This window comes from Aphelocoma coerulescens, chromosome 1 (assembly GCF_041296385.1).
Source record: "Aphelocoma coerulescens isolate FSJ_1873_10779 chromosome 1, UR_Acoe_1.0, whole genome shotgun sequence".
NCBI classification, from domain to species: domain Eukaryota; kingdom Metazoa; phylum Chordata; class Aves; order Passeriformes; family Corvidae; genus Aphelocoma; species Aphelocoma coerulescens.
In genome coordinates this window covers 119654770-119724159 of record NC_091013.1, presented here as the reverse complement: position 1 = coordinate 119724159, position 69390 = coordinate 119654770, and the positions used below count along the sequence as shown (strand labels likewise).

At 53.3% G+C, this 69390-nt stretch overlaps 3 protein-coding genes across 6 annotated transcripts; 1 reads left to right on the top strand and 2 right to left on the bottom strand.

Annotated features, from left to right (window-relative positions):
- Positions 1-18762: 18762 nt before the first annotated feature.
- Positions 18763-19917, top strand: TPBGL (trophoblast glycoprotein like). The gene has a single exon (XM_069032526.1). The coding sequence runs from the start codon at positions 18763-18765 to the stop codon at positions 19825-19827; it is 1065 nt and encodes a 354-aa protein (XP_068888627.1). The 3' UTR covers positions 19828-19917.
- Positions 19918-25462: 5545 nt separating this feature from the next.
- On the bottom strand, positions 25463-63157 carry LOC138117036 (glucose 1,6-bisphosphate synthase-like). Of its 4 annotated transcripts, none has more exons than XM_069026981.1 (14): positions 62804-63157; positions 44843-45010; positions 40439-40545; positions 38308-38392; positions 37558-37641; positions 35576-35769; positions 34711-34900; positions 34414-34511; positions 33424-33601; positions 31809-31902; positions 31300-31429; positions 30699-30888; positions 30282-30415; positions 25463-29409 (listed from the first exon to the last, which is right to left on the bottom strand). In XM_069026981.1, exons 1-14 carry the CDS (start codon positions 63155-63157, stop codon positions 29307-29309), a joined length of 2109 nt encoding a protein of 702 aa, XP_068883082.1. In that variant the 3' UTR covers positions 25463-29306. The 4 variants fall into 4 exon arrangements, with proteins under 4 accessions (XP_068883082.1, XP_068883072.1, XP_068883079.1 ...); XM_069026971.1 differs by lacking the exon at positions 62804-63157 and adding an exon at positions 51937-52222; XM_069026978.1 differs by lacking the exons at positions 40439-40545; positions 44843-45010; positions 62804-63157 and adding an exon at positions 39079-40429.
- A 614-nt stretch (positions 63158-63771) lies between these two features.
- Positions 63772-66087, bottom strand: LIPT2 (lipoyl(octanoyl) transferase 2). Its single transcript, XM_069032516.1, has 2 exons — positions 65514-66087; positions 63772-64560 (listed from the first exon to the last, which is right to left on the bottom strand). The coding sequence occupies exons 1-2, from the start codon at positions 66007-66009 to the stop codon at positions 64328-64330; spliced, it is 729 nt and encodes a 242-aa protein (XP_068888617.1). The 5' UTR covers positions 66010-66087; the 3' UTR covers positions 63772-64327.
- Between the last annotated feature and the right edge of the window lie 3303 nt (positions 66088-69390).

The following is a 69390-nucleotide window of genomic DNA, read 5'->3' as shown; positions in this document are numbered from 1 at the left end:
CCTTGGGTGACAGTCTGGTGCACTTTCAGAGCAGGTACAACACAGCATTTAGGCAGAGTTGGGCCAGGATGGATTTCTCCACAGCACAAGTCAGAGTTTGTGGAGTCTCAGAAGGGTTTTGGTTGAAAAAGACCTTAAAGCTCATTTCATTCCCACCCCCTGCCATGGGCAGGGATACCTTCCACTATCCCAGGTTGCTCCAGCAGCTCCACCTCCTTCTGCTGCTGGCCCCAGGGCTGGAAAAGATGTCCTGGAGGAGATTTTTCCCGTAGAGAAGACCCTTAAATGTGCCTGTTCCCACAAGCATCCCATGCCAGGCAAGTCCCCCAGTGCAGGATAAGATTTTTCTGACTGTAGGGTTTCTATTCCCCCCTGGAGGAAGAACACTTCCCCATTCCCATCTAACTGGCACATGCTGGCAGATCAGAACAATACCCAAAGTCAGAAATAAATGGGTTGAATAATTCAGTGGGCTCTGGAACATAGGAATGGCAGAGAGCATCATCAGGAATAGGAGAGCACAGCTAATAAAAGCAAGAGACAGAGGGAAATTTATTAAACATTTTTCAGACAAGAACATTCTGCCACTTGCAGAAAAAAATATTAAGCTGGAAATGAGGGGAATTTTGTTCACAGATGGGCTTTCTGATAGGAACTATATAAAAAGCTGAAGAAACATTTGATTAAAGATTGGGAGAAAAAAAGCTTCCAAAAAAAATGAGAACGGAACAGTCAACAAGCTTAATTTCAATTTTCTGAGGGCCGGATCCGGTCCTTTGGGTCCTGCCTGTGGAAACAAGCCCTGGGGACTTCTGGGGTTCAACGAATTCCTCACCCCTGACCTTGGAGCCACAGTCCCGTCCCTCGATGCTTTTGGAGCCCTTCTGACACTTTTTGGCACCTTGCCATTGCCCAGGGGCAGAGCACTGCTGTCCCCTGGGTGCCAACTTGGTGAGGACTTGTTAACAGGAAAATCCCTCATTAAGTGCAAGGAGCATAAAGATCCTTCTGGATGTGCCAGGGGATTTACTGACAGACCCAGCTCTGTATTGCAGGAAAGCTTCTCCATGTCTGAGATATTACCCCCATTTCTCCTCTCTCTTGTCCTTTTCTCACCCACAACCCTTTCTCTGAACCTGCAAGTCTCTAAATTTACTTCGAGTTCCTGCTTTAACATTAGAATGGGTCATTTCTATCACCCTTTCCCTCTTTGTTTGCAAACTCCACTGCTTCTGACATTTAAAAACTAAACAAACCAGGCTAAAATCTTCTGGTCCTTGCAAGAATAATGATTGCAAGGGTGATCAAACTAATCGATGCTTGCAAGCAAGTATGTGTGAATAATCCCAAGTGCTTGCTGGCAGCCTTGTAAAGGCAAACCAGAGCAGACACGGGCCAGAAACAAGAGGGGGTACAACTGGAACAGGTAAATGCCCGGAATAAAACCACCAAAACCCAGGAAAATTACTCCCTTAGGAGCAACAGCTTCACCTGTGCAGTGAGAAGAATGAGGAGCTTCATCTCAGCTGGGGCCGTGAGCTTTCCAGGAGGCTGTGGTTTGTGGAGCGGGGATGAGTGGGAGGTTTAATTGGTTGCGGATTTATTATTTGGGCTGTCCTGAAGGAAAATGAGAATTTCTGTCCCAGCAGCCTCTTTTCTTTTTTATTTCCTTGACTAAGTGCCTCGCTGGCAGGGAAGAGCAGGGCTCAAAATGAAACCAAGACTTTTCCACCACAGGTACATATCAATGTAATCTTCCAGGCCATAAATCCAAGTTTCATTCGAGATGAGCGCACAACTCCAGGCCTCATGAATTCACCTTCCTTGGTTACATGTGACTAGAGAGGGCTCCCTGATTTATCCAGCCAGGAGGAGCTGCTCGGTGCTTCCTTTAACAGCTGATGCTTTATCTACCAATTCCCCACTCCCCTGTGTCCATTCCTGAGCAGCTGATTAGAATTTATTGAGATCTGTACTCCACCTCAAAGCAGATCCACTTCCCTTTACAGTTCTTTCCCTTTTACCAAGGGAAATGTGAATATTTATCAGCCCCCAGATATAGAGACATCAGAAAATAAGAAATCACCATTCTAAGGCCTCTTTTCACTGGGGTTTTTTTTTTCAGTGCCACTTTACTGCTAAACCAAGAGTAACAGCCCTCTCACACAACTGTGCTGTTCTGCTGTTCTGCAAAGCAGAGGGAAGGACTGATCACACCCAAACCCTGAGCTTCATTCCCTGGATCCCATCAAGAGGGAGGGGAACTGGGGGGAAACCCTCCCTGGATGGGGATTTTAACTTCAAGGGGCCACTTTACAACTTGGAAAGCCAATTAACTAATTGAGAGTTGCCATTTGGGGCTGACCATATGACCAAGGGGCAAAAGTTGCACTCCCTCAGGCCTATTCCCTCACCCTCTCAGCCCCATTCCCTCCCTCCCTCAGCCCCATTCCCCTCACACCCTCAGCCCCCATTCCCCTCACAGCCCCCAGTTTGGGGGCCATAGCTCCAGCTCCCCTGTTGCTGTCAGGGCTGTAGCAGCAGCTCCTCCAAAGCCCAGCATCTTCCTTGCTAAGCTTTGTTAACTTTAGATTAAGTACAGGAGCAAAGTAACATCAAAGTATCTCAAGTGTTCATTGCCTTCTGAGGGGACAATCCTGTTTCCATGGCCATCCATAACCTCAGCATGTCCTTTGATTTTTCCAGCCTGCATTTCCAGACTCTGGCCACCTGCCTTGTCTTTCCCTTTGCCCACCTTCCTCCTTCCCCACATTTTCCATCAGAAGCACACAGCAAACCTGTTTAACTCCTGCACCTGAGTGCCTGTCACACTATGTTGTGCAGCAAATTGCCTTTGGATGTGGGATCCCAGGGCTTTTAACTGCCAGAGAGCAGGGATGGATGGGATATTGGGAAGGAATTGCTCCCTGGGAGGGTGGGGAGGCCCTGGCACTGGGTGCCCAGAGCAGCTGTGGCTGCCCCTGGATCCCTGGCAGTGTCCAAGGCCAGGCTGGACATTGGGGCTTGGAGCAGCCTGGGATAGTGGGAGGTGTCCCTGCCCATTGGCACGGGCTTGGAATTAAATGATCTTCAAAGTCCCTTCCAACACTTCCCTTATGCTGTGATTCCATGATTTCTCTCCCAGAAGGGCCACCCCAGTGCAGCTCTTCAGGCAGAGCCCTGTACATCATCCCCATTCCAGGGACACTTCCCAGCCCAAGCCGGATGTCTGGGCACTTCCCAATGAGTCCCCTGCGCCCCATCCGTGCATCCAACCCCACAGTGCTCACTGTTATTGCCATTACCCAGCACTTAAGTTCCTCGTTAGGATGTGTTAACTCATTTAATTCTCTCTCAGGACAGAAAGTGCTCATGTTTAATGAACTCTCTGCAGAGCCAGAGCTGTCTGGGGAGATTTAAAACAAACCCTCCAGCAGCTGGTCAGGGTGTGACTAATGTTGCTGTGGACTCCAGAGGAACTGAGCTGAGGGGACAAGAACTCCCATACTCCCAGACAGGGTTACACACTCTGCCTTGGTAAACAAAGCTCATTCCTTCCCAAAATCCTGGACAGCTGGTGGTGAGGGATGCAGCCAGCAAGGACATCCATCGTCTCTGGCTGTTTTCAGTGAAGGGTGAGGGTCATGGTTAGGGCTTCCAAGCAGAAATGGTGACCTAGGCGCTGGGCATGAACTTACCCAGGAACTGGCACACAAGGATTTTCACACCATTGAAAAGGCAGACTGGCTGCTGTGGTACCCCTGAACCACAAAAGCCTTTTTCTATGGAAAGGAGGATACTCTGGGGTGTACACCTGAGCCACGGTGCCATGGGATGTCCCTGGGAGGGAATTCCCACCCAGATACTCTTATTTCTACTGCCTAAACCCCTGGAGGTAAAAAGACAACCCAGAGATGCCTTTTCTTTGTTGCTCTCTCCACTTTTTCGGCCAGTAAGTAGTTAAATCTTCGCATCCCCCACAATATCCCTAACGCATCTGTCAGGAAGAAATCTGTGCTGAAGCAGTGGCTGTCCCCCTCACTGGGGTCCACAGTAAGCAACCCTCTCTGCTGTGTGACTGTCACTGAGCCAGGGAGGAGCCAGGGGTCACTGGGAGCAGCTTCCAGCTTCATGCTTGTGATCCCTCGCAAGGAAAGCTCTGACAGCTCCGCAGCCGGCAACGGAGCAAGAAATAACTTGGCAATAATCCTGTGTCACGAGCAAAGATAACGAAGTTGCAGTCAGCTCCTGACAGATAATGCCAGGAAATTCATTTAACAAGTCATGGCTGCTAACAAATTTAACTTCCCCAGCACCTGGGGCACACTCGGTGTCTCTCTACGTGCACACCAGACACTGAGCAGGTTTATTCCCTGGTTTTGAATGCTGAAGCATCTTCCCAGCTCTCTTTGTGCTCTATGAATTGTGTACAGGAACAGAGCACAATCATGCTCTGCTGTTTGACATCCACAGGGTTCAGGGAATTGTAGCATTCAGCTGGAAGCACTGGAATATTGCCTGGGACACAGTTGCTGCTCAGTATGTAGTGGTCAGAATTTGGGCCTTTTGCTGCAGGGGGTGAGGCTCTCCAAGTCCTCCTCCAAGACCGTACAACTGCCCCTGAATTTCCAGAGGTCATCAGACTTTACCAGCAGTGGCATTTACCCAGCACTCTGCCAGGGGAATACTGAAGCTCCAGAATGTCACGGTCGATGTTAAGGCTGTAAAAGTCCGGCTTTCCCCCAGATAGATCATATTTCTGTGTCACAAGCCAGGAAAGTTGTTTAACTCTGCAGTGCCTGCTGGCAGGGTCACCTTCCCACAACACCAGCAGCAAAGCCAAGTGCAATCTTCCCTGCATTTCCTCTCCTGACCCAAAGGGGTTTTCCACCCATTCTTCTGCAGGAGCTGTAAATTCTTTCAATCCACTTACCTGCTCCTTCTTCCCCCTCACTATCTCTGCCTTGGGTATCTGGGAGAGCTGGGGGTATTCTCCTGGAGAGGAGAAGGCTCCAGGGACACCTCAGAGCCCCCTGCAGGGCCTAAAGGGGCTCCAGGAGAGCTCCAGAGGGACTGGGGACAAGGCATGGAGGGACAGGACACAGGGAATGGCTTTCCACTGCCAGAGGGCAGGGATGGATGGGAGATTGGGAAGGAATTGCTCCCTGGGAGGGTGGGCAGGCCCTGGCACAGGGTGCCCAGAGAAGCTGTGGCTGCCCCTGGATCCCTGGCAGTGTCCAAGGCCAGGCTGGACATTGGGGCTTGGAGCAGCCTGGAACAGTGGAAGGTGTCCTGCCCACGGCAGGGGGTGGGACAAGATGATTTTTAGGGTCTCTTCCAACCTCAGCCCAGGCAGTTACAAAGAGTGCAAGGCAGCACCTCCCACCCTGTGTGGAGGGTCCTCTCTGCTGAGGGGGCTGTTCCCCCCATCCTGCCCAGAGAGGTGTTTTGCACCCGGCATTTCTGCATGCCCAGAGCTCTGGGGAGACGGCTGTGCCCAGGGGAGCACCGAGGAGCCATCGTTTGGGGTGGTGGCACGTTTCCCAGCAAGCACACGGATCAATCCCTCCGGCTGCTGCTGGAGCCGCCAGGCTGATGCAGCACTTTCGTTCCCACGGTGAATTGCTCCCTTCCTCCTCATCCCTCTTCATAATATGCAGGCCTTTTTTTTCCCTCAGTTGCTTATTCACGCCTTAATGCCACTTGATTTTCAGCGGGCTCTCAGAGCCCTTTCTGTGCATGCTCTGCAACCTACCAGGACTTTCTGCGCTCCTTTGCTCCTTAAACAACCTTTGCCTGCTTTTCCTGCAGAGACACCTCACTGTGCGGGGTTACACAGCTTCCCCCCTTGGATTTGCCATCCAGCTGAACGTGGCCACTGTGACAATGAAGCAGGAATAGCAGCAAAGCCTTTGGAATACATAAACAGGCTGACTGAGCCCCTCTTGGTCGCTGCTCAAAAGCAGGGACACCTCCCAGCAGACCAGCTTGATCAAGGTCTTACCCAGCTCCACAACCTTCCCAAGCAACCTGTTCCAGTATCTCTCCACCCCCACAGTAATGAATTTTTTCCTAGTATCCAGCCTCAATTTCCACCCTCTCAGTTTGCATCCATTGACTGCAGCTCCTGCAGAGTCAGGAGAGTTTCTTAAGGAGAGCTGGCTCCCAGGAGATGGGACTGGCAGAGTCCTCTGTGCCTGATCCAGCTACAACCAAGGCACCTCTACCCCTGCCCAGCCTTTTGCATGTCTGCTCTGTACAAAGCCCTGATCATCTTCCCTCTCCCAGAGGTGTTTCCTGAAGGGATCTTGCTCCTTAAGCCTCCACATTTCCCTCCTCCTTTCCAGCAGCTGTTCCACCTGACTTCCTCTCCCGGATGGAAGGAAGAAGGGATCACAAACCCTCCCGTGGATACTGATACTGGTATTTGCTGTTCCATTTAACAGGCAATCTTTCCTTGAGCCGTTTGCTTTCCAAGGCATTTAGCTGTTGCTGTGAGGCCTGGTGCACCTCCAGCTTTCACTTCCACTCACTAAAAATCCTCCTATGGGAGCAAGGATTGACCCTTTGCACGTGGCCACGGATGCTGTTCCTTGTCTGCGGGGCTGAGCAGGGATGGATGAAGATGGAGCTCCTTTAGAGGCAGCTGAAAGGCCTGTCTAGACTAATGTGATCTTCCAGCTTACGCACCGAGGCTGGTTTTCCATGCCCAAAGCACAGATATTTTAACTTGCTCCTTAATTTGCTCCTTAAAGCAGTTAGCAGAATTCCAGTCATCAATCAGTCCTGGCAGCCTATCCAAAAGGCATGGCCAGGAACTGTGCATTAATTGTGAATGCTTTGCTGAATTTACTGCATGGCAGCACCGAATTTTTCACTCTGAGATGAAGCAGCATGAATGTGCTGCTTGGCACAATCAATATTTTTCTAGGTTGCTAGGAAATAATCAGGGACTCGGTGCCCACGCGTGGGGTATTACCAGTTTCCCTGGCAATGCACAGAAATGTATCCACTCCTTCCCTGCAGTGGAGCTTCTGTGGATCAGCCTTGGAAACAGGCTGGGCACAAAATGGGACCCCATCAGCCAGGGCATCACCAACAGACAGAAAAGATGAGGGGTAATGGCTGCAGGTGACTCCTGCGGAGATTCCAGCTAGACACAAGAGGATAATTTTTCACAGTGAGAAAAATCAGCTGTTGGAGTAATCTCCCCAGGGAAGCAGAGGATTCCTCAACTCTGGACACTTCTAAGATTCATCCGAACAGGGTGCTGGGCTGTCTTGTCCCAGAAAGGTTGGACCAGATGATCCCTGAGGTCCCTTCCAAGCAGGTATTCCAGGATCTCCTGCAGAATCTTTCCTTCACCACTGGATCAACTCCATGGGAGCCAGCCCGGGCGGAGGCCATCAGGGAGACCCTCAGCATGTGACAACCAGCCAGCCGCTGTCCCCAGAGGTGCCACACCTTGCTAACAGCTTGCTGCACAGGGATTGTGGTATCTGTCCCTCCCAGCTCCCTGGAAGGATGCTCGGCGGCTCTCCATGCCCCAGGAGGCTTGGATTGTGGCTTGGAGGAGGCAGGACACACGGTGTGGCACTTGGACTGTCGGGAGCTCTAAAAGCGGAGTGATTAGCAACAGGCACTGTTCCTGCTGAGAGGTGAATGCGGTCCCTGCGTGGCTTATTCAGGAGGGGCTGAGAGCAGCTGCCATCAAAACCTTCTGGGTTTTCTCATCCTAGCCTAAGACTCCTGATGGCTGGACAGGCTGGAAATGGGGATTTGCGGGGTGGCAGGGGCTGCAGGGCACTTTGTCCAGCCAGGGTAAGCCTGTGTTCCATGGCAGGGAGCCGGCTTCCCGCAGGACACAGGACCTTCAGGATATGGGGTGCTCTTCCCTCTCCACAGGCCATGCCCATGGCCCAGACTCTCTCTCTCAGGTGAACACTTCCATTATTTCCATTTTTCTCACATCCAGCCAATTTCTTTTTCATCTCAAGTGCCATGATAGATGTTTTCTTTTCCCTCCCAGCCTCCTGGGAACTGTCTGCCTGCAACTGCACTCCAAATGTCCCTGATCCCCTCAGTGCCGGGACACTCAGCTGAGGAACTGAGTCCTGCAGAGGTTAAATGTTGTCATCCAAACAAAGTTTTAGTAAAAGACGGCAATTTCTCAGTGGATTTAGGGTGCAATTGAGGCCCTTTGCCCTGCTTGGATGGGTTGAGAACTGGAGAATTTTCAGGCATTTCCTGGTCAGAGCTGCAGGCATGTTGGCTTTTTTAGGACAGACAACAAAAACCTCTCACTTCCTGGAGAATTTTTTAAGGGATCCCAGGTGACACTGGCATGTCACAAACTCACGGGCCTATGCTTTTGCACATCCTTGGAGCAGCTGCCAATCCATGCTGCTCCAGTGGGAGATGCTCACGGGAGATCCAGAGGCATCGCTCCCTTTTAATCAGCCTTAGCTGGTCAGCTTATTAAATTTCGTTTATCTTAACTGAGCTGTGTTCAGCTTCAATTAAAATTATCCCAAGACTTTGCTCAGCCCTGAACCACGTTGTGACTGCCCACGGATGTCCCGAGCCCCCGACGGTGTCACTGCATCCCAGAGTGAGCTCCGTGCTCCTCAGTAGCCCTATCACAGGTCTACTCTCACAGAAAAGCCTGGCCAAAGTCCATGACCTTTTGCTTTTCCCCAAAACATCAGAGCCTGAGGATTTTGCTGGTCCAGCACTTCAACCCTTTGCTGCTCAGCCTTACAGGACAGAGCAGGCATTTTTCATTCATTACAGTAAACAGAGCCTTAATCCAGGCCCTTAAATCTGTCTAGATTTTGAAATAATTACAAGTTGCCTCCTAACTTGTATGAAGTTTGATTTAAGCCTTAATTTAATGGTTTCTCTGGAGAGCAGGAAGTAAGCTGGCACTGCCAATTAGGAGCCATCTGTTTTCTCCTAATCTTTTGCAGGCCTCAGACCAGCAAACAAGAGCCACCACAGCTGGACCATCACTGGTGCCAGCTGGAAACAACCCACCAGGGCTGCCTCTGGGGACCGTGGCCTGGGGTCCCCATGGATGAGCGACTCCTTCCAGCCCTGGGAATAGTGGTGAGCAGGGCAAGGTGGCAGTGGGGTGCCCTGGAGAGAAGGTCAAGGAGCAGTATGTGGCAGTGCTGGAGAGGAGGGAGATGCTTCCTCAACAGAGAGGACAGAGACCATTGCTTTGAGCAGGACCTGACACCCTGGTGCCTGGAAAAAGCCTTTTCTCCAGGGCAGATGGGTGGGACAACCCTGGACAACAGGGGACGGGCAGATTCCTCGTGCAGAGATAGCTGCTTCCCACCCCCATCCGTACAGCAGCCCGAGGAGGAGATGCCAAGGAGCATCTGCCAGCCTGGAGAGGTGACTGGGGCTGGGAGAGGAGCAGGGCTGCCCCAGGCCGAACAGTTCCCTGCCCAGTATGAGACACCAGGGACAGCCACGTGTCCCCAACAGCCAGCACAGGGACGTGGCTTTCCCTGCTGCCATTCCCTGCGTGCACCAGACTCCGGCTGACGATGGACTGGCAACGGAGCTGGCTCTGCTCCCGGGCCAGCTGGTCCCACACCCTTGGAGCATCACCAGAGTCAAGCAATTCCAGCAGCTCTGCAATTAATAATAACTCTGGACAGGACCACATCAGGCTGGTTCACCCCTAAAGCCTTCTCCATGTAGCAGTTTTTAAAAAAAACCCCTATTCTAAGCCCAGCACGAGCTCTTTGGGGCTGCCGAGAGGTGCCTGCCCTCCCTGCTGCAGGGACCCTGCACAGGTGACATCCCCCTCAGCTCCCAGGGCAGCGGCACAGAGGACCCCGGGAAGGTGACTCAGAAAAAGCCTTTGAAAAGTCCAAAGCTGGGGGCTCTCCTTGGCCCCCTGCCACGCAGCAATCTCCGAGCAGCCCTTTGCTTCTCAGAAGGTTTCGCTGCAACCTTGATGAAGCTTGTTGGGGTTTTATACGCCAGCCATTAAACAACCATAAAACAGCAATTAGAGAAGGATCATTTACCAGATGTTATCACCTCCCTTGTCTGCATTTTCTTCTGCAAGACTTCTGGCTGCAGCATTTTGCTCGGGTGCCACCTGTGCCGCCCTGCCCGTGGTGGCAGAGGAGAGCCCACCCTGCTTGGATGCACGGTGTGAAGAGCAGCACAGGCAGAGGATCCAAGGCTCTGCCCCAGACCAGCCTCATGAAGCTTTGGAGGTCTTTTGCCTGTTCTGGGCTTTAGTTTGTGAATCTCCTGAAGTGCACTTCGAGCCAGCAGATTGCTGTGGTTCGTAGAAGAAAATGGGATGCATTTTTCTGCCTGGGTTCTTGCTGCTGTTTCAGTCAGCAGTGCCCAGCCAAGGCCCCGGTGCTTTACAGCCCTCGCTAATGCACTGGAGCTTCCCAAAGCACAGTATTTACGGCCGTGCCACAGAAGGGAAGGTGGAAGGTCCCCACAGCAAGTTATTTATAATCCTGCTGAGCACTGGCCTCTGCTTCTCCCCCTGAGCATCCCTTCTGCAGGCAGGACTTTGAGCTCTGCAGTGACTCAGAAATCATCACCAATGGGGGGGTGGGGTTCAGTTTTTCAGGGCTTCAGGAAGAATTCACCATAAACGTCCCCTGCTGGGGCCAGGTTCCCTGCAGAGGAGCTGCTGGGTGCTGCACACACATCCTCCCAACAAATCCAAGGTAGACCCAAAAACCATGAAAGCCCTGTTGCCCGAGGGAGATGAGGAAAAAAAGGCTGAGCTATATATAAGGTAGGGTTTGTGTGGACTGTGGGACACCCAGGTCTTGTGCTCGTCTTCACAGAGATCTTACACTGGCTTCTCCTTGTCTCCCAGGAGGCCACGTTTGCCCAGTCCCCCTCCAGAGCAGGACTGGGACTGGTGAGCGTCACCCTCAGTCACCTTCTGCAAAAAGGAGCCTCAGCAAGGCCATGACTGCCCTTTTTTTCACCTCTAGACTCAGGAGGTGATTTATGTCGCCTGAATAACGCAAAACCAGGTCCTATCACAGTGTTTCAGCAGCTGGAGGGCAGAAATTCCCTGAGGAATTCTCTGTCCTGCCTTCACCATGCCCACAGGAGGAGCTCTGAGTTCAGCTCTGCCACCAGGCACCAACAGCAGGACTTCACAGCTCCAAGCTCAGGGTGTCTGTGAGCGTTCACTTAATATTCTCCAGGTGCTGTGCACTAGCCCAGGTGAGCGTGTAATTTGTCAGATCTCCATTATTAATTGTCAGCTCCAGTGTGAGTAATTGTGACCCTCCCCCAGTTCCCAGCTCAGGGAAATTTATACTTTTGCGTTTGCTCAGTGTAGTAACGAGAGCTCAGCTGGCTGGCAATGAAAAATACGCAGGGAAGCACATGCTGGAGCTGTGGAGCGAGCGCAGCAGCCCGTCAGCTGCCTGCTCTCTGATTGCATCACCCCCTTGGCTTCCACTTGACTGGACAATTTGGGACGCTCAAGCAGCTTTGCATCAGCCACCACCTGGGAATAAAGCTCAGCCCCGAGCAGGGTCTGCGGGAAGGTCGGCTCCCCCATCAGCTCCACCGCCATCCTGCTCACCCTCTTCACATCATCGGCATGGCTTCCATGCCACCCCTTATACTCTGCAAGTGGACTTGACACCCGGAAAAGCAGGAAATAACAGCTCTCCGAAGAAAGGCAGGAAGATAAACAGGCCTGAGGGGCTCAGGGATGAGGGAATCAGTGATGGACAGAGGTGCCTGTTCCCTGCACTCCAGCAATCCCGTTTATTATCCTTTGGGAATGTATCTTCATGGCCTAGGTCATCTTATTAAACAGATACACTCTTGCCACTGCAGAGTGGTCCTGCTTTTGGAGATGGCTGGGGGAGATCCCGGAAATAAAAAGCATGAAATTTTATGGGGACGTTTTTCTTCTGCTTTTAGCAGCTCAAATACACAAATCACAGAATCCTGGAATGGTTTGGGTTGGGAGAGAGCTTAAAATCATCCAGTGCCACCCCCTGCCATGGGCAGGGACACCTTCCACCATCCCAGCCTGTTCCAAGCCCCAATGTCCAGCCTGGCCTTGGACACTGCCAGGGGCAGCCACAGCTGCTCTGGGCACCCTGTGCCAGGGCCTCCCACCCTCACAGCCAGGAATTCATCCCTAAAACCTATTCCAAACCTTCTCTCTGGCAGTTTAAAGGCATCCCTCTTTGTGCTGTCACGCCAGTTGCCGGTGGAAAGTCCCTCTCCAGCTTCCCTTTAGATCCTGGAAGGTGCTGTGAGCTCTCCACCCAACCTTCTCTTCTCTGGGGTGAACAGCCCCAATTCTCCCATCCTGCCTCCACAGGGGGGGTGCTCCACTGCCCTCATTAACTCTGTGGCCTCTTCCGGACTTGCTCCAACCCTTCCAAGCCCTCACTCTTGTGCCGGGGCACCCGAGCGGCGCACAGGCCCCGGCGGGCCCTCACAAGGGCAGCGCCCTTCCCGCGCAGGGAGCCCGCCCAGGGGCTGGGAGACCCCGCGCCTGCCCCGGGGCCCCTCTCGCGGGACCCCATCATGGCGGGAGCGGGGGGGGACCCCGACGGCGTAGAGGGGGAGAATGCAAAGGAATCACGACACGGTCCAGGTCAACAGCCCCCAGCCTCCGCCAGACCTTGAGCACCAGCCCTTGCAAAGGGGAGAAGCGGGGGACTGCCCCATTCCCAGCCGATGCTGCCGGCTCAGCCATGAGGCCCTCCCGAGCCCGGCCCGGCTTTGGGCCTGCCCGGGGACACGCTGGCTGTGCAGGCCCACTGCCAGCGGCCCTCGCAGAGCAAGGAGCCCAGGCAGACCGTGACACACCGCGTTTGCCGGTACCTGACCCTGAGCCGGGCTGGCACAGCTCCCAAATCCCAGCGCCGTGGCTCAGAGTGAGGCTCCCAGGAAAGCTGGGTAGATGAAGAGCTCATCCCTTTCCTCCCTCCTGAAGCAGAGCTACTCCTGAACTGTTTGCAGCCAGGTGATGAATTAATGCCTAGCTCTGGCAGAGCAAGGCTGCAAGAGGAGACGGGCTCGGAGCCAGCTTGTTTTCCGAGCCCTGTTCTCCTCTCCAGGACGACAGTGGACCCTGGGATGGATCCTTAACAGCTGGTACCAGGAAGGTTTGCTCTTATTTGGGATTGTGAGAACCCTGTGGAAGCAGCACAGGCCCCCCGTGCTGTGCGAACACTGACTCTGACCAGCCCCTCCTGCAGCGCTCAGCACAAGTCTCCTGCCCAGACGATCCCATGTCACATCCATAAATTCATTTTATCTCCTTTCTCCCTTTCTCTCTGCACATCAGGTGAGTGTCCGTGCCACCCCCTGGGACCATCTATGGGCATGATCACCATGGTGATGGGGACAATCCCCCCCAGCTTGGGAACAGGGCCACCTTCAGTCACAGGACAGTGACTTTTAGGGACCACATCCAGCTGGCACAGCTAAACACTTCAGCTATATCCAAGGGGGATGAAACCTCCCAAATCAGGGGCACTCCCAAGCTCTCTGGTATGGAGAGTGCCATGGAGAGGACTCTGACTCCTTGGGAGGGTCAGCCCACGCAGGGAGAGGAGCATCAAAGGCAAAAACGCTGATGCAGGCAAATCCAGCATGCCATCAGGAGGAAGACTCTGCCCTCCGGACTATTTTTGGCTTGTTTTTCCCAACTCTGGAGCCACTGATCTATGATATTGTCACTGCTGTGACTAAGGGCTCTGCAGTTGGAGCAACATCAAGCCGGACCTGGAGAGAGGGATGCGCATGGCTCTCGGGGGACCGGTAATGGGAGAGAGCCCTTCACCTCCTGTTTACACTTTAATGCCCATCCAGGTTATCCATTATTTATTGCTAAAGTATTTATAGAGCATTACCCGCGCACGGGCTCTGCGGGCGGCTGGGGAGAAGGTGCTCTCTCCTTCGGATGTCGTGGTTTAAGCAGAGCAGTTGAACACACCCTGGGCTCTGTGTCCCAGCCCTGACACTCCGGAGGGGCCGTATCTCCCCTCCTGGATCTTGTGGTTTTCCATGAGGGATTCGTTGTTTCCCTGCTGGGCTGGGGTGGCGTTTTCTCCCTTGGGCCCTGGACACAGCAAAGCCAAGCCCAGCTGTGGGCAGCCAAAGCACAGCTCCCTCGTGCCCAGGGAGGCCAGCACAGCCCAGCACCGCAGGGTTCCGCTTATTTGGGGTGCAAATCCGCCCTTACGACTCCAGGTCACCCAGGGGGTCCTGATTCACTGCCTTGCCCCCTCCTCTCCCTCCAGCACTCTCCAGGAAGCAGCTCCCGGCTCTGTAGGGCTGTGACCACGAGGAGCAGCCCCCAGCCCTGCCCCCCTGCAGCTACGTGTGCAAGTCTGTCGTGTTTAAACACAAAAGCCTTGATACCATCTTAAAATATGCACCAGTTAGCTCAGCCGTGTCCAGTTCCCCCTGGATCAGCACGAGGAATCCATTAGTGGGGCTGGAGCACAGTGGGATTCATGGTGGCTGGGCTCCCAAAAGGAGCCACCACCCCCTTCCCTACGCAAGCAGCATATGGGATCTGGGTGGTGCCAGCAGGGACATACGGACACGGGGGCTGGGGAGCGGGGAAAGGAGGTGCTGTACAGCATCCAGCCAGCAGTGGGTCGCTGCCAATCCCAGGGATGAGCTCTTCCTGCAGGGATAACCATGGCCAGCCACAACCCACAGGGATGTGCTGTCCCCATCCTGTTTTGTCAGCTCATCCTGGCCTGGCTTTTATTTCGTGCTTATCTGGTGGTGCTGGGGAAGGCAACTTCTGCCAGGTCACAGAGAAACAGGTTGGCCATGGGACCAGGGAGTCCCAGCCTGACTTCCAGCCCCAGCACCATCCCTGGAGCCAGACACAAAATCTGGGAGCTGGCCTCCCTTTTCCTGCACCTGGGGACTCTCCCACCTCGGCTTAAAAGCTGATTTTTACAAAACCTTTTCCAATCCCAAGAAGGGTGTGAGCAACAGAGGGAAAGAAATCACCAGGGACAAGGCAAAACCTGAAACAGGACTTCAGTGCCAAACCTTTGCAAATACAGGTGTAAGGTTTTTTTTTTCTTATGTAAGTGAAAGAAATGTCATTTCCAACAGTTTCACATGGGTAATGTTGAAAAAATCAGTTCTTATTTTCCAGCACTTTTCCAAGCGTGCTCCTGCAGGGAAATGAGCAATTCCAGTGTCACAGGTGTGAATTTTAAAGGGATGCTGCTGCCAGTGTTTGCTGAGCAAAGGTTAATGGCTGGTTCAAATGCTGCAGTGATGGCAGGGACACCTTCCACTGTCCCAGGCTGCTCCAAGCCCCATCCAACCTGGCCTGGGACACTTCCAGGGATCCAGGAGCAGCCACAGCTTCTCCAGGCACCCTGTGCCAGGGCCTCACCACCCTCACAGGGAACAATTCCTCCTCAATATTCCTCCCCAATATTCCATCCATCCCTGCCCTCTGGCAGTGGGAAGCCATTCCCTGTGTCCTGTCCCTCCATGCCTTGTCCCCAGTCCCTCTGGAGCTCTCCTGGAGCCCCTTTAGGCCCTGCAGGGGGCTCTGAGGTGTCCCTGGAGCCTTCTCCTCTCCAGGAGAATACCCCCGGCTCTCCCAGCCTGGCTCCAGAGCAGAGGGGCTCCAGCCCTGGAGCAGCTCCGGGGCCTCCTCTGGACTCTCTCCAGCAGCTCCAGGTCCTTGTGCTGCTGGTCCCAGGGCTGGGGCAGCTCTGCAGGTGGGGTCTCACCTGAGGGGGCAGAAGGGCAGAATCCCCCTCCCCTGCTGCCCACGCTGGGGGATCAGCCCAGAGCACAACAGGTTTCTGGACTGGTTCATGTCCAGTTTTTCACCCATCAACACCCGCCAGGTCCTTCTCCCCAGGGCTGCTCTCCATCCATTCTCTGCCCAGAGGAGGATGAGCAGAGCCTCCAGCCTCAGTTTGCAGCAGCTGGAAACACAGAGGGATGGAGAGGGAAGGAACAATGCCCTCTACCTCTAGAAGGAACCAGCCAAAGCATTCACTGTCTTTTTGTTCCAGCCTTCACTAAAAAGCCATCTGCAAACAGCCAACCAGAGCAGCACCAGCAGCAAAAAGAACAGTGTGGGACGCGGTGGGAGAGGAACCCGAGCTGTGCTTGCACACCCCCAGGCTGCAGAACCAAACAACCCAGGCCACCAGTGCCAAGGGGGAAAGAGAAGCAATGTCACAGAGCAGGTGGCCTGACAGTGGTTACCAAAGACATGGCACAAGCAATCAATTCTCCGTGGAAGCCTCCAGAAGATAACGAGGCGATGAGTAACGGTCTGTATGGAATTGCAGGAACAAATCACATCAGCCTGACCTAATCTCATCCTGAGACATGGCAATGGCAGATGCAATCTCCTGGCCTTTAACCACAGGAAGTCTTCAATGCTGCTTCAAATGCAGAATTATGCTCGGGGGAGGGATGGTGGAATAGGCTCCCAAATCGATCCAAGTCCATCAGGGGTTTGAATATCTGCTCACTGTGTGTTTGAGGGGCTCCAGGTTCCAGCATGACCACTGACAGCTGGGAATGAAGAACATCAACCTGGTGGTCGATGCTGGAGCCTCAGGAACCGGTGCACACACTGGCACAGCCCTGGCTCCCCAAAGGCTCACAGCTCTGCTGAGCCGGATGCTGCCACTTCACCACGCCTCAGCCATCCCTGGGGAATCCAGGCTGTTCGCAGCAGGCAAGGAAGTCACCATGGTGCCACCAGGCAAGAGCCCCCACATCCCCGAAGTCACCCTGCCGCAGTATGGCATTGGACACGTCCCCTCCAAACCTTGGAGTATCTCCACCCTCAAAGTCACAGGGGTCAGCTGCAGAGAGCCTCATGTTCTCCCATAACCTCTAACACCACTCACCCACTGTGTTTTATGGCCTTTGGCTCAGGAGGGAAGGTGCCTGCCTTCTTTTACGGCAGCTCCTTCTCCAAGGAGCCTGGAGAAGGACTGAGAGGTGCCGGGATCTTCGCAGCCTGGCTGGTGAGAGTCGCCAGGACCTGGCTCACCTGGCCTGACCTTGCCCACCCGCTGCCTTGCGTTCCAGAGTGCTATCAGTTCTTTAAATATAGCAATTAAATGTGATAAATGGGCTGCAAAGTGCTATTTTGGGAGAGAGGAGGCTCCATCTGGGAGTGCTGCAGTGCTGGCTCAGCACGACCCACCGCACACCTGGCTCACCCCACTAACCCGCCGTGGTTGCTGCCCCACACTTAAATATGTGATGGCACACAGTTATCGGGCATGTTCCCAAGTCCATTTTTCTCCCCCACCCCTTCCACAAGCTTCCTTGATTTCTCTGGCTGCTGTTAGACACCGTCACTTTAAATACAGGGTTTGCCCAATGTCTGGGAGTGCAGCAAAGGGTGGTCAGGAGCAGCTCAAGCCACCCAGTCACAGCAGCATCCACAATTTTCCTGATCCCTGTAAAATTCAGGAGAGCTTCTGGGGACAGGAACCCCAATAAGAGGGGAAGTCCTTTGGGGGAAAAGTCAGGGTGAGAGATAAGGGCAGGAAGGAGAAGAAAAATCAAGATCCGTGAGACCCCCATCCCTGGAAGTGTTCCAGGCCAGGTGGAACGGGGCTCGGAGCAACCTGGGATAGTGGAAGGTGTCCCTGCCCGTGGCAGGGGGTGGAACTGGATGCACTTTAAGGTCCCTTCCAACCCAAAACATTCTGGGACTCTGTGTGCCCAGGATGGGGTTTATTTAATGTGACCCCCAGCTCAGGTCCACGGAGGTATTTAGGCACCGAAGGGGATCCAGCTGCTGCTGCATCTGGCTCTGAACACAGCGCTCCCAGTCCCTGGCTATGCATTGCTCCAGCATACAAAAATCCCATGCCCACCCCAACACCATCCTCCATGACCAGGGGCTTGTGATCCCCCCTGCCCCCCCAGCCCTAGGCAGCCCCCGGGATGCCGATGTGAACCAAGCAGGCTTGGAAGCACAGGGAGAGAACCCTGTAATGCTCAGAGATGCTGCGGGGTGTCTGGCTTGTGGGGCAGCTCAGGGAATGGGGACCAGGGCTGGAAGGGGAGCCGGACAGCCCCTAAATCCTCCCCAGCTGGAGGCGAGCTGAGACAACCCCCCAGATCCTCCCTGGAATGGAGCGGGTCTGAGGTAATTCCCCAAATCCTCGCTGGGGTGGACAGACACTGTGACAGCCCCCATTCCACCCCCTCCCCCCCCCCCCCAAGGGCTGGGGGGGCACACCGCAGCAGCCCCCCAACTCCCACCTTGCTGGGAGAGGACCGGAACAGCCTCCAAATCCTCCCCGGGCTTGATGGGGACCGCGACATCCCCTAATCCCTCCTCGGGCAGCAAGGGGACCGCGCCAGCCCTGTCCAGCCCCCAGGACCCCGCAGCGGCGGGGGCTCGGTGGGGTCGGTGCCGAGCCCGGCTCAGCGGAGCCCGGCTCAGCTCCCCCCGACGGCCGCCGCCCGCGGCGCTCCCCAGCCCAGCCCGCAGCGCCGGGCAGCCCCAACCCGTCCCCTTCTCTTCTTCCTCCTCCTCCTTCTCCTCCTCGCTCTCCTCCCCTTCCACCCCCCCCCCCCCCCCCGGCCCGAGTTGGGCAGTGGCGCGCCCGGCGCTGCCGGCAGAGCCGCCGTGTGCGGGCGCGGCGCCGGAGGCAGCTCGGCCCCGGGGGGGCTGCGGCGAGGCAGGAGCGACCCCGCCGCATCCCGGCCCGCCCGGCCCCCGCCCTGCATGCCCGCGCCGGCAGCATGGCCCGCAGGCAGGCGCGGGCGGCGGGCGGCGGGCGCTGGCTGCCCTGGCTGGGGCTCGCCCTGCTGCCGCTGGCCGTGCCCCCCGCCGCCGCCCCCGCCGCCTGCCCCTCCGCCTGCTACTGCGTGGCCACCCCGGAGCTGGTCCAGTGCCGCTACGAGCGGCTGGAAGAGCCCCCGAGGGAGCTGCCCGCCGCCGTCCACAACCTCAGCATCGCCGGCAGCAACCTGAGCGTCCTGTCCCGCGCCGCCTTCGCCGCCCGTCCGCTGCGCGACCTCCGCCTGCTCCGCCTGCGCCACGACAACATCCACACCATCGAGGACATGGCCCTGCAAGGCCTGCCCGCCCTGCGCACCCTCGACCTGAGCCACAACCCGCTGCTCTCGGTGGCCGCCGGCGCCTTCGCCGGGGTCCCGCTGCTGCGCACGCTGCAGCTGAACCAGGCGCTGCTGGCGGCCCCGCTCGAGGAGCAGCTCGCCCTGGCCATGCGCAACCTCAGCCTGCGGCGCCTGGAGCTGGCGGGCAACGCGCTGCAGGCGCTGCCGGCCGCCCTGCTGCCGCCCGGCCTGGAGGAGCTGGACCTGCGGAACAACTCCCTGCAGCGGCTGGCGGCCGCCGAGCTGCGCAGCCTGGACGCGCCGGAGCTGCGGGGGCTGCGCCTCAGCCTGGGCGCGAACCCGCTGAGCTGCGACTGCGGCCTGCGCCCCTTCCTGGCCTGGCTGCGCGCGGCCGCCGCCCGCGTGCTCGACGCGCGGAGCCTGCGCTGCGCGGGGCCGCCCGGGCTGCGCGGCACGGCCCTGCTGCGCCTGCGCCCCGAGGCGCTGGCCTGCGCCCACAGCGACGGCGGCGAGCCCGGCCGGCTGGAGACCGCCTCCTACGTCTTCTTCGGCATCGTCCTGGCGCTCATCGGCATCGTCTTCCTCATGGTGCTCTACCTGAACCGCCGCGGCATCAAGCGCTGGCTGCACAACCTGCGCGAGGCGTGCCGCGACCAGATGGAGGGCTACCACTACCGCTACGAGCAGGACGCCGACCCGCGCTGCGCCGGCACCCCCGGCCTCTGACGGTACCCCCGGCACCCGCCCTCGCCCCTGCGGCACCCGCCCCTCGACGCCTCCGCGCCCGGCACCCGCCTCGCCCCGGCCCATCCATCGCCTTGCCGCGGCGCCGCCGAAAATCGGTCTCTGAGGGCGAGCCGGCCTCGGGGGTGGGCGCTGGGGTGCACCGGAGCGGGGTGACCCTCCCTGCAGGGCTCCGGACCGGCTCCCCCTGCCCTCTCCGACCCGACGGGCTGCCGCGGGGCACCAGGCTGGACCGCTCCCCCGTCCCGGTGCCCGCAGGCGGAGCACGCCCGGCTCGGCCCGGGGGGTGCTGGCTCGCACGGCCCCGCCGCCCCCGCGGGTCGGGCAGCGCCTCCCGCGCCGGGGCCCTCCGGCGGCACTCGCGCCCCGGCGCTCGCTTGGCGCAGCCCAGGAGGCCGCGGGCCATACCTGAAACTGCCCTCCTGGACGGTCCTGGAGCTCCGACTTGACTTTGACCGTGTACAGCTCTCTTTCCTATTAGATTTCTATTTGACAGGTGCAAAGTTGAACTTGATTTCTTTTTCTGCCCTTTTCGTTTCGCTGCAAAGAGGAAAACGCACCATCCAGCTGCTCCCCCCGAGAAGCGACGTGCTTTTCCGAGCCCGTTTATCCGTTTAGTTTGTTCAATGACATTTCCAGCTCGTTCCAGGCACAAGGCGATGCAGCTGTAGGAAACGCCTCCGCCGGCTGCGTGCATGTTCCCCGGGGCACGCGGGGGCAGCCCTTTGACTCTAGAATGTAGCGTAGACCTGGCTGTCTCGGCACTTTGTAATTTAAAACGAGCGAAGCAGAAGCTCCCGCCCTAGTTCTCCTGCCCGTGTTTGCTTTAGTGCCTGTTACTATATCCTAGAGCAAATATATTGAAAGCTGCACCCACTCCATCGTCTATTTTCTATAAAGCTCCTTGCAAACGATTTCCGAATATCCCCGCGGCTGAGGCGAAGTTACTGTGGTCGCTTTGCCAGAGCAAGGGAGCTTTGGGCTCCTGTGTTTTCATCGGTGCTTAGAAACTTCTCTTCCTGAGCCAGCTTGGTGGCCGGGGCTGCAGAGGGGTTTCGTGTGGCTTGTCTCAGGCTCTGACACTCCTGATCCTTCCCTGGCAGCAGTGCCGGGGCTCAGGAAAATTATCCAGGTAACAGTTTTCTAAAGCAATTTTTCTCTCCCGGGTGGTTCGGTGTGTAATTCATGAGGTGCCAGAGCGCGGAGCGTCTCCGGCTGCGAGGCTGCGGCTCTTGCCCGAAGGAAGCTGCAGCTTTTGCTATGTGGCATCTTAAAACGCTGGGTTTCGGTGCTGGGATGAAAACTGAAGCGTTGCATTTTGATCCATCTGCGTTTGCCTTTCTCCACAGCGGGAGGCTGGTGCAGGTGAGGCGGGCAGGGTGAGGAGCGCGGCTGCAGCCAGCCGTGCCGGGGCCAGCGCCAGGGTTTGCCGGGTGTTTGGGGATGCTCAGGAGCTGTGCTGGGTTTGGGAGTGAGAGTTCTGTGGGAGTTGTGTTCCCTGAGCCACGGTGCGCGTGGACTCAGAGGCCAGGTGGAAAGCACAGTTATTTCCATCCCGGGCAGGCCTGGAGGCTCCGGGAGGGATGCAGCCTTTGAACTTCCTCCCCTTGAAATCCCGGTATCGAGGTGGGTCAGTTGGGAAGGGAGAGCGGGAGCAGAGCCTGCAGCTGGGCCGTGTTCGGGTGGGGATACAACACTGGGAGTCAAAATTATTCTGCTGGATGCTCTGAGCTGGTCCTACTGAGCAGGGAGCTGGCTCCCCGCTCGATCCTGGTTCCTGGGGAATCCTGAGATCCCCATGGCTCAGCTCATTGCAAAACTTGTTGCAGTTTGAAGACCATTTCCTGAGGTTTTCCCCCCAGCATAGGAACTTGTGGGCTCTGGTGCCACCTTGTCACCCCATGCACTGAGTTACGAGGGGAGAAATCTCAGCCTGCCATAACCTTCATCCACTTCCCCACCTCCTCCCTCCATTTCCCACCCCGGTGCAGCCAAACCACAGCCCCTGAGCAAAGCAAGGGGCTGTGGGGTGGATTTGCACAGCTGGCAGAGCAGGTCCCAGCTGTGACTCCGGGAGTGCAGCACGGGGCCGGAGCTGGGGAGCCTTGGTGAGAGTGACCATGGAGCAGGGAGAAGCCTGGAGGGCTCTGGGGGCACACGGGGGTGGTGGAGCAGGGACCGGAGCGCCACTCCGGCAGCAGCCACCAGAGCCCAGCAATCGATAACAGGAAGGAAATCGCCTTCAGGGAGGGAGAAGTGGCCAAACACTCCCTGCCCCCAAAGCCCTTCCTCTGAAGGGGCTGGTGTGGGCAGCGGGTTGCTCCAGCTTCTCCTGAGGCCGGAGGGAGGGAGGTGGTGGCTTTTGATCACCAGGGATGAGGGCACTTCTTTTGGTGCCAAAGGTTTGGATCCTCCTGGCCCTCCAAACTGGGTGCAGTGAGATCCCTCCAGGGAGGCCAAGCCCACCCCAGGCAACGTGCAAGGGGGTAGGATGGGGGTGGATAAGCAGCTGTGGAAGCGTAATTCCTGTGGCTTGTTAGCATCAATATTGTTCTGTACAGCGCATACCCCACACATGACGAAGGAGCAGGATTAGGGAGCCTCTGGATTAGGGCACTGTCACCAAGCTGAGACTCAAAATGTGCATTTTGGGTTCCCAGAAACGGCCCTGTGTTTGGAGAACCCCAGCTGCCAGCATGTTTGCATGCAGTCCCTTCTCCATGAAGGAACATGGACCTCCCAGTGTCCCAAGCTCATGGCAGGGAGCAGGGAAGGGTTCTCACAGGGGAAAAAACCCCACAGAAATGGATTTCGGTCCTCAGCAGGGTACACTTGAAACACTGGGCAGGTTCGGGACCCCCACACCCAGGCCAGTGCTCTGTGTGTCCTTCCTCTGGTTCAGAGGTGGTTCCTGTGCCCTGCTAAAGAAACTGGGATTATTAATAAGGATTTCTCCTCTTTACTTATGGCTGTTCCTAATTATCCAGGTTGGGATATTTCTGGAAGACAGGAGTTCCTTGCTGAGCACTGACCTGTCCCCAGCAGCAAGGCAGTGGCTGGAGGTGACAGCACCAGGGATTGGAAGACTTTTCCTGAGGGACAGGAGCTGGAGCCAAAGAGCTTGGCCAGGGGGGCTCAGGGAGCAGGTCAAAGCCACGGGAATGAGCAGAGCTGTGTGTTTTTGCCAAGGCTGGCTCCAGGCAGCCCCTCAGGGAGCTGGCACAGCACCGCCCAGGCAGATGGGGAAGGATGTGTTTCCACTAATCTGCCCCAATCTGGATTATTTTTCCAAATAAACCTCTGTTCCCAGCTGTTTTAAGCAAGTTCTTGGCATGTTGGGGACAGGTGGGATTCTGTGGATGACGGAGAAGCTGGCAGGGCTGGAGGTGATGGAGGGGATAACACCCACAGGCTGTCCCTGTGCCACCAGGCTCCTGGTGCCTGCACAGAGAGGGGGACCAAGCATCTCTGACGTGGTTTCGGCAGCGCATCACCCAAATCCTGAGGCTGGGATCATCCCATGGGGCCTCAGGTGTTTGCTGGAGTTTCCTCCTATCAAAAGCCAGTGGAAAATAACTTAGGTTGAGGGGCTGGTGTCCCCCACCCCATCTCCCATCCAAAGCAGAGCTGGGACCTTCTGCAGCTCCTGTCAGGATAAAACAGCCCAGAGAATGCCTCTGGTGCTGGCTGTCCAGGATGATCCGCATCAGGCAGGTTAGGGGGTTTGGGGAGCCAGGATCAGCCCGGGGCAGGTCAGTGCACGTGCCTCGTCCTGCATAAGGACACACAGGCACAGACAAGCCCGCAGAGCTGCTCCATCCTCCAGCACGTTCCCCAGCCACTCGCCAACCTGACATTTACAAATCCCTATTTTTAGATGATCTTCATCACTTCTAATTGTTCAGGCTCCTCAGCCGCAGAGATGCTGCGCTGCTCGGGCAGGATGGGGCCCCGGGTCCATTTCTCCCTTCCCCCGTGCCTCAGTTTCCCTTTTGGGAAACATTTCAATTGAGGACCTCCCCTTAACTCCCAGGACCAGGTGCTGGGGGCTGTGTATCCCACTCCTAGCCCAGATGGGTTTTTGAGTGCTCCAGCGTGCTCCATACACCCAGACACACCTCCTCAGCTTTCCCACAGAACAGGACAGCAGGAAGCACCCAGCCCTCATCCCTTGTGGCTGCCCTGACACCAACACCAGCCCACTGGGCACCATCCACATCCTGCCACAGCAAGAAGCAGCCAAGCAGGATCAATCCAGGAGGGACTGTCTCCAGAGATGCCTCAGGAGCCTGCAGAGTGCCGAGCCCAAGGGACAGCCCACGCGGGCTGGGCTTGGCACGTTGGTAATTAATTTAGTAACTAAATTAACATTTAAATTGACAAGACCTGAATGCAAAGCCAGGCACTGCTGCTTGCCAGGACCCATCAGCTTTCAGCGACCCTGGCTGCTCCCAGCTGCATGTCCCCGGGTTCTGGTGCCCTGGCAGCAGCACCGAGGGGCCCTGGAGCCTCCAGGAGATGCTCTGTTCCCCCACACTGCTCTTAGGCACCCCGAGGAGGCTGCACCAGCCCAGTCGTGCTGTTCCTGGAAGAAATGCCTGTGTTCAGCAGGGACAAGGACAGCAGATGTCAGTCTTAGGGTCCCCCCTCTCCCTGCTGCAGTGCACCCCAAACCTGAACTCCCAGGGGTCCTGCCTGGCCCTTGACTGTCCCCCACACTGAGGGGGACACACTGGCAGCCCCGGGGCTCCATCCCTCTGCACAGACTGGTGGTGACATCCAGTGCTGGATCCTGCAACTACAGCCCAGTGGGGGCCCAAGCCAGGTGCTGTGTCCCCTACTCCAGTCCCTGCCCTGCTCCCCTCACCCCCAGCCCAAACAAACTTGTCCCTCTCCCCATCCTTAGCATCTTTTCTCACTGGGAAGGGGTAGGGTTGAGTGTCTCCCTGGAAAGCACTATCTGTTGCAATGCCCTGCAGAGGATGGACTGGAATTCAGAGGTAATTCTGGTGAGCTGGAAGGAGGAGAGGGGCTCAGGGAGAGCAGCCTTGGCAGATAAAACAACTGGTACACAGGATGCCACGGGATGAAGCCTGCAGCCACCACTGACGGGACACAGGAACCCTCCTGGATCTGCTAGGATTCCATGAAATCAGCTCTTGTCTCGGTTTCATGGCTGCATGAGAAGGCCAGAAGATGCCCAGGAGCAGGTGGCTCCTGAGGACAGTCCCTCTCCACTGCCACCTGCCCTGGAAGGACATTCTATGAGAAGCCAAAAATCCCTTCACACCAGCCCCCCTCCCCCCCCGCAGTGCCCACCCCAGCTCAGCTGCAGCAGTGGCTGTTCCTCTCCCCTTTCCCTCAAACACCCTCTCCCTCCCAAGCTGCTGCTTTTCCTGAAGCAGCTTCACCCCCACAACCTCCAGGTCCCAGCCCCCCCCTCAGCCCCAGGGCCACCCTCCCCAATCAGGGGAGATCTCAGTACCAGCAAAAGGAGGAGGCTCTGAACAGTCTCTTGTTCCCAGGCCTTATCCAAGTGTGACATGGAGATCCCTCCAAGCCCAGCTCAGCTTTTGGGGCAGAAGTGTTTGGCTAAAGAAGACAGAAGAAACCTGGATTGAGACTATGAAGGGAATATTTTATTACTTATAACACTTCATTCAGCTAAATCCACATAGCAGTACACAGAAACTCTTCAGAAAAGTGCAAATTCTCACTCTGTACTTGTAATATGCCCTAGTTTTACAGAACAGACATCAGGTAAACAGGAGTACAGATCCAGAACTCCCCAAGATTCCAGGCAAGGAGAACGATGCAACTTGAGATACTTCAATCACCTTGTACAAAGCAAAGGGAATCAAGCTGGACTGCAACCACCCAGATGTCACCATGCAAGGAGCCCCCTCTCTCTTAGTTGGGGAGAGAAGAGGTCAAAAAGGGGGAGGGAAGACAAAACAAAGTGATAAAGAGTATCAGTTTTAAAATTAGAGACCATCCAGGTGCTTCCTAGGGCAGGACACACATCCCACCCTGCCCAGGGGCCAGAACCCATCGCTCCTCTCCTGGCTTCTACCGTAGTGTCACACAAACACTCCTGTGAGGAAATGGGAGCTGGAACCTCTGGTAAGATCAGGAGCCTGGCAGAGAGGGCACACGAAGCACTACCCAAGCAGGGCTGAAGCAGGGAGTAACTCCAGGGATGCCAACACGCAGGTAACCAACCCCCAGAGCCTGGGAGCAGGCAAGGCAGGGAAGGGAGCCCCAGGCAACTCACCCGGACAGCTGAGCCACCACACAGGGTCTGCCCTCTTCATCTACCCCGGGTAGCACGAGTGTGTGCTCCCCTCAGAGGGAAGGGCTGTGTGTTTGAAATGAGGGAAATGAGCAGAGCTCCTCAGGTCAGGTCCCAGGGCTGCCGCAGCCCAAGGGAACCCCAGCTCCTCGGAGTCGCAAGGGAAGCAGAGCTGGCTCAGCAGCCCAACACAAAGCTCTGGGCCACAGCTGCAGCCCAGCTCTCCCTGCTACACACATCCCTCCTCCTCTGCCACACCAGAGTTCACTGTTCCCTCACACACCCTCACAGGAGCAGGAGGGGAGACATGGACCACACTTGGAACTATTTAATCCACACCCTGGCTGCTCTATCACAACCAGAATAAGAAATCCAGCTACAAGCTCTGCCTCACAGACACTCAGCCTTGCCTGGCGAAGCCCTGAACTTGGAAAGCTCCTGTCCCAGGCCCACAGAAACACGACTTCATCACAGAGGTTAAATGTGTCACAGCAAAGGGACACACCCAAGCCCTCTGGATTTTATCAAACACTAAACCCAACTGGCTGTATGACCTCAGTTTTAGCCACTGTCCAACCTTTGAAAAGGTGTGTTCCACCTGGAAGCACCTCAGAAACAACATCCACAGCATCCTTTGATCTGTGACCTGCTTTCCACTCAAGTCAGAAAAGCCTTTGTTCTTATCTGAGAAGTGTGAAAGGACAGCTGACAACTCAAGGAAGGTTGTGCACAAACCAAGTAAACTGTAACACGATGCATAACAAAGTTACAGGGCAAGGAAACGACAATTCCAGTCCTTCACAGTAACAGAAGTAAGGGATGGGAGATCAGAGGGAGGAGATAAAGGAGTTCCACAAATGGAACAGTATAAATATATCCAACCAGCTCCAATACAGTAGGAAAACAACAGTAGCAGCAGTTTCAAAACAGCAAATAGTTATCATACCCTGAAAGTACATTCAACACATTGTGCCTGCTGCTGTCATCCCAAAAGCATCACTACAGCTACAGCTCGCTGTCAAACCTACCCATGGGGGAAATCCCAGATACACAACACCCCACAGCTGGGCTTTCTTCTTCAGTTAAAGATATTTGGACTATGAACAGTTACCAGCTCCTAACAATGTTTATTTGAAAACATCTTCTCCATTTCTAGCACTTGCCTACTGACACAAAGCAGATCTCTGGGAAGCTGCAGATTCCTGCTCTCTGCAGGAGCACAACCATCACTCACAAGACATGACTGCTACAGTAACACACACTATGCTTTTTACAGCGTTTGTTCACAACTATGGCCAAGTCACTTGTTCTCCTCTCCACTACTTGGAGAACAAAATCCTCAACGCCTCCGAGTTCAATCGCTGCCAGTGGAAGGAATGGCAAGAGCTCCTTCAAGTTCAGTGCAGTGGGGATCCAGATTTGCACCCTTTTTGGGAAAGCAAGGCAAAGCAGCAGTCAGAAATGCCTTCCCAGCCCTACCCAGCACAGACAACAACAAAAGCATCCTTTGAGTGTAACTGATTTTACCTGTTTTCCCCACCATGTCAGTCAAATGTACAGTCAAGGTAAAAAAAGAAAAAAAAAGAAAACCAGCTTTTGGCATTAGATACATTTCACTCAATGGCAGAACAATTTGGAGATACTTTCTCTTAAAATAAAAAAAAATAAATAAATAGCAGTGACAGGTCAGAATTTGTGCAACACAGACCTTCTCTACATGTACATTCACAGACACTGAAATACTTCTCCATGGATATAGTGCAAAGCTGCTGGCAGCAGGAAACACCCAGACCTCAGGGCTCTCCGAAGCCATGGAGAGGCAACACACACAAGCCTACCCTGTGCCATCCTACAGCATCCAGCTGCAAAGGCATAACCAGAGGGAATTTGGAGAGGCAACAGTAGAGGCAAAACAACAGCCTGAATGCCAGGGCACCTTGGGGTCTTCTCCAGTCATCTCCAACACAGATCAAACCCAGCACTGAATTGCTGCTACTTCTTTTTACTTGCTGTCAGTGACAGCAAGGAGCTGGCCAGAACAAGCTCTCCTGTGCCAAAACACAACGTTTATTTCCCAAAATCATTGGATAACCACAAGGAGAACTTGGGTATTGCTTTGTTTGGGTGGCTTTTTTTGGAAAATGTGATTAGCAATTGCTACTTGAGCAAAGGGAGAAAACAAATGAGAGAAGCTGTTAAAAATTTGTCCTTAAAGAATAATAGTATTTGCAAAGTGCTATTCTAACAAATTACCTGATAGGACCAAAAAAAAAAACTTTAAAAAAAGATCACAATAACTGTGTCAGTCTCTCATCTCCACTTTCTTCCTTAGTTTTTTTTTAATATACAGACAATATAAATTCAGGCCAGCAAAACCCAAGAAGTCACTGACTGGCATTGTCACTCAAAGTAACTACATACAGAAAACCAAGAAAGCTTAAGACCCTTCAGGGCTGTGGGACAAGAAGTAGCTACAGAGTCTATGGTAGTCAGAAGGGGCAATTTTACCAAGGAATGACCAAGTTCCTGGTCCTCTGGAAGCCTTGGAAAGGCACCAGGCAATTCCAACCCCAAGCTGCAGCTGTTGCCACTATTGTTTCACTGCCAATTATCTTAAGACACACACAGAAAAGCTACAATGCACCAAGAACACCTTTACCAACAGAAGAATTCTTAAGTAGCTGAAAAATGTCAACAATTTGCCTAAACAAGAAATGCTGAGCTCTGCTTCGATGCTTTTGGAAGTGCAGACCTGTAGGGAAGGTCTCAGAGCTGCAGGGAAGAAGCAGCCTTTGTTGTCAGTTTGGAGTGATCACTCCTTTAAAACCTTTTCACACACAAAAAAAGAGGTGTTTTAGGTACCTGAACTGAGTGTAAGACAAGATGTGGCAGCTAAGCTCAGCTGCCTCAAAGGTACTAGGGCAGTTCACTTGCATTGGCATGGGTTAATTAAACTTTTGGTCAAAAGGACTGACAACCATAACAAATTCCACCCTTTCCTCTAACCACCTCTCCTTATCCCAATTTGGTGAAAAGCCTGACAAAAGAATGCTTCTTCTTGACAGAACAAGAATGCAGCTGTTTCAAAAACACACACACACACAAACATGAGACTGGTTCTGCTCCTGGGTCCTTTGTTCCACACGGTGCCTCCCCTGAGCACCGGGCTCTACGCAGAGCGCCAGGTCAGCGCGTTCTTGTCAGGCTCCAGGAAATTCTCAATCAAAGCCTCAATCAGCTTCTGGAGCTCTTCTTCCAGCACACTTCTGTCACTGCAGGAAAGAACAGGGCCAGGTCAGAGGTTTGGGACACACTCAAACATCAATAAAGAAACAGCAAGACCTGATGGGGATGGACTTGCTCTGTTGTGTTTCCTACCCCATCAGGTGTAGAGACTCCAAGCTGCCTGCTTTAACAAGCTCCTTTTCAGCAGGGATTATCATGGAATCACAGAATGGTTTGGGTCGGAAGGGACTTTTAAAGATGGTGCCCAGAGCCCTCTAGTGGCCCTTTTCTTTAACTGAATTAATTTCAATTAACACTGCAATAATCAGGTGGGGAGGCCCTGGCACAGGTTGCCCAAAGAAGCTGTGGCTACCCCATCCCTGGGAGTATCCAAGGCCAGGTTGAAGCAACCTGGGATAGCAGAAGGTGTCCCTGCCCATGGCATGGGGGTGGAACAAGATGGTCTTTAAGGTCCCCTCCAACCCAAGCCATTCCATGATTCCATAATAGAAGAGGTTTCCGTGGTGCAAACACACCCTGGATTTCCCCCCACTCATTTAAACTGGAAGAAGCTCAAGGCAGGTGAACAACCTCTAGTTCCTACCCAGCAGCTCGGAGTACCACAGCAGATCCCCAAAGGCAGTGGAACCCACCTGGCTGCAAACACACTCACCAGCAGCAGCAAAAGGAAAGCCTGGATGTGGCACTCAGTGCCCCGGCTGGTTGGCCACAAGCTGGACTCTGATCTCAGAGAGCTTTTCTAGACTAAATAATTCTGTGATTTTGTCACCTGATCACTTCTTAATTCTAAGTAAATGGAGAATGGGGTTAGTTAAAGAAGCCTCGTGTAGCAGGTGCTGAGAAGCCCATTCTGTGTGTCTGCCTGCTGTGGGCAGCCAGGGGGGCTCGGGGCACTGACCTGCGCCCGGGCAGCGCACACATCTCGGCGTAGTACTTGATCTTGGGCTCGGTGCCGCTCGTGCGCAGCGTGGCCACGCAGCCGTTCTGGAAGGTGAACGTGATCATCTGGCTGCTCTTGCTCACTGGCAGCACCTACAAAACAACAGCAGCCCCTTACTGCCACTGCAGGCCCGGCCCCTGGAAGCTGAGGGGCTGCAGGAGCACCAGGCTCAGTGAGTCAGTAAAGTCCATCGGTTGTCGTATCAGAGGAACCACCGCATTTCCCACACAGGCAGTGTTCTCCCCAGGAAAGGATGCAGAGCGCTCTGACGGAGCTTTCTGCCCCCTCAGCTGACAGGTACATCTGCCTCTTGGCCAGTGTATTTCCCTTTCAGTTTCTGCAGGCCCTCCTCTGCAAAAACACTGTGTAACTCACCGACTGCTTGTTCAGCTGGCTGCTGTCATAGCCCGTGGTGATGTCTCGGACGTGTAAGATGTTGTAAACCCCACAGCAGCTGGGGTAAGACTGAGGGCCATCGAAGTTGCGGAGTCGCTCAAATATCCTTTTGATCGTGGGAGGATCATAGCACAGGAAATAGGAGGTCTTGGATATGTGGTACCCATACCTACAAGCAGATTAATGCTTTCAGTTATAAGATTCGGGAGGTTTTGGCACATTTGGCATCTTTATTCTGGTAACCACAATCCTTGTTTTATTGCTGGGATCATGTCCATAGCCATTCCTTCCACCTCTGCTCTGTTACAGATCCCTTCTGGCAGTGGGAAGCCATTCCCTGTGTCCTGTCCCAAATCCCTCTCCAGCCCTCCTGGAGCCCCTTTAGGCACAGCAGTATCTGCACTAGTGATGGGCTGTAACCCATCACGCATCAAAAAACCCCACAACAACTTACAATGAGAAAACATCTGAGGGACACAAACACTTATTTATATATATTTATATTTAAATACATATTGCTTAGATTATTCCCAGATATAAAATAGTGGAGTAGAACATTCTAATGAACAACACCACTCACGTTTCATAAATGTCAACGAGTTTCTGTGCCAGGGTCAGGCTCTGGCCCTGCAGGTAAGTTGCCATTTCAGCAATGACCACAGCTGCACTCACTCCATCCTTATCCAGCACTGACGTGCCACACATGAAGCCTAGGCAGAAAAAAAGTGATGGTGGAAAAATAACCTGACATTATCACTCTGATTTACTCAAGTTTTAACCTCTGATCCTGTAAAGGGAAATTGGCCAGTACATGGAAGCTGCTTTATTGCTGCATATGCAGGAGAAATCTCATTAACTTGGGGGTTACAGGGCTGGAAAGACAATACCAGAAACAGCAAGTCAGATACAATTTATTGTTCTGGGAGTTGGCAAGTCAACTTGATGAGAGCAAAATACCAATGATGCTACCAACTACTAGGACAAAAAGTACTTTTTGTGTGTTTTATTCCAAAACTAAGATCAGTCCTTCCTATTTACATTCCCCTCACCTCAGTTCTCAGCAATTTAAAGGGATATTAGCACTCATACCAATAGACTCCTCAAATGCAAAGAGAACTTCTTTTCCATTATCTAGGAGGTTTTTTACTCTGCTTCCAATCCATTTAAAACCAGGGAGTGTTTCCTGTAACAGGGGAAAAAAAGAATATTTAAAATACACATCTTCAATTTAGTTTCAATTCAAAGAAAAAAGTATAGCCACTGTTCACTTCAAACTAAGAAAATCAAAAACACTCAACCAAAGAGAAAATATAATGATGTATTCTGAATTTTAGGGTCAATGGGAAGACTGCTGCAGAGTCAAAACACTAAAGCTTAAGGATAGTTTTCTGATTTTTTTGAAGTGATTTCCTTAAATTTAAATCTAATTAATCGACAAGCAGAATAGGGACAGTAAAGCACCACCAGACAAGTCACATCTTCAGTTTGGATGATGAATCCAAGGGAAACAGCCACTGGATAGCTTTTTCCTAGGGGATATTAGGACACGAGTAACAAACCAAGGAAAAAAGTCTGGCAGGGACTGTGGTGCTCCGAGATCACATCAGATCATCTGTGGTGCTCATCAGATGAGACTAAGTTACTCAGGAGGAAAAACTACAGAACTATAAAAGCAACACTTTTAGGTGCTGGGAGGGGAGAGCACTGCTCTGAGGGGTTTTTTACATAAATCATGCAAAAGCAGTCAAAAGCTGAGAAACAGTTTTTCTTAGAGAGAAGGAAGTTACAAATAAAAAAGAGGGGGAGCTTTTAGGGGAGGCCAAGAGGTTCTGTAAATTCCCAGCTTCTCTTTTTCTTTCAGTCAAATATGTCCCTTTCCTATTAAAAAACAAACAAACCAGTATTTAGAGAGAGAACCAAATCCACTGCAAGGAACTGACATTCACCCTGATTAGGCTTATCTGGCCAGTCACTCAAAACAGTTTTCAGAGTTGCTTTCAATTTTAAATTCCTCATTGTTTGGCAAAACACTTATTCCTGTTGCACATGGATTTAATTAGGACATGGATAAACAAGGCCTGGCCCTTTGGATGTTTGTGCTATGATTCTGGCCACTTGCCTCTCTTCTGGCTAACATCTGACAGAAATCTGATTTAATCTGGAGGCAGGAATGATAATAACTGTCAGTCTGCAGAGGGCATGCCCAGTTTCTTTTTTAGCAAGTTTTTAACAAAGCTGCATTAAAGATCTGAACACAGCAGTTCCTCTGCCTGTCCCAGCCTCAAGCAAATCCAAATTTAAAACCTGCTGGCACCGGGCACCTGAAGGGCCATTGTGTAACCTCCAAGTGCTCATCACAAACCCATCAACACTTGCAGTGAATACAGCATGCTGCACAAGCCTCCCTGCTCTCACACAGAAGAATTTCTCTCTAGGGAGATAACCACACCTAAGGTATTCCTGTTACCTGGAAGTCAGGTATTAATTCGTGTGCCTGTTCCTGAGCTTTGCCCAAGCTGATCTCCCAGTCTGAAAACACTGAGCAGATTGAAATCGGGCTTGTCTGGGTGACAGAACATGCTCTGTGAGTTGGAATCCCTCAAAACTCCCAGCCAAAAGCCTGGAAGTCCCCTGTCTGCTTTTCATTCCGTGAGGTCACCAGCGGGGGTTCGGATGGAGACGACAACACATAACCCACGCTCACCTCGAAGTGAAACCCCTCTTGAAGTGCAATTGCCCTCAGAATCTTGGAGGAGACCGTGGTTGCCAACATGTAAACATTGCTCACATCAGCATCCTGGGAGCAGTTCTTCCAGCGGGAAAACATCCACCAGCCGAACAAGGCCGCCAGCTCATTGCCCGTGAACACCTTCCAGCAGCCACTGCGGGGGAGAGGCAAGCTGAGGCTCTCTGCCTTGCCCAGGAGCAGCGCCCAGGGAGAGGACTCCAGCAGTCACTGAACACCAGGATGTGAGCACAGCACCGACAAGCTGCTCTAGACAAAGCCACCGTACTGACAGGACTCCACAACTCTCACACCTCAAGGATTGACAAGCCCAGAGCATTCTGCCAGCCAGGAAAAACACCCCCAGGGTCTCCTCTCTGGCAGCTCTAACACAGCTCAGGCCTTTGATTACCCAGCAGCAGGAGAGCAGTCTAGAATTGATCCATACAGAGCAGTCTATGCAATCTGTACATTGCAGTCAGGCAGGGCCTGCACAACTTCTACTTACACAACCATCAGAACTGGGGCCTGTTAGTGGGAGAAAAATAATTTCTGTTCAATATGAACAAGCAGGGGAAAACAAAGGATTAAGATTAAAAATATTTTAAAAACCAAACAAAAAAAGCCACCCCACTAAAAGAAGCCCATGACAACTGCCAAGGAAGGTTTGCCCATAAATGAAAACACAGTAAACAACAAGATTTTACTGTCTTTAGTAACCACTCAGTTTTCAGCTGAGCTTCGTTTGGTCATTCCCTATCACATCAGTAAGTATTTAATCTACTCTTTGCTGAGTGAACTGATTTAAAATGCATTTGGAGCTATACCAAAGGATAAAACTAGGAGGAAAATTATCCAAATAGCTAAGGAAAAGAGTGGATTGAAGGCCTGTGCCTGGCAACCATTTAGGGACATTCTGTGACTCTCCCTCTTTTCTGCAGAAAGACAAAAAAGGGTCCCATCACTTACTTTTCCTGCTGTTCTGCCACTGCCAGTCTGTCTGCATCTGGATCAGTGGCCACTACTACTTTTGCATTTTCTTTCTCTGCAAGTCTCAGTGACAACTCCTGGTGGGAGAAGGAGGGAGCAAAAAACCAAAACATGAGAGTAAATAAACTCACAGCCTTCCTACTTACACCTAACACACAGCGAAAGAAAACCCCCCACAGACCACCCACTGCATTAATACAGCTGAAAGCAGATTCTCCCTGTTCTCTTCCTCAGCTGGTTTTTCCCCATAGAAATCTGATGAAGAAACAAAAATACCAGCACAGATTCTCCTTCTTCAGGATTTGGGCATTTGACAGTAGAGAAGTCTGGGTCTGGATCTTTTTGCTCCGGTACTGGAATGGGGGGCTGAAATCCAAAGGCTTTGAAAGCCAACTGCACGTAGTCATGTCCAACTCCATGGAAAGAGGTGTGAACAAACTTCAAACTGCTCTGCACATTTAGCTCCCTGAGGAGGAAAGCAGAACTTCAGTGAGATTTCAGCTATTTAACAAGACTATTTTCCTGAGGGAAAGCAAAATAAGCTGTAATTCTTCTGTGTACTTTTCTGCTGATTTCTGCATTAATGTCAAAGGAACCAGTGAAAGTGCTTGTTTGGACTTTCACTAGAAATTGCTGGGTTAAAGCTTCTTCTCCTGGAAAATGAAATATTTACCTTCTGCTGAAAGAGATCAAAGTCTCCCAAGAATAAGCTGTTGATTTCTACATCAAACTCGAGCTCTCCCACCACCTTCAAGATGTTATTCTGGCTCTGCTCCACATCATTCATCCTCCTCCTTTTATTCTCATCTTCTGCCACACCTAACCTTCAGACTGAATCTTCTCACCTCTATTTCATGCACATGCACCTCACTTTTACTCCGAACTCCTGCATTTTATTCAGAACTCTTGGAGCGTATTCACCTGCATCAAACAGTTTCCACTGGGGTGCTTCACCGTGGCTTAATTCCCCAAGGCAGCTGCTTTATTCTCAACCAAATGGTTTAACCCTAAGGGTGGTGGACCCTTGAGTGTAATGACACATCAGGGAACACAGTGAAGTCTGTCTGCTGTCAGTTTTGCCACATGCAACCCACAGCTTACTTAAAAACATAACTGAGGTACCTTTTGCTTTATACAATACCTATGATAGCAGATCTTTGTCAGATCCTCCATGTAGCTGTCACAGATTTTTTTCAGAGGATCCTGTCTGAGGGGACTGGTGTCTACCAGATTTTCATTCCAAGAGCCATTCCATGGTTCAACACACTCTTCTATACATTTTATAATTTCCTTATCATGAGGAGAGGTTATCTGTGCTCCATTTTCCCAATAAACCTGAAGGAAGCAAGTTGAAGGAAAACAAGACAGTATATTTAGAAAGATTATTAACCTGATAAATTCTTTTAGCTATAGGATTCCACCTACTTTCTGCTTAGGTCATACAGAGAAGTCAGCATCTGACTGGCTTGATTCTCAAGACATCTGGAGTCATTCAACATGAGCCTCTGAGTTCATGATTGCAGTTGTGATAAGTGGAGCTTACACAGCAACACAACCCGTTTCCATAAAAGCTGGTATTTAACTATTACAGCTGAAATATCAGGATGTGAGAAACCAAAACCAGGCACTTTTATCTGGGAGTGCTGTGCAAACTGTAACAGCAGAAAAACATCACCTTCTCCAAGGCTGGCATTCCTTTTGAAAAAGGAGCACGACTTGGTTTTGAACCCAAAGCAAAACAGATAAGCAGTGTGCCAAGGTCCGTGTTTTTCCACAGCTGAACAACTGTAATCTCTCAGCTGGTAACACTATCCAGAGTGGAAACACCATATCTAACCCTCAGCTACAAAAAAGTTTTTGTTAAAGAATGATTTAGAGGCTGCTTTTCCCACAGTCTGTTGCCAACAGCATGGCTGAGCTCACAGTGCAGACTCTGCCCAGATAATCTGCCTCTGTTTTCCTGTCAGTGTCCTCTGGGTTTGCCACCTTCAGTTAAAATTGTCCAAAAGCTTCAGAAGCTGCTGAAATTCACACAAGAAATGGTGAAAGATGAAACAGCTCTTGGGTTTGTATCCTGCGAAAAGTAAACCAGGAAACAAACGTGTATCCTGAGAAAAGTACACTGCTGTGCATCAGAAGACACAAACAAAATTGCTTCTTGACAAATGAAGCACCTGGGAAATTCACATGGCTTCTTTCCTTACTCATTGCTCCAGCTAAGCTGAAGCAAAGGCTGGTGAAGAACTTCACAGCTTGTTCCAGGGAAGACAAGAGCAGTTCAATCACCCCCAAGAGTTCTCTCTGGGCACAGCAGGACTGCCTTTCCTCACATTGCCATCACTCGCTGCCCTGACACAGGGCTTCTAGAATGCTCTGCTCAGTTCAAGTTGAGAGTTTAGTTCAGGTTCTTACAAAGTTGAGGAAGGAAATACTCAGTTAAAACACTGCATTTGCTATTGTGGATGGTTTTATTATCCCAGGCTTTCAAAGTGAAGCCACCCACCCCTCTTCAATGCCCAGAAAACCAGGGAACACCACACTGCTACTGAGTATTATTAATCCACTCTGAAATCATTCCCATCTTCAGCACAGTCCCCCCAGCTGTGTGCACTAATTCACCTCAGTTCTGGCTTTGTTTTAAACTGATTTTTAAGCCTAAAAACACACAAATTGCTGGAGCATTTCTTCAGCTGCTGATTAGACTCTATGGAATGTCACTACAGATTTATGCTCAAGATACACAAACTGTGTGGTCTTATGTTCTCATCACAGAGGAGTGTGTCAAGTCATAGAAGCAAATTACTTCAAATAACTTACCCTTCTAATGGACACACACAGAAAAAGCTTTTTCATCATGAGGGTGAGCAGGCCCTGGCACAGGGTGCCCAGAGAAGCTGTGGCTGCCCCTGGATCCCTGGGAGGTGCCAAGGCCAGGTTGGACAGAGCTTGGAGCCACCTGGGCTAGTGGAAGGTGTCCCTGCCCATGGCAGGGGGTGGGCTGGATGAGTTTTACAGTCCTTTCCAAGCCAAACCACTCCGTGGCTCCCACAACAGGCCAAGCACACGCAAGGAATGCTGGAAAGCAGCTGGAAAGGCTGTGACCTGCTGTGACCAAGGCCTTACCTTGTAGCCATTGTCCTCCTTGCGGTTGTGGGAGGCCGTGATCATCACCCCGGCCACAGCTCCGAGCTGCTGCACGGCGTAGGGCTGCAAGGGAACCCCAGACAGCATTACCCGAGGGTTCTGCCACTGAGCTTGTGTTAGTGGCACAGGTATGCCAGGGGACCCTACAGAGGTGGCTTTTCACCCAGCACCAGTCTGTCTGAGAACCACACACATGAACACTCTGCACTGCCTCCTGCAGCCAGTAGTAGGAAGTTGGTTCTAATTCATCTCCATAAAAACATTGCTCTTATCAAATACAAAAAGGCAATCATTAACTGGCCAACTAAAGAAAGCCTACACTCAGATTACAGGAGCACTTAGCAACAGGCTGAGACAGAACAAAGGAATTCACAAAAAGGCTTGTTGAAAAACAAATTACAGGTGCTCCAGGCATTTCAGTCCTCCCCTCAAACCAAGATCCACAGAATACACAGCATGCTGGAAGAGCTTATGGAACACAAGCAAGGATTTAAAACCGTGCAAGGAACAGCTGCTGTGCCTAGAAGAGTATTTTTGAGATAGTAAAAGCAGAGGCACTGAGGAATTCAGTGACATCCTTGTTACAGCCTCCTTGAAGAGCCAAGTGCACCAAGCAGCCTCTATTTTTCTGTTAAGTTACACTTTAAGACAATTGCTGGTTCTTTTTCAGTAAATTCAAATACTCCCTTAACTGTGTGGTGCAACAATACGGACAAGAAGGTGACTCACCACAAAGGGGGTAGGGACATAGGTGGAGAAGAAGTACACAAGTACATCTTTTGCCAGCAGGACTGCTGCAGTGAGCTTTGCAAGCCTACCAAGAGGAAAAAGAAAATATTCAGTCACTCCAGCTCCCCAGGGCAGCCCAGCAGCCAGATGGAATTCCTGTCACCTTCAGGCACTTGTTTCTTAAAGCACTCTGCTGCTTTTGGGCTTATGCTAAGAGGGCTATCCTACAAATTGCACAGTCAGGGTAACAGTTTTCAGGCTGTAGAATCTGAGACAGCACTTTCAGCTGCTGCCTGGACAGTGCAAGGCACTGCAGTCCCTCACCCAAACAAAGCAGACATCCCACACAAAGATACAGAACCCCCTGGCAGAACACCTACCCTTTGCTCAAGGACAGAAACCACTTCCCAGAAAGCTGAAAGCACCAGATGTCTGTAACAGGAGGTTTGGAAAGGGATTTGCTATCCCACACAAAGCTCATTCGCCAGCCCTGCCCAGCAGCTTCAGCCAACGTCCAGGAAGCAGATCTATTCCTAAAATGTATTTCTGCAAAGCAGCACCCCTTATTCCAGAATGTTTAGAAACAGGAACAGTGCCCATAGTTCTAAATCTTGCTTTTATAATAAAGTTGCCCTTTCAAGCAACAGGGGAGCTCATTCTCTTCCAGGTAACTGGTATGAAACTTCATTGGCACTCAGGTACCCACAGCTCAGGAGGCAGTGGGAAGTCTCAGAGTCAAAACAGATGAGAGATTAAATGGCATAAGCTCACCTTGCTCCCTTGTTCTCACAGACAAGCATTAATACTGACTTCCTTCTCTCCCATCACCAGCAGTCCAAGTTCCACTGACTCAGAATTTCACTACAGCACCTGTCAAATGTCACCTGAAACCACCTGGAAGAGTTTGAGAGCTCAGCTTGGAGTTGAAGCTACTAAAATTCTGCTTGGTTTACACCAGCTTAATCACAGGACACAGCTGGATGGTCTGCCATCCCCCTGGGCCCTGCTGCCCACACAGTGCTGGGAAAGCACACTGCTCCCACTGCAAACACTCTCTTGGGGGAGTTCAGTTCGATTTTAGCACTGCTGTAAGGGTGCATTATCCCAGGAGACAGGAGGAGCACATGGTTGAGAACTGAGGTGCTTCTGGGACATGTGAAACAACACCAGGCCTGAATTCCAAGCCTTGGGTGGCTAAAAAGGAACATCACTCTTACACTTGCCCATTTTTAGCCTGTGCCTAGCCCACACAATCTGGGTTTGCACACAACTGGCAAATCCAGTGTCACAGGCGAGTTTAAACCCCTCATGCCAAAGCCTGGGGGATGATGGGCCACATGTACCCCAAGGACCAGGGGAGAGGAAAAACTCCTGGCAGACAGTCACTGCATTCTGTGCTCTGGTATACCAAGGACATCTTCATCCCTAAAACAGCAAGTACTACAAAAATTCTTTTTAAAGGAACTGTGTTAGTTACAATAACTACAGTAATTAACTTCTCATTACCTAAATGCCAATTAGCTGCTGGGTTGGCTTTTTTGCAAGGCATGCCATTACCCCATGCGTTTTTGTCCCCAAATGACAAGGGATTCAGATTTCTTAGAGAATTCAGGAAGCAGTTTTCTCCCTTTTCCTTGAAAAGAGCACTATTTGCCATTGCTGGAAGTCGGCATTTTAAGCACTCCAGCTAAAATCCCCAGTGAAAACACACTGGGTTACAGCAGGCTGCAGGTGGAATTCTTCTCCCCCCGGCAAGCTTAAATCAGGTGTGAAATACCAGAGAGTGACAGAGTTAAAAGTGCATTAATATTTAGGGCTTTCCAGCTGGATGTTAATACTCTGAATTTACCTTCATATTTAAATTTGTCCCCAGGCATATCAAGCTTAGTGTTCTTGAGCATTTAATCTGTAAATTCTCTGGTGGAATAAACAGCCTTACACTCCTCATTTGCTGGCAAACTGGTACCACAAAGGATTTAGTCCCAGCCTCTCTTCATTACTATTTAAATGGACTAAGGGAGAGGAAAGAGGGGGCCCAGTTCATCACAAACAGAAAAAGTGCTGATAGAACAGAATGCATTTACAGGCACAATTTCATTTCTAGTCTTGCAGATGTAATCAATACTCATACTTCTTACTGCTGCAGTTGCTGGTGACCTGACCTCGTGTGTCATATCCAACAACAAAGCCTCTCTGCTTAAAGTCTGAAAAGTTCCTCTCAAGATACTTGTAGATCCCCTGGAAAATAAAAAAAAAAGGGAAAAAAATAATTAGCTGCAGTGCAGCACACACAAACGTTAGAGGTGTTCTCCCACAAAGGATGGATAATATCAGTAGGCAAAATACAGCTCAAACACATCAGTAATGACATTCACAAAAGCTGCAGTGGTCTTCCCCCAGTGTTCATGGAAAGAAAGCAAGTAACCAGAGAAACAGCTGTGGGAAATAAAAGTGAGTGGGACAACAATAAACCCTCAGCAGCAAACACTCATTTTCAATCCACACTGTGCTTTCATTTATTCAAATCATCTTCTTAAAGACTGAATTGAGACAAATCCATGTTTTCAACTCCATCCACTCAAGCAACACAAGATGTGCCAGCCTAGTCTTTATCTCTCTGCCCACAGCGCAAGTCAGACATTTTCACCATTGTTTCCAAAGTATTAGTCATAAGTTTGCCTTAAAAATCAGGGAATGGCTTGGGTGGGAAGATCAGCTCCTACTCCAGTTTCACCTCCCCTGCAGCCTTCACATCCATTCATTTCCCAGCCAGAATCTCTCTGGAGATCCATCACGGAAACAGCCCACAGTGGATCAGCAGTTTTAGATAAAAAGATGGAAACACTATTGTCAATGGAAGTTTCCAGAGGCTGCAGTTCCCCACAGCCAGACAACGCAGCACAGTGAACTTAACAGAGCCACGCTGATCTGATCAACGCTGCCTCTCACAGAGGTACAAGTTGCCTCTTGATGGGAGTGGGGCTGTTTTGTACCAGCATTAAACAGATTTTCTCCCCCACCAGTATTTAGTGCAATTCTTCAGGATGTTTTTATCTGGATCTGACAGGGTATCTGGAAAGCCAGCCTGACTCCTACCCTGGAATTCAGCCAAGATCAATTATTTTAAATGGCTTTGGCCCTTTAGAATCACAGCATTGTCAAGGTTGGGAAAGGCCTCTGAAATCAAGTTCAAGCAGGTACTCCAAGGATGTATTCCAAAGCATGACCTAGTGGATACTGGCATCTCTTGGGAGAGCCCTCTCAGCTGCAAATGTGGAGGGATTTACAGAGAGGGAGGAAAGAAATCCTTAAAATAAAGATAACTCTTTGAATAGTGGCAGGTCTGGAGGCTGCGCCACAGCAGAATCACCTGCTCAAGTCACCTTCACACTGAACCCAAAACACAAAATGTTTACCCTGCCCTGACAACCTGCCAAGGACTTTCATTCACAGCTGCAAAGAGGAGAGAGGAATGGGAAAAACGCATCCAAGTTGACTTGAATAACCTGAATAACATCTGAAGACATGATCTGCAGATTCCTTATAACAGATCCCTTATTCAGGCTAAGATTTTGTATGAAGAAAAACAGCAATGTCTTTACTGTCTGCTGTGGAGCAGGTTGCTTAAAATTAATCCCTGAAGCTCGGCCACAGACCCCACAGCTGAAGTTAACTCAGGCCTACCAGACTTGCTTGCTATCCAAACATCTTTGTGAAAGCTGCAGGAAATAAAAGTACATCTATAAATGTCAGTGAGGAAGTGAATGCAGAGCCTCTACACTCTGTCTGAACCCTCTACCTGAGCTCACACCAATCTTCTTCCAGGTGCCCCAAGGGCAGTGAGGAACTCCAGCACCTCTGGGGTTAAGTCCTCCCTTGAAGAAATTCCTCAGTTTAAAAAATTTCTATTTCCCTTTAACAAGACTCAGGTTTTGATAGTGTCCCTAATTGCTACAGCTACTACATTCCCACCACTTGTAAACAAGACCCAGGTGCATCTTGTGGGGATAATTAATGGCTCATTAGCTCATCCCAGGGCAGTTAGGAACTCCAGCACCTCTGGGGTTAAGTCCTCTCTTGAAGAAGTTCCTCAATTTAAATTTCTATTTCCCTTTAACAAGACTCAGGTTTTGATAGTGTCCCTAATTGCTACAGCTACTACATTCCCACCACTTCTAAATAAGGCCCAGGTGCATCTTGTGGTGATAATTAATGGCTCATCAGCAGGTGTCAGCACACAACTGCATAACCCCCTCAGATCTAAGCCAAAATGCTCTTCAGGTGACTGAGGTATCACGATTACCTCTCCCACTGTGTGGTTCAGGTGATCTCCTGATGCAGAATCCATGGAAGAGAACAAGTGTACATCTGCAGCATGTCCAGTCCCTTATGCTCAAGTTCAAAAGAAGGGAGGAAAAAGTGATGGCATCAAAAGTAAGATTGAAAGATTTTTGGTTGATGAAATCCAGAGAGGTAGGAACAGCTTTATGAAGTCCAGCATTTAAATTTTTCAACTATTACCTTTAACTTTGCTTTTTAAGCAGCAGGAAACTCCTTGATGCAAAAGTGACTGGTTTTGTCACTGTGGAGATGAGTGACAGGCTTCTGTCCCACTGATAAAAGCACCTGGACATGCATAAATAGGACAAAAGCCAAGGAATCAGAGCTTTACAAGGAGTTTATGTACCTGCAATTTTCAGCAGAGTCCAAAGCAACTGCTGAATATTCTGCACCTTCCTGGATCTGACTTCACATAATATCAGCATAATCAAATCAAATGAAAAAGATCTGATCAAGTGAAGAACAGAACACACGTGCAACTTCACTACAGCTTATTTTAATTGAAGGAAGTGTTAATTACACTCAAGTCTGCTATCTGACTGGCTGTTTATTCCTGTTCCAGGTAAGGACAAATCCAGAGAGCCAGGGCTGCCCATGCTCAGACCAGGTTCAGCAGAACTGTTCCTGCCCTCAGCTTCTGAAACAACAGTGCTCAAACAAAGATGAAATCTGCTGCAGTTTACTTCAGAAAAAAGTTCTAATCCACTTCCCAGAGGCTGCTTTTCCCAGCTCGATACACAGCTTTAATAAACAACTAAAAATAGCAGCTGCGCAGAGGGAGCAGACGCACACACCCCCAGTTTGTTACTCTCAAAAACCAGCAATGCCCATGAAACTGAGCTTGCCAACACATTCCCTGCCGAGCAGAAGGGAAGCTTTCCCTTTCTGCCAGGAATGTGGCTGAGCCAGCAGACCCACGCTCGCTCACGCTCCGCCAGCCTGAGGCACAAAGGGAGCAGGCGACGCTCAGAGCTCAGAGCGCCGGCACCTCCGAATCCAACAGCAGGGAAATGGCACCTAGAAACCTCCTCTACTTCCAAGAAAAGGGGGCTTGTTCAAAGCAGCTCAGCTGCTTTTCCCCATTCCACCACTGGCAATCCAATACTGACTTTTAAACCCCTCTTTTCTCAGTCTCCTCACTCCGCTCTCACTGCATCCATGGAGTCCACCTAGACCTGTTCATGCCATTACAGCATTCCTGGCAGAGAAGGTTGGCACACCCAATTCAAGAAGAGCAGAATCGCAGGAAGCATCATTCTGAGATGTGTCCAGGTTACAGATCAGACACCTAAGGAAAGCTTTTTGTTAGGCCCAAGAAGATCCTGAAAAGAAAAACTGTCAGAGAGAAGGCTGGGTTTCAAACCAACACTTGGACACAAAACCTCTATAAACAGAACTGGAATTTGGCCTCCCACAAGAGCGTGGGCTCCCGTTGTACAATTCAGACAACAATGTCAAACAGCTTAGGAGAGTCCCAGCTGTTCCAAGTTGTAAGCACATCACTCCATCCTAGGCCAACAGAAAGCATTATTTCAATCACATCTCCTGAAGGAGGTCAGAGCATCAGCCTGCCAAGAGAAACCACCTAAAAAGTGTGCAGTATTAAATGAGAGATTTTACCAACCCTTTGTAAACCATGCAATAAAACACCTTTGATCATATGGCTGAAGCTCCATTTCTAAAAAAAGTACCTGTCAAAGCAGGTAAGATTCAGTAGTTTTGTCATAAACATTTTATTGACTTTCCAAGTATAAGGGTTCCAAATATATCAGCTCATTCTCTTTTCAATAGTCAAGGCTAAAGGTGGGAACAGATAAACTGCTTCAGTGTATTTAAAATACTCAGTCCATATACGTCCACAACTTGTGCTAAAAAAGAAAGAAAAGCCTTGGTTGGTTGGGGCTTTCCTATTTTGGTTTGGGGTTTTTGTTGTTTTGTTTTTGACAAATACTACAAGTTCTCACAGCAGCTCCTCATTTCCAGCTACAGGGCTGTGATACAGCCAAACCACTGGCCAAATTCCAGCCCACTCCCACCTCTCCAAGCCACTTCATTTCCTCTGAGCACCGAACCTTTCACGCTTCCCCGCCGCTGCTGAGCGGCTGCTGCGTCCCAGCTCCGGGATTTCAGCAGGACGCTGATCCCACACGCTCCCCGCAGGGCAGAGCCTGTCCCACAGCCGTGCCCAGCTCACCTGAGTGGACTGGATGACCGTGAGGTCGTTGATGTAGCAGAAGCCTGCTCCCATGGCCGAGCGCAGCCCGGCCGTGCCGAAGGTCAGCCGGCAGCACAGGCGGTCCCGCAGCTCCTCGTGCTGCCCGTTCTGCAGCAAGCTCTCAATCTGCTCCTTGGTCTTCTGGTTCTGCAAAATACCATGAAGCTCTTCCTTCAGTGCTTGAAATGTGGAGCTGAACTGTACATGCTCATCAGTTTTAAGTTACTCCTAGAGCAAATTCCTGCTACCCTTTAAAATGCCTGTGCACCAGCCTTCACTGTAACTCATTTCTATCACATTCTTCCCACATCATCCTTATTAACAAAAGATTCAAGAGCTCTTGCTGCTACTGATACACTGATGTGTTTGTCTGGTCATTAAGACACCTTGCAGCTCCTCTGTGTGAGGAGCACAGACTTTGGAACAGGTTTTTCCAAGGCAAGTAACGCAACTGAATTCCTGATCTGTGCCGCTGGAAGACGGACAAAATCCAAGCGTCAAAGCAGCGCTTCCTTCCTCCCCACCCACAGGAAACAGGCACAGTAAAATCGTGGGACTTGCAGGATGGTTTGGGTTGGAAGGGACCTTGGAGATCATCCCAGGAGGGGTGATCAGGAGGAGCAGGTTGCCCCAAGCCCCCCCAGCAGTGGCCAGGGTGCTTTGCAGCAGGCTGGATTCTTACCCAGAGTGATCCCTCTCTTCAGTCAGGGTTTTCCTAGATCTGCACCACCATCACAGCTGAGAACCTGTAAGCGCACAAGCTGCACATTGCACACCTCCACTATTTGTTCCTCATAGTTATCCAACTAATATTGAATTAGCTTGGACACCAAGAAACTCAGCCTGTCTGCTGACACCCAGTTTGGACAAGGCACTTCCTAGATCCTACAAACAGCAGAGAAGGAGGAAGGGGCAGTGGTTACACAGCTGGAAAAAAACAGTGACACCAGATGTGTAAAACACAGGTCTGGTGGCACAAGTGCTTCTCTGAAGTGATGCTGCTTCAAGCAGGGTCACAAGGAAGGGTTAAAAAAGGCAAATGGAATCTGCAGGGCAGGGGTGAAGCACCCCTGACATTTAAAATAGAGGTCAGCCAGCTCCAGCAGCACTGAGAAACATGCTCCACACAGAGGGGGAGGTTCTTCAGGAGGATTAGAAAAATGCTGGGAAAAGCACAAATATATGAGCTGTGCACCTTCACTGGGAGAAAAAGTAATCAATAAAACTCATTGAAAAATCTGAAATTACTCCTGCAGCTTGATAACACACCCTGAACACTAGACATGTGAATTTAAAATAACTTTTTATTTCTGTATGCTCCAAAATAAAAGGCAAGCCATTATTGTCCAGGCTCCTGGATGGCCTGGCAACCACGGCAAGACATTGCTCACTACACAGCTAAACATAGGCCTAAAAAGAAACCACAACAATGGGGCACAACCAATATTAAACTGCAAAAGTGGAAGTTCTCTCTCAGCTGTTCATAGGCAGCCAACCAGGAAACAAATGACTGACATGAAAAGAGTCTAAGGCAAGAGTATAGAAAAACCTCATTTCACACTACCATAGTGCACAGGTTTGCTTTAAAATAAGGTTATTAAATTACACAGCATCCTTGATAGCTTTTCAGAACACACTGCATTGCTTCCCTGCAAAAATAGAATAGAAATTGCACATTCCATAGTTTATGGGGCTTTGCAAAACTGAGGCAAGACCCAAGCAATAGCACAAACATTTATTTTACAAATACATTAAAAAGTATTTTTGACTGAAGCTACTTAATTTGTTTCCTAAGGAATAAAAATCAGTTGGCCAAAATAGCACCCAAATAACATTTTAATTTGCTCAGGTCACACTCAGTTAAGCTGAAGTTGCAGAAAATAAAGGAGGAGAAAGAAGTTACAAGTGAAAATCTCCAAGCTTTCTACAAACAACCTGAAACCCCCCAGGCCAACAGAAAGAGGGGCATAAATTCAGAAGTGCTGATGATCTCTATCTCAGTCTGGGTTCTAATGCTACTGAATGTATAAGCCTGACCCCCAGACAGCCCTTATCCCAGCCTGGCACCATCCTTCCAGCTTGTCCTTTCCCTCCCAGCTGGAGCTTCCCACCCTATGGCCCAGCTTAGCTTCTTGCAACACAGTCTGGGTCTGAGCACCATCTGCCACCCTGACCTGGGAATTCCAGAACAGCTTCCACTGCTGACACTTAACCTCATTGCAAATCCTGAGAAAACCAGGGGGTTTTGCTGGTTTCCTTTGCAGTTACAAAATCAAGTCATACATCTGAAGGTCTCACAGGGGCTTTTGTGATGGTTCATCTTTCCAAGTGCAAAATAGAAAAGTTGCTTAGAGATTTTAAGACTACAGTCTTTGAAAGATTTTTAATGTCCTTAAAAAAAAACAGACACAAAACTGCCTAAAGCTTCATGTCTTCAGCAGAGATAAACTAGGCTGTTTGATACAAAAATAGTCAGTCCTTAAAAAGGCAATGCTTTAAGACATCACTGCATCGCAACAGATCTAACAAAGCAGTTGAAATTCTCATGAGTGAAGAGCTCAGAGGTTGTAGCATTTCATCTGAAGTCAAGCAGTACATGGATGATGATGATGATGTGAAAACAGCATTTATTTTGACACCCAAACGTGCCAAATCTCTGCACTGCTGGCCAACCAGCCTCCCCGGGATCGTGGAATGCTTTGGGTTGGCAGAAGCTTGAAGCTGAGCAGGGAATATCCCAGCAGCTTGCATGACATCCAGCAGAAGCAGCACTGACTCTTCCCAAACAGGGAAGAGAGACCCCTCAAAGCCCCACACTGCTACTGGTTTTCCAAGGGTTACTTACTGGTGGAAAAGGCCTCACATTTGGTTACCAAATATCCACTGACTCCTAACTCTAGTGTTATTTGATGAATGTCTGCTGGATGCAAATATTCATTATTACCTTTCCTCTAACTGTCTTAACAACACCAGGAACTTTCAACCAAAACATTCCATCACTTCTTATATTTTCACTTTTCAGGAAAAAGAATTCACACCTTCCAACTTTGTCATCAGCACCAGAATTTCTATAGAAAACTCCATATATTCATTTGATCACCCTCCTAAAACCCTAGGAATACTTCATAATATATGTATAAATAAACACATGACACCTCTCTAGTAGACACATGTACACAAAGAGTCCATGATACCCAGTATATATGTGTATATAACAAACCTATGATACTGACCCAACACAGGTGACACCTCCCTGATGTATCTCTGTGTTCCCTGTGGTGCCACACCACACATCCCCAAGTGTTTAGCACACACAGCACAGTCTGTAAAGGCCAGGGGAAGGCCAAGGCCACAATCAAGAGGCAACAGCCGCTGTGTCCCGGCTCCTGCTGCAAAAGGGTCCTGCCCACGGCCAGCTGCACGAGGAGGTGGCAGATAAGGTGACAGTGGCCCTGGGCGAGGCTCCTGCTACCTGAAGACACCCTGCTGGGGCAGAAAAGGGATGGGAGGACAGGACTCTGGCTGGTGTTTGGGCTAGGGATGGGTGAGCTGGCACTGCCACAGGGAATTCCGGCTCCTCCAGCACAGCCCATCCTCCCTGCATGTCCCTGCTGGTCCAGTCCCCTGGCCTGGATCGTCCCCAGGTAGCAGCTCTGCCCTCACCTAATGGCCAATCCTGCAGCACCAACCAACACCATGTGAGTGCCCCCAGGCACCTTAACCTGCCACTTCAAGATGTGAATTTGTGAGGCACCCCTAATTTCTCAGTACCTTTGAGGCTTGCCATGGAAACATGGGAAGTGGAGAGCAACCAGAGCCCAGGCAATGCCTTCCCACCCCATCTCAAGCAGACTGTCCCCTGTACACCCAGACAGGGCTCTCACTCTTGGAGAGCAGGGCTTGGCACTATTGGCAAGCTGGGAGGAGAAAGGATACAGTCAGAACCTTCCCCCCATCAGTACTTCACATTCCCTGTCATAAAGAAATGGAAATCAGAAGGATTTGGGACACAGACAGACAGGCTGCTGAGTGGGTGACAGACTGAACATTGTTCTGTGCTCACATAAACACCAGGAAAAAAGTTCTGTAATATTTTTTCCTCTAAAATTATTACACTATGTATATATTTCTATATAACAACCATTTATAAGAAGCCCCTGCCAGAATCAGAACTCTGGGGTCACAACCTGCAGGAGACTCTGCAACACCTTTCAGAAAGGCTTGACGTTTTATTAAACAAAAAAATACATATATTCTCTGCCAAATTTTCAGTTTTCCATGTACTGCACAGTTGCCTGCTGAGGCACAACCACACTTGTTTGTGGCTCATCAGGATTCAACCTTTGGATCAAGTGAAGAATTAAAGACAAGGGCATTAACAGAGTATTTCTTATGGTTCTTTCACACCCAACCATGTTAATCGCGTGTACTTACCACCACAGTTAGGTTTCAAAGCTAATACCCTGTCAAAATCACTGGCAATTTACTACTCTCACAGCCATCTTTTTCTGTTTTGCACACTCTTTGCATGTGTAGCTGGAAGAAGGAGGAAAAGTCTCAAGTGCCTTGAGTTTCAATGAATTTTTCTGTGGCCTTGATTTACACAACATTATTCTTAAAAATTCACTTAAGAGTATTAATAAGCAAAAACATTGCAAGTCAAACGACTGGAGCAAACTACTGGTCTCAAACTATCAAGTCCACTTCCTGTTGAAAAGCATCTCAAAAGCCCCAAAATTTAGAAGAACACCGAGGGACACTCCAAAAGCACCCCAGAACCACTTTATCAGCATGGAAGAACTCTCCACGCTACAGCTGAGACAAGGATACCGAGTCCATGAATTAGTAAAATCAAGTGAGAACGCGGTGAATGGGGCCTGCACAAACAGCTCCTGGATAATTAATTCCAGCTTTCCCCCCCGCCACGTGAAGTGGAACCAGTGCCTTTAAGAGCCAAAGCTTCCCCCAGGTAGCCCCAGCCAGGAGCAGTGCGTGTACAAAGGCTGCTCCAAGCCGCTCGCCACACAAGCCAGACTCCTTCAGGAGACCAGAGGCAGATGTGGAAGTACAATAGGAAAATTGGGAAGTGGATGAAAGGGAATTAAAGGGCGACAGTGGAGAACAATGACTAATTGGTCACACACTTTACCAGCGAGGATCGAACAAAGGGCACTGCCTCCGAGCCTGGCTCAAACACCAAAGCAGCAGCTAAGGGGACAGAACGGGAAGGGGGGGAATGCCAGGAGCATTAATGAGGATGCTGCTGAGAAGGGGAGGAAAGCAGGATGCTCACCCCACGGCCAGGTTTCCTCCACCCACACAGCGTTTTAGGTGAGGTGAGCACGAACACCCAAACCACAAAGGACAGAGAGCACAACTCTGGTAATTAATTACAGCAGGCAAATTTCAATTAAGCTAGAGGACAAAAGCCTCCCACCGCTGGGAATGGAGTGCATAGATTTTTCCTTGATCAGAGGCAACAAAAATCCCTGCAGCTCAGGAAGCTGGGGGTGGGAAGGGGGGTCCAGTTTGATAAGCAGCAAAGGCACCATTTCCTCAGTTTGTGGTGAAATACAAGGGCATTGGCCCAACAATCCCTGCCCATGCATGCCATATTTCCTGGTTTCCCCTTCCCCCCCCACACCACCTTCACCTGGTTTGTTAACACCTCTCCTGAACGACCCCCGGCCCCAGCAAGCAGCCCCCAGTCCGCCTCCTCCTCCAGGTGATTTTGAGCTGTCAAATGTCCCAGGAGCTCTCTTGGAAACCTCCCCAAGTAGTTCCGAATTCTCCAAGTTCAGGCAGCTTTATAGGAAAGGTCACGTTTGTCACCTAGGGAAGCAAGGGCAAACAGGTACACTCACAGTGACCCTACACTTGGTATTTTATTGATTAATTACAGCCTGAGAAGCAGCTCTAGAAATGGGGATATTGCACTGTTGCCAGTTTTAATCTGAATATTCTTCCCCCAGTGGAAGTTCTCTGACCTTACACATTTTTCGGAAAGACAAAACAACCTGTTAAAAACAAGGTCTTGTTATCAAAAAAAAGTATTTACTGGAGTTCAGCCTGGGTTCTCAAACGTGTTATCAGGAATGCTATTTCCTTTTTCCACTCCTTCCCTCCCCCGTGCCACTATTCCCGGATATTTTCACAGCAGCAGCTCTGAGTGCAGAAGGTGCAGATGGCACCTGTTAATTTCTGCAAAGCTGCGAGGAGAGACCATATTTCCAAGTAGGAGAAAGCTCCTCTAAGAGCCATCAGGTGGCATTTGCCTGCAGCCCTCCTGCTTTGATCCTGACAGGATGAAACCAAAGAGGAAACAGTACCAACACACTGGCAATCCTAATTAATAAGAATAATGGCCAAATATGTTCAGGAGATAGAAACCTAAAAAGAAATAAAGGAAAAAGCATTCAGAAGCCTAAACCACCGGTGTACTGGTAGTTTACCCTCCCCCATCATCAAGGTATTTTTTTAAAGCACAGGCCATGATGTCTGGACAAACCAGCTGCCAAAAAAAAACCAAAAAAAAAAACAAAACCAAAAAAACCTAAAGTAACCCTTTCAACAACAGGATAAGCAAAACACCCTCCAGTACCACACTATTACCACAGCTTTGGGTGGCTTAACCCGAATTAATCAAGCCCGCAGTGCTCTTGACACCATGTTGGAGCCGAAAAGGGGAATGCTGGAACCCGGCTCTTCTTTTCTGGACAGGGGTTAAATTCAGGCAGCTTAGGAAAACAGACTCATGCCGCATTCTAATGAGCCCCTGCTCCCTCCCTCCCGCCACCTGCCTGCCCCAGCCGAGGAGGGAGCCGGGGGCAGGCGCGGTGCTCCATGCGCCAGGATGGCATCACCCATCCCCAGCCCCGCGCAGGTGAGCGCCGGGCGGCCGCACCTCGCCCGCACAGCCGGCGGCTCCTCGGGAGCACCCCTGGAGCACCCGCCGGGCCCGGGGGCTGCGTTCCGAGCGGCGGCGAGGGCGATGGCCCCGAGGTGTCGCAGGCGATGTCGCACCGCGCCGGGAGGGCAGGGGCTGTGCCGGGGGACTGCCGACGCTCGCCCACCTTGTCCCAGCTCAGCCACTGCCACACCGCCTTGTCCAGCTGCGCGTCGCCGGTGCTGCGGGCCACCAGCACGTTGGAGTTCACGTCCCCGGGGGCTCCGCAGTCGCCCATGGTCGCGGGGAGGAGGAGGAGGAAGGGGATGAAGACGGAGAAGGTGCCGCTTCTTCACTTCGCCACGCCCGCCGCGGCACCGCGCATCGCCCGGGGAGGGGGGCGTGGAGGGAAAGGAGGCGGAAGAGGGCGAAGGGTGCCCGAGGGCTCCCGCAGGGCCGGCTTTTATCCCCGCCCGGCGCGCCCAGCAGCGATTAACGGGGAGCGGCCGCCCCCGCCGCCTCCTCCTCCTGCCCGGGCCCGCCCCAGCCACCGCCCCGCCCACGCCCCTCCGGGGGGCATGACGGGAAATGTAGTGCCCGAGGCGCGGAAGGGAGGGAGATGGCAGGTGGGGAGAAACTACAACTCCCAGCAGCCGTCGCGGCGCGCTGTCGCCTTAGGGAGCGGGACAGGGCTCAGGGGCTGCGGGTTCGCGTCCCGCCCCGTTCCCGAGGGGAAAAACAATGTCCCCTGTGTCCCCTACTGCCCCACCGGCGGGCACTGTCCGCGTCCTGCGTGACGGAGCCGAGGGAACGCTAAAACCCTCCCCGGCTGTGCCCCTCGGGCTGCCCACAGCAGCATCTGTTCCCTCCGAGAGAGTAATGGGTCAGGTGCTGCGCTGGGGGATGAGCTCCTTGCTTAGAAGCACTTCCAGATGGCAATTCCATGGCCATTAGGAGGAGAATCATAACCCTCCCCTGACTGCATCGGCTCTGATTGGATTGCCCGGCCCTGAGCAGCAGGATCGGAGTGACCACGTCCTGCTGAGCATCCTCATCCAACAGAACAGCCTCGCCCCACAGAGTATCCTCGCCCCACAGAGCAGCCTCGCCCCACAGAGCATCCCAATCCCATACAGCATCCCAATCCCACAGCACATCCTCGCAGAGGTTGCCATAGTGACGGCAGGCACTGCAGAGGGATAGAATAATGGAATCACAGATGGTTTTGGTTGAAAATTACCTTAAAACTCATCCATTCCCACCCCCTGCCATGGGCAGGGACACCTTCCACTAGCCCAGGTGGCTCCAAGCCCCATTCAACCTGGCCTGGGACACTTCCAGGGATCCAGGGGCAGCCACAGCTCTTCTGGGCAACTTGTTCCCTGTTCCTCACAGGGAACAATTCCTTCCCAATATCCCATTTATTCCCTCTGGCAGTGGGAAGCCATTCCCTGTGTCCTGTCCCTCCATGCCTTGTCCCAAGTCCCTCTCCAGCTCTCCTGGAGCCCCTTTAGGCCCTGCAAGGGGCGCTGAGCTCTCCCTGGAGCCTTCTCCTCTCCAGGTGAGCACCCCCAGCTCTCCCAGCCTGGCTCCAGAGCAGAGGGGCTCCAGCCCTGGAGCAGCTCTGTGGCTCCAGCAGCTCCGTGTCCCTTCCTGGGACTCCAGAGCTGGGGCAGCTCTGCAGGAGGGGATGGGAGGCTTCAGGAAGATGGGCAGAGGCTACCCAGGAGGAGTTTGGGGGCACCCAACAGGACAGCAAAGTGTTGGAAACTACGTAGAGAAGGGAGTGATCCATCCTAAGAAAGTTTGGCTCACACACAAAAAAACCCTCTGGTCCAGAGGTCTGGCTGGATGTGGGGAGATAAACCTTTTGATTGGTCTGTTACAGTAAATTAGTGACTGAAGTCAACAGAAGATGAAGATAAGGAGAAAGTAGGTCACCAGAAGCAGGGATGCTCCTAAGTCCTCTTCTGTCCCCGTTCCTGGTACAGAGAAGGAGATGAGCCTGAACACTGATAAAGTGAGGAAATGGGATGTAATCCTTCCTTGTTGTACATGTGGCAGCATCTGCAGCAGCGCTGATGCCATCCTAAGCCCAGAAGTCTGATGAGAACCCCAGCCCTGGCACATTTCTCCAGTGCTTTGCATGCTTTTGCTGCTCTTATCTCCTCCTTTGTGTTTTGTCTTCAAGGAGAGAAGGCCAGAGCCCAGGATAACAGGAGGTCCAGCCCAAAAACTTTGTGTTTCCCCCAAACCCGGGTGAAAGATGGGAGAACTATCCCTCTCTCCAATGTCAGCACTCCTCCATGATTATTCCCCTGGAGAACAAAATAGTCTCATGGAGGATAAAAGTTATTTCCTTACCAGGAATAACTGCAGCACAGAGGGGTTTGATACTTCCCACGATGTCAGCAGTGAACCCCACACTGGGAGGTGATGATTAGCTCCCAAATGTTTCCCTGTGAGAAGGCTTTGGATCTCTAGCTTCAAGGCACCCCGTGGCAGATGCCAGGCAGCCTGAGCAGCTCCAGAGCAGGGCAATCATGGAAATCATGGAAAAAGATTATGGTGATACAGCTTAAAATGCACTGGTGGAGATTCGCTGCGTCGGCCTGGAGAAAACACTGACCTCGTGGGAGATGACAACTAAGTCCAGTGTATTTGAGGGTTAATCAGCCTCCAGACGAATGTTTAAAGCTGATTATCTTGCTCCAGGAAAGCTAAACCGAGTCCCATCTGCTGGCATGACCGGAGTGTGTGGAGGCCCAGCACATCTCGGCTCTCCCAGGCACTCGGGGGGATTGTAGGGCCTCCCCACGCTCTCTGCCTGCCAGCACAAACATCTCTTTTCACCCGCTGCTAGCAACAAAATTTCCAGTCCTCATGGTCGTGGAAAAAAAAGCCAGAACACAGGCAATTAATCCGTGAGTGAAGGAAAGCCAAGGTTTCTACGCTGTCATCCTCACGCATCGTTCTGCCTGATTGAGGCACGGCACGCGCAGAGCGAAGTGAGCGACAGCAAACAGCCCAGGGAGCAAAAGCCAGGGACCGGCCACGCTGCCAGCGATGGATACCAGCCAGGCTGCGAGGAGAAGGGCTGCCAGGCCGCTGGCAGCCGCCAGCTCGTGTGCTGGGAGCTGCTGGGGCCAGCGGGGCCGTGGCAGGGCTCAGCCGGAGGAATGGCTTCCCCCGAGCCAAAGGGAGCGTGAGCACCCACACGGGACTGTGGCACTGTGCAGGCATCGCTCCTCCACAGGCCAGGGACAGGCCCTGCTCTGACTGCCAGGAGGAAACGCAGAGGGCACGTTTGCTGGATCACCAACTCCAGTGCCAGCCCTGCCACGGGCAGGCACACCTCCCACTAGCTCAGGATGCTCAGGGCCCCATGCAGCCCGGCCTTGGGCACTGCCAGGGATCCAGGGGCAGCTTCAACACGCATATCAAACAAGGAGGCCGTGGAAAATAAATATATAAGGACTGATTCTTGCTGTGTGTTCGAGAGCCGTTCCTCCCTCCCACCGCCCGGCCGGGCTGTGCCGAGGAGCTGAGGCCGGCCCGGCCCGGGAAACCCCGCGCCTCCCCTCAGCGCCCCTCGCCCCGGGCTGCACGGCAGGGGCGAGGGCTCCAACAGCTTCTCTGGGCAAAGAACTTCCTCCTAACCTCTAATCTAAACCTGTCTCTGTCAGTTTGGGACAGATTTGTCCTGGCACTCCAGGCCCCTGTAAAAAGTCTCTCTGTCTTTCCCTTCAGGTACTGGAAGGCCACAATGAGGTCACCCCAGAGCTTCTCCGGGCTGAACAATCCCAATTCCCTCAGCCTTTCCTCACAGCAGAGGGGCTCCATCCCTCTGATCATCCCAGTGCCTCCTCTGGACTCTCTCCAGGAGCTCCACGTCCTTGTGCTGCTGGCCCCGTGGCTGGGGCAGCTCTGCAGGTGGGGTCTCACCTGAGCGGGGCAGAGGGGCAGAATCCCCCTCCCCTGCTGCCCACGCTGGGGGATCAGCCCACAAGAAGGGCTAAGGCACACATCAGAATTAGAAAGAGCTGTTCCATCCCCTTAGCATCCTCGGGGATCTGGTTCCACAGCCCAAATCCTCGCGCACAACAAACGGGATCAGCCCCGTGCTCTCACAGCTGCCGGGAGCCTGGGGTGGAACCCACTCGGAGCAGCGTTTCCATGGCAATTTGCACAGTTTATTCCACATCGTGTACAAACAGCCCGCAGCTCCCATGATATTCCAGGCTGCTTTTCTGCTCCCTGTTCCTGGAGAGAGCCGGGGCTGTCTGGGGTGAACCCAGCGTGCCCTGCCGCTGGTGGCTGAGCCTCTCAGCGCTGTGCACGCCCTGGCTCTGGGGAACAGCTTTTGGTTTATTATTTATGTCTCCTGAACACACTGTTTGTTCTCCTGGCCCTCTTGGGTTACCTGATAATGACACGGCAACTCCCAGCTGTCCCTTCTCTCCCAGAGCCGGGGATCGTCAGGAAGGCAGTGGAGAGCTCCAGGCAGGCAGCGAGGACATCCCTGCGAGCTGTCACCGCAGGGCAGGGGTGAGTGCCTTTTTGGGCTGGAATGCCAGGGTTTAAGCAGATCTGGGGTCACTGCAGGAGAAGGGCTTTGTGCTGAAGGAGCTCAGGCACTCTGCAGGCAGAGCACAGACACAGAGCACAGGCTGGCAGGTGGTAAGGATGCAACAGGGACCACTGGCATTAGGAAGTGGCTTTTGAAGTTCTGCAACTGTCCCTGGCTCGATGCTTCATGATGTCAGCTTTGGGAAGGCCTGATCCCACACCCTCTGGCACTAGCAACACACTCCTGAGCTTCCTCAGGAGCATAACACTCCAAACATGCTTTTAAAGCAGTTTGGAACGAGCAGCTCAGAGCCACTGGAAAAATCTCTGCGCTGGTTCCAAAGGGAGGGCAGGAGCAGCTCCCCTCACCATTCCCAGTCTCAGCTCTCCAGGTCACTGGCCCCACTGCAGCTGAGAAATGCAGGTGGCGGGAGTTGTCCTAAGGGGCAGCTTGGAGACAAAAATGCACCAGAAGTCCAATTCTGCCCATGAGCACACACCCGAGGCAACTGCCCCAAGCCAGCCAGCACAGGGGAGTTGGGTTTATCACCCCTTCCCACCCTAACCCCTCTGGAGTAGGCGTTGATGCAGCTTCCCACATCCTCCCTTCCTCTGGGGCACGAGCTTCTACCAGGGCTGCTGGAGGGAATTCCATTTCTCCTGCTTGCCCTTGGGACCCCAGAGAAGCTGTCTTTGGTCACCAGCCCCCTCATTTGCCCCCCTCAGTGCTGCCCTTTACCAACCAGAACCCAGACTCAGACCTGGTTATTTTTAATCCTCCCCTGTCTGCATTAGCAACCCCTGCATGTGCCCTGCAGACACATCCATCGGCAGAAAGGGGATGGGATGGGATGGGATGGGATGGGATGGGATGGGATGGGATGGGATGGGATGGGATGGGATGGGATGGGATGGGATGGGATGGGATGGGATGGGCCCATGTCCTCTGGGGAGAGGACAAGGAATGAGTGCAGATCAGGCTTTTCACCCCAATTAATCCCAAAGTATGGGGCGAGTTGTGTGGAAAATGGAAAAAAAATTGTACTGGAAAGGTCTTCTGAATGCTGCATTTCTTCCATTAAAAAAACCCAACAAAACCCTTGTAAAATGACTTCTGTGGGTAAGGCAAGAGCAGGGGCTGTGTCCAGCACTGCTCAGAAAAGTGGGAAAAGCTGCAGCAGCAAATATCATTCCTGCCTCAGGGAAGAGGGATGTGTCAGAGATGGGGTTTGTGCTGAGCATCCTCTGGAGCAGAGCTGCCAGGACCTGATGCTTCCTCTGCCACTGCAGGGATGCATCCATCTTCCCACAAGGGCTGGAGGGCTGACAGACAGGAAATCGAGAGGGGCAGAATAAATATTTTTCATGCCTGAACATAATTAATTTGGTTTCCCACATCTTTATCTAAAGCAGTTGGTAGAAGCCTGGGCTGAGAGAGGGGACTCAGACAGATGATAGAAAACAGAGGAAAAGGGCCACAGAGGACTTCAAGCAACTGACCCTAAGTGGGAATTCCTGCAGAGCTTCCAAACGGGTCAGGTTCTTTGGCTGGAGGCACTTTTGTCTCTCTTGTCCCCACTGCAATGTGGAAGGTGTTTGTCTGGCATCCACCTGCTGCAGTGCAGGGATGCTGGTGCAGCACTTCTCTGGCCTGACGTGGACTGCAAGTCCTTTCCATTGGCCTCCATTTTTTTTCTTAATGTTTTCTGGAGGGTGAGAAGGTCTGCCCTGAGCCTCCTTTTGTCCAGCCTGAGCCCCTTTCCCAGCTCCCTCAGCCGCTCCTGGGGCTCCAGACCCTTCCCCAGCTCCTTTCCTTTCCCTGGACATGCTCCAGCCCCTCAGTGTCCTTCTTGTCATGCGGGGCCCGGAACTGGCCCCAGGATTCCCAACATTAACTTTCCCCATCGTGACCCCTCCGTCCCTCAGGCTGCAAAGGAGCGTTGGTGATGTGAGCCTGAGGGGAGAGCAGCTCTTGCCTGGCCAACACCCACTCCCCCCAGAACCCAGCCTTCCCGTGGAGCACTGACAGCTCTCCTGGAGAAGCAGCTCCCCTCGAACACAGCTTCCCATGGCTCAGTCAGGCTGCGCCGCCCATTCCGAACCAGGATGACGCGAGGCAGCCTGTGCTGGCAGCTCAGCACTCACTGATACCGTCGCTCTCTCACCCTGAGCCGCTATCATTTCACCTCACACATTCCTTATCGAAATGCCCAGCATCAAAGCAGTCCCAGGAACAGGCTCCTGTAGTTCCTGCTGCTCCAACAATCTGACCATTGATCCGCTAAGCCAAGGTCAGCCCAAACTTCCCACACATTCCAATATCCTTTTCCAAGTACCAGACACCGTCTCACCCATGATCCATTGCTGCGTGCCAGGGAAAAAATCTTAAATAAATTGGCCTCCCAGGAGCCTTATTTTTTTTCCTAGTTGCATTGCTTAAAACCCAAATATAGTCAGCTACAATTGGCTCAGTTGGATTTAGGGATTCAGCCAAGACCGGCACACTCCGAACTCATCTCTCTGTCTGCTGAGAGCATCTCCTTGCTGTTAACAAAAGCTTTGTGAGTGTGACCCAGGAATCGTCTGCTCCGGGGGCTGCAGTCCAGGCAGTGAGGCCAGAGCCCCATCGGCTCCGAGGAAGACTTTTTGAGCTCTGGGAAGAGCACCTAAATAGTTGCAAAATCCTTCCCCTGCCTCCTTAAGCAAACCCATTTCAGGAGGGTCCCAAATCTGTCCTTCCCTCACATATCCCTGTTTCCGTACCCTCGGAGCAGCCCTGCTCAATCCACTGCTGAGGATGTTCGTCAAGCTGCCCCAGACCATGGATCCCATGGGGACACCAGCCAGGCTGGAGCCGTGGGAGCCATGGGGACAAGGACAGCCAGACGGGAGCCAGAGGTGCCGCGGATACAAGTCCCTGCTCTTGCCCCAGGGGTGCCGCCAGGGTGTCCCGGGCATGTGACACCGGGACCCTGAGGCAGCTGCCACAAGGTGGCACTGGCATCTTGTCACCCAGCCTGGTGGCATCCGGCCGGCGACTGCAGGGTGAGGGCACCCGGGGCGTCCCCCCTGCCCTGCCCTGCCACAGGCTCTGGTCTGAATTGACCGGCAGGGACGGACAGTGGAGCTGCCAATGGATCGCAGATCGAGTAGGCAACCATTGCTGCAGGAACTGTGCCTTGCAGGAGGGATTTTCCCCCTCAGAGTCTTACGCATTAGGGAAGAGCAGCATTTTTTTTCCCAAGTTTTTATGACATGTTTTCCTTTAACGGGGTTTTCCCCCCTTGGGTCACAGCATCAGAAGAGATTCTGGGATCACCAGATTCATCCCTCTCTCCCAAAAGTGGGAAAAGCAAGAATTCCACATCACTGGGGGGGATTTGGGGTACCACACTCGCCATCCAGCCCCCATCCCATCGCAGGGTCCCACATGCCGGCCCTGGCTGCTCCATGACCCATCCCACTGGAGGGGCTGCTGTTAGAAGAGGACAAGCCCCGGGGAGGTGGAGGAAAAAGGATCAGCCCGGTGTGTGTCTCTGCCCCCACCTGGCCCGATTCCCCTGATTTATTTGCAGATAAAGGGTTTATTTTCCTTTCCCAGCACTGCAGCTGCAAGATAAACAGAGCGAAGCCTCTTGAGCTACTTCCCGCTCGGGCCAGGTGCCGGAGGACACCTGCACCCCAGAAAGCCCTGTCTGGCTCAGGAATCCCAGTGGGATCAGCCCCAAAACAGCCCCTGCTCCAGGTTTTGTGCCCAAGCCAAGGGCATGGCAAATCAGAAACTGGTCGCTGAGCTGCTGCCATCCCAGTGCCGCCGGTGCCAAGATTTCCAGCCCTACCCCAAACACGCTCATATCCACTATTATATTTTGGATTAGGGTTTGGCGTCACTGCTTGGGCTCAGGATTGCAACTGTGTTTAACCTTGGAATGCAGGCGGAAAGGCCCCTATGGGCCAGCTAATCTAGCTGCAATTAAAGACATTCATTATGCCATTATGATCAGGCTAAGACGTCCGAGACACTGGGTCACTGGCGCTGCCCCTCAGCCCGTTTTGAAGGACAGGGATGTTTACTGTCCTGGACACCGGCCACCCCACAGGCCAGGTCCAAACCTGGCCAGCTTAATAGCAGAGTCAAAGCCAAGGAGCCCAGCAGGACCCAAGAACATCCCCTTCCCGTCCACCGCTGCGCCCTCACCCCATGGAAAACACATTTGGGACCTGCAGTACAAAAGGCCAAAGCTACAGCTGACAGCAGGAAGGAAGCAGGAAAGACTCCGGCATCACCATCCGGAGCCTGGAGAGACTTTGGGAGATGCTTGGAGCCACACACCTCCGGCCAGGCTCCAGCCACACTCACAGCATGCCCACAGCTCCAGCAGCACTGCCTGGACAGCAGCAGGGACAAAGCATCCAACCGGCCATGCGGGGCTCGCTCCAGCCTGGGGGATTTGTCCCATCGTAGGGGCCGTGATGCCACCGAGGGGCTGCCCTTGAATCCACCTGGCCAGTGCACAGGGAGCAGGTTCAGCCCTTTCAGCATGCCCTGGGCTCTGGCACAGAGCGGTGCCCCACGGATTGCCCCAAACGCCAAGTGTGCTTGGAGAAGAAGCAAAGACAAGTCCCCTGGAACCCGCCACCTCCTTTAATTCCCTGCCAGAAAAGCAGGGCCCAGCCCAGCTCAAACATTACAGGGTTTCAGCACCAGAACAACCCGCTAACCCCTGTCACAGCTGCTGGGAGCCCAGGGAGGTCAATGCTGGCTGATCTGAGTAGGGAAATGGGGAAATATTCTCCTTGAAGACTCCTGCCAGCCCATGCAGGCCACAGTGGGAAAGGAGCTGTCCCTGCCATCCCCATGTCCACAGTGGAGCCGAGGTGGGTCTGCAGGACCAGGACCTGCTTGCAGGTCACATTCTGCCAGCTCCTGCCAGCCAGGACATCCTGGCGTTGCTCACACCAGGGCTGAGCTCCTCCATGGTGAGGGTTCCCAGCAGCTTTGGGGGGTTCTCAGCAGCTTTAGGGAGTTTGCAGCAGCTTTGGGGCCCGCAGCACGGTCACATCCCACAGCGAGCGGGATGTGCACTGCAAGGTGACCCCAAGTGGCTCCCCGGGGACAAGGCGTGGGCCAGGCTCAGATCATGGAGACCCTGTTCTTGATGTAGACGTGGTAGGGGTCGCTGCGCTTGTCCACCTTGCGGGAGCGGGTGTACCCCAGGATGAGGCTGCCCACGGTGGCGGCGAAGAGCGTCATGACGAACAGGATGTACATGTAGGCGTTGTCGTTGCGGCCGCCGTGGCCGCCGTGGCCGCCGCGTGCGGCCCCCGCCGTGCTGGCCGGGGGCTCGCCAGGACAGGAGATGGCCCCGTGCAGCGTCTGGTTTAAGGCATTCAGCACTGCCTGCAGGCTTTGGTGCCAAGTCTCCGTCCGGTTGTTCTCGTCCATGTCCTCCTCGGGCTGCAGGGAAGGACAGGGAGACTCGCAAGAGGCTGCCCTCACAGGGGAGGTGTTCCCAGGACCCAACAATTACCCCAAGATGGTCCTTGATGCACCTTCTCTGCCACAAAGCAGGGTGGCCAAACCCTTTGCATTCCCAACAGCCTTCTCCCTAAATTTCAGTCCTTCCACTGAGGGGATAAAGCTCCCAGGACTCCTGGGCAGCTGCCTGCCCCTCTTTCCTCCCCAGGGCTGGGGACAATGCAGGGACACAGCTGTCCTGAGGGACCAGGATGGCTGGGTTCAAAGTTTGCTTTCGCCAGGGTTGTGTGGGGATGGTGGGCACATATCCTGCACCCCTGCAAGGTGCAGAGCTGGCACAGGCCCCCACAAATCACTGTGAACCCATCTTGAGAGGTTGCTGCCCTAAAACCCCTGGGGATTTCCCTTCCCACTGGGTGCCAGACCCCCTCTGACCTGCCATCTCCCACTGGACATGGTGCCCTTCTGCCAGCCCCGCTGGCCTCCCCTGTGCACCTTCACACCTTGCTGGGGCCCCGGAGCAGGCACGGCCAGGAAGGGACACGGGAACACAGTCCGCCACGTGTGCCATCCTTTGGGACACGCCGGCCCCACAAACCGCCGTAGTCCCCCCAGGTGTCCACCCTGTCCCCCACCGGCTCCCGAGCACCCCGTGCCTGCTGCCCCAGCAGCTTTACCTGTGCAGAGGCAGCTCATCCCCCTCCCAAATGGGTCACCCTAAACTCGGGGTGCACCTCCCAGGATGTGACCCCAGCTGCGAGGAGGAGGAGGAGGACGAGGAGGAAGGGGGTGAGCAGCCACGAGCTCATGGCAATGAGGTCGGATCTGGCTGCCTTCCTGACTTAGGAGAAGTAGGCTGAATTTGGGAGGTTTGGGGCAAGACCTGCGCTTATCCCAGCAGGGGACCCACAGATGGGGTACGACTTGGCGGGGGCCCACCTTAGGAGGGGTGTAGGGACGGGGAGAGGAATGGGGCTCAGGGCGTCGGAAGGGGGCTCGCACTCACCTCGTGTGCCCTCCCTGCCTGCGCTGCTGCCAGGCTGAGCCGGGACTGAGCATCGCTGCCGGCGGGGAGGGATGCCGGCCGGGCTGGGAGTGCCGCCAGCCTCCTCCCCTTCCCGGGGCAGAGCCACCTGCCGCAGCCACCCAGCCCCGCCGCGGGCCACCACCAGCCTGTCCCCAGCCCCACGGGCCCTGCCACGGCCCCTCGCCCCAGCCGGATTCTGGGGGCTTTATGGGGCCCGGAGAGCGGGGCTCTGCGCTTCCCCCGGCACACGCTGCCGGTCACGCTTTCCTGTCCCTCCTCGTCCGTCCCCGCTGTCCCCGAGCCCTTACGCTGGCACTGAGCCTGCCTGGGCATGTTCCTCCCTGCTCACCATTCCCTCCTGGAGCTCAGCCTGCTCCATGAAATGGGATTTCCCCCCCCCCTTCCAGCCCCATTGGGCATCCACGGGTGGCTCAGTGCTGTGCAGTAGCAGAGAAACCCAAAGCTTGTGGGGCAGGGAGAAGGCCCAGAACAGCAGTGAGGGGCTGTGGGTGGGGGCCAGCTCTTGCTCTGAGCAGGATGTGGGGGCTTTTTACCCTCGAATAAACCTGTCCATTAAATCAGCTTATGATGCTGCAGCTGGGACAGCGACCTCAGAAGTGCTGACAGCAGCACCTCCTCCAGCACCACAGACCCCGTGAGAGCAGGTCTGCATCACCCAGCCGGGATGCTGCGTGGTCCCACAGGATCCATGACAGCTGTGGCTTCTCTCCTTGTGAACCCCGACCCCTTTCCCTCATCCTCCCGCTTTTCCACTGCATCCACAGCACTCCAGTGTTTTAACCAACATTTACAGCCATCTTCCACCCTCCCCGACACCAGGGAGAGGATCTTTGCCACGTGAGGATTTCCGTGGGCTCAGGGTGAGAAAAAGGTTGTCATTGATAAAGTCTGGGGTAAATAAATGAGAAAAGGATCAGCAGCCGAAGTTCTCAGCAACTATCTTTATATATAAAATCTGCCTCTTTTTACCTGTCATCAAGGGAAGGGGGCTCAACCCACCAGTCCCTCTTCCTCTAGTCCAAAGTGTTCATGAGCATTCACATAAATCTTTAATTTTTGTGGGGCAAAAAGCATAAAAAAACCCAAAAAAAGCACCTGTTTGGGTACTTCCCCAGCAAGTGACATGGGGATGTGGTACCTGTGCCAACCATTAAAAGCTGAGTGAACTGTTCCCAGCCTGCAGCCCTTCCAGCTTATCGACCAGGTTAAGCGTGTGAAAGTATGTCCTGGTTTATAGAGCAATCACTGTGTGCCTGAACTCCCGCTTTTATCCGTGCAGGTCTCAGCCGAGGGATGGAGAGAACAGCCCCAGTGGAGGTTTGGATGTTCAAGCAGCAGCCTGAACCTCTGTGCCAGTGTCCACTCACAGTCTACAGGCAAAGGCACAAGAGCTCTTGTCTCAGCAGAGCCCCCTGGGCTCCCCAACTCCATTGGCTGCGCCGTGGCTTTGCCAGAACACCCGGCCAAGGCACCGCAACAACCCTAATCCCCAGGGCCTTCTGAAGAGACCAAAGTGCAGTCAAACACCTCCTGGAAGGAGTCGAGGAAGGGCTCGAGGACATGGCTGACGGCGACGTGCTGCCCCAGCTCGTGGCTCAGCGAGGTGACCCCCTTCCCTTCCAGGCCGCAGGGGACAATGTGGTCGAACCAGGTGAGGTCGGTGCAGCAGTTCAGTGCCAGCCCATGCGAGGTGATGTGGTTCCCACAGTGCACACCTGCAGGGGCCAAGAGCACCCACCCGTCAGCACCATCACCAGGGGTGCCCTGGTGGGAGAGATTTAGTGACCACACTGCCCAGATCCCTATAAACATCCTCCCCCCACCATGTTGTGCTCCTCTATTCTGCCAGGGAAAACCCACAGACAGGCTCCCCCAATTTGGGGCAGATGGGGAACAACCCAGATCCCTCCTCCCCAGCCCTGCATCCCCCAGCACCTCCCGCTGCTGCAGTGTCCAATGGGCTTGGACATGAGGATAACTGCAGGACCCCAAGTCCAGGCTGCAGGGTCCCAGGAAGAGGTACAGGATGTGGAGGGGGAACAAGGGAAGGGGGCAAGGCTGGGGACTGGGCTGCAGGCAGGCACCCAGCCCTGGGTGCAAGAGAATAACAGGTGCAGGGGTGCAAAGTGCTGGGCCCTGGGTGGGCTGCAAAATTATGCTGCCCCCTCCTCCTGGATACAAACGCCACCCCTGCATGCTCCCCTGTGCACACCCACCCTCCCCGGTGCCCACAGCTCCAGGGCACGTCCGCACAGTGCCCCGCCAGCGTGCCCCGCCATGGTGCACATGGAACCACAGGGTGGGACTGGGAGGTGTTCCACGGGCAGGGACACCTCCCACTGTCCCAGGTTGCTCCAAGCGCCGTTCAACCTGGCCTCGAGCACTTCCAGGGATGGGGCACCCACAGCTGCTCTGGGCACCCTGTGCCAGGGCTTCAGCACCCTCACAGGGAAGAATTTCTTCTCAGTATCTCATCTACCCTTGCTCTCTGGCAGTGGGAAGCCATTTCCCCCTTGTCCCCGGTCCCTCTCCAGCCCTCCTGGAGGCCCTTCAGGTCCTGGAAGGGGCTCTCAGGTCTCCCTGGAGCCTTCTTTTCTCCAGGCGAACACCCCCAGCTCCCCAGCCTGGCTGCAGACACACACCCGCTCCCGGAGCCGTCCCCGCTCACCGATGGCACAGAGTTTGCTGTCGCCCATCCACACCCCGGTGAAGGGCGGCGGGAGGGCGCGGGCCGTGCCCAGCCCGAGGCGGCGGCAGAGCCGCAGCACCAGCGCCTCCAGCCCGGCCACGTAGGCGCGGAGCGGGAGGCGGCGCCGGCGCAGGTCGAGCACGGGGAAGGCGAGGAGCTGCCCGGGGCCGTGGAAGGTGATGTGGCCGCCGCGCCGCGCCGCCACCAGCGCCGCGCCCCGCGCCCGCAGCGCCGCGGCCGCCGCCGCGCCCGGCGCGCCCCGCAGCCCCCAGGTGTACACGGGCTGCGCCGGCTCGCTCAGCACCACGCTCTCCGCGGGGAGCCCCGGCGGCCCCGCGGGGCCGCCCCGGGCCGCGCCCGGCCCCGCCGGGCCCCGCGCCGCCCGCGCCGCCGCCACGCAGCGCTCCTGCACCCGCAGCGCCTCCGCGTACGGCACCGCGCCCAGCCGCAGCACCCGCACCGCCGCCCGCGACATGGCCACCGCCGCCGGGGCCGCCGGGAGCCGCCGGGCGGGGCGAGCACACCGCAGCGAACCGGGCAGCGCCGGCGCGGCGGGGACGGGAGGGGATGGGGATGGGCAGGGGATGGGGATGGGGACGGGGACGGGGGACGGGGGACGGGGGACGGGGGACGGGGCACAGGCTGGGAGACAGGGACAGGCAGCGGGGATGGGGACACGGAAAAGCAGTGGGGACGGGGACGGGGACAGGGGGCGGGGAGAGAAACGAGAGGCGGGGATGGAAACAGGAGGCGGGGATAGGGACTGGCAGAGGGACGGGACAGGCCGCAGGGACGAGAGCAGCGGCGCGGGGAGGGGGGCGGGAGCGTGGCGGCAGGGAGAAGGAGTGGGGATGGAGACAGGCAGGGATGGGATGGCAGAACAGGGTAGAGGGGACAGAAATGGATGGGGGCCGTGGGTAGGGCACGGGGACAGGATGGAGGACGGGAGTGCAGGGGCAGAGGATGGGCGACAGGGGGCGGACATGGGGGACATGGAGGACAGGGGAGCGGGAACAGCAGGAGAGAGAATGGTGGTTTGGGCTTGGAGAGTGGGGAGCAGGACCTGGGGACACGGGACATGGCCCAAGGGAGGGTACCAGGGATGGGGCCTGTGGTGGGGGCTTGGAGACGGGATAGGAGATTGGGGACACGGAGCTTGTGCCCGGGGACACGGGTTAGAGATAGGGGACAGGGGATAAGGCACAGGGAGGAGGTTGGGGGCCTGCGGGTAGCTGATAGGGCCAGGGCTGCAGGAGGGGCACAGGGAGGAGAGACAGGGCACCTGTCCCCATAGGGTGTGGGATGTGGTGCACTAGGGTTTGGGGACAAGGTGAGGGGGGGACAGGCAGGGGGTGAGGGCAGGGAATGGGCACATGACATCCCAGTGCAGCTGGGCAATCACAGGTGTGCTCAAAGCAGGCTAAAATTAGGATTCGGGGGTAAAATTAGGACAGTTGTGGATGCTCCAACCCTGGAAATTAGTTCCAGGCCAGGTTGGATAAGGCCTTGAGCAACCTGGTCTACTCGAAGGTGTCCCTGCCCATGGCAGGGGATGGAACTGGATGAACTTTAAGTTCCCTTCCAGCCCCTTAACTTTGTAATTCTGGGCTGGCACCTCAAGGTTGTGGACTGTAAATAAAGTTCTTGTATTGCTGAGGCGCTGGTGAGAGCTGCAGTTCATCACCCTGGCACTGGGAAAGAGAAAATGTTCCCACCTCAGCCTTTTATTCCAAATGTAGAAAATAGACAAATCTGGCTGAACTGCTAATGAGTCAGCCATTAAAAGCTGAGCAAACTGTTCCCAGCCTGCAGCCCTTCCAGCTTATCGACCGGGTTAAGCGTGTGAAAGTATGTCCTGGTTTTATAGAGCAATCACTGTGTGCCTGAACTCCCGCTTTTATCAGAAACACACCTCGCTGGTAATTTGCCCTTTGCTGCCGCAGGTAATTCAGCTGTCAGCTGACAAGGTCAACTTCTGCGTTACTGTCAAGGAAGGGAAGGTGCTTCCCTTTGTTAGGCCATTTTCTCAATGAAAAGGAGGAAAAAAGGGAGGGAAAAAGCACCATAAAGCTCAGCAGGAATCAAGCAGCACCCAGCCTGAGGATCCCACCTGGGGTGGGATCATTGCCTCGACCAGCTCCAGGAGAGCTGCTCCAGGTCTCTGCCTTGGCAGGGCAGACTCATATTTTGCACGAACAGCGTGTGTGCAGCGAGTTATTTCCTCTTTTTTATGATTAGGCCCCCACTTCTTGCCTGGAGATCAAAGCCAAGGGCTCTTCCTCTCTGGCTGGCAGCGGCGCTGCCTGCGTAGGACGAGGCGAGCTGTGTGTCACCGGGCTGGGACCCTCGTAAACAGCACGACAGAGCAGCGCGGTGGCGTCACTGCCCTATTTACTGTCCACATCCTGCTTTTGAACCAGGGCGGAAATTTGTATGGAAGGGGGCCACGGATGGCTCACGTGTTGTCCTTCTGTCAGGGCTGGGGTGTTTCTAAAGTGGAGTGGGGTTTTTTTGTCTCTGTGATACAGTCGTTTGCTGTCCTGTTGTACCTTCTCCTCTGGGTGCCTTAAACATTAGCAGAGCCTCTGCAGTCCTCACCGCTTCGTTGGATTGCAAGGCCCGATTTTTTCTGGCAGGAGAGCCTCCTTCAGGGGACTTCAGGGCTAATGCAAGTCACGGCTTAATAGCAGGAAGAGGAGGGGAGGACAGAGGTGGTGGCTGTGAAACAGGTGCCTGGCAAGACGGACTGTCACAGCTCACAGAGAGCTACAGGCAGAGGCAAAGGACAACATCTTGGCTCCAGTGAAGGCTGGGACAAAATTCCTGTTGAGTTTGGCAAGGCTGGGATGTCACAGAGAGGTGACAGAGCTGTGCTGGCATCAGGGGCAGAGCTGAGAGTGGAGTGCCCAGCTCGGGCTGCCGCTGGCACCCCCAAGTACAGCACCCCTCTCCCCACACTGCCACAAGCCTTTCAGCAAAATCCCTTTTCTTTCGAAGGAAATTATACCCTAGGGCCATTTGCATGTACCGATGGTATGAACTATTTGGAACGAGCGGGAGCTCAGGGTGTGGCCAGGAGCCACACAGGCTCAGGAGAAGCAGCCTGTCCCAAAGGAGCACCCCTGGCCACGTTTCTGGAATCATGGCTGCCTGCCTCCCTTCTCCCACAGGGCTGGGGGGAGTGCAGAGATCATCTCCTCTGCGCCCCTTGCAGAGTTTGATCCTGGCTGGTCATCCCTGCTGGTATCCAGCTGGGTCTCCAAGGCCGCAGGTGATGGAGAGGCCTCCTGGCTCGGTGCAAAAGGAGGTGGTGCTGGGAAGCCTTAAGCTGTGGTTTTATTTTAACTCAATATGATGACACCAGGTTCCCATGTGATAGCTTGGAAGCATCAACAGCCTCCCTACAGAGAGCACCAGCACCACTCAAGGCCCGCAAGCGTCAGCCACCAGCCCTGCAGTTACCAGGAAGGACAAACATTTTATTCCAGAGTGCACCTTTCCCCAGGAGCGTGGGGAGGGAATGGCTCGGGCTGAGATGCCCGGCTCATTTGGGCAGGATCTCGGTGGATGTGTCCCACAGGCAGAACTGCTCTGCCCCCACCCCGGTCTGTCCATTGACTCCAAGAAGCACGTTCCCAAGGCTGTGCCAAAGGGGAAGAAAAACAAGGAAACGCACGTGTCAGGCCGTGCCACGGGCTGTGCCCCACGGGTGCATTAAGGAAGTACTTAAGGAAGCTCCTTGCTGGCCCAGGCAGATGGGTCAGAGCAAGTGATTCTGTGCTGATTGCACTTCTCTGGGCAGTCGTCATTTTTTGGCCCATCTTGGAGCCTGCGTGGCAAGGCTCCATGCTCCTCT

Bases quoted from the DNA above. Each gene is read 5' to 3' on its own strand.
- LIPT2 (XM_069032516.1), bottom strand. From the start codon at position 66,009: ATGTCGCGGGCGGCGGTGCGGGTGCTGCGGCTGGGCGCGGTGCCGTAC. The intron at 64,561-65,513 runs GTGAGCGGGGAC...TGGCCCCTGCAG, and splicing joins CAGCAAACTCTGTGCCATCG to GTGTGCACTGTGGGAACCAC.
- TPBGL (XM_069032526.1), top strand. From the start codon at position 18,763: ATGGCCCGCAGGCAGGCGCGGGCGGCGGGCGGCGGGCGCTGGCTGCCC.
- LOC138117036 (XM_069026981.1), bottom strand. From the start codon at position 63,157: ATGCCCAGGCAGGCTCAGTGCCAGCGTAAGGGCTCGGGGACAGCGGGG. The intron at 40,546-44,842 runs GTGAGCTGGGCA...TTTATTTTCCAG, and splicing joins CGGTCATCCAGTCCACTCAG to GGGATCTACAAGTATCTTGA. The intron at 33,602-34,413 runs GTAAGTGATGGG...TCTCCCCCGCAG, and splicing joins GTGGCAGAACAGCAGGAAAA to TGGCTGCTGGAAGGTGTTCA.